Consider the following 72,089-nt stretch of genomic DNA (forward strand, 5'->3'; position numbering starts at 1 on the left):
TCTGTCTTCATCTGCGGACATGACAAGTTACTTCCAAGTTAGAGGCAAATTCATGTGATGCAAAATCCCCTGATTGCAGGGAACAGGTGTACAATATATTTTTCTCAGCACTTCTCCCGAACAATCCTTTAATATGCCCTTGTATCCTTAGTTTGAATTACCAGGGCTGAAATGTAACCAGATTATGTTCACAACCAAATGTTGTATGATGCGGTTTTTGTGCAGTCGTTGGTGACTGGGCTAAGACCATCAACTCGATGCACTTGAGAACCCAGTGTCAAAGGTCTGACCCTCTGAACCACGCGGTCACATCACTCGCTAAGTGAGCTGAACACTAGCCGAGTTCCACAGTTGAGCAAACGGAAGTGAATATCCACACCTCTCTACTCCAGATACAGGGCCTTGTTCTGAGCCACGGCTCAGCTGTGGCTTGGGCGCTTACACGGCTCTGCTCAGGCTTGAACCGCTCAGTTTCCTGTCAAAGACGCGCGAGTGAGCGGCTCTGCCATGATCCGGGGACCATAGTGAGAGCCGGCTCAAGTTAAGGAAGGCTCATTTGAGCCAGAGCCAAGCCTCAGGCAGGCCGTCACGAAGAACCCAGGGCCTAAAGGTTTCACACTCAGCGTCAGTGGCGCCTTTGATGCTCCAGATTCGGGAGGCCACAAACTCCGCCGTGGACTTTTCATGTTCCGATCAACAGAGCCAAGCCTCAGGCAGGCCGTCACCAAGAACCCAGGGCCTAAAGGTTTCACACTCAGCGTCAGTGGCGCCTTTGATGCTCCAGATTCGGGAGGCCACAAACTCCACCGTGGAGTTTTCATGTTCCGATCAACAGAGCCGGCTCAGATCACGCGCAGTCGTCAGATGTCGAGTCGTCTGCGGTGATCTCTGCTTGGCGAGTGTTGTGATTTTGATGCGACGTGGCTCGTGTTGATGCTACGTGCGCTTGCCTCTGAACTGCGTGGATTTTTCTTCTTCTCGCAAGCTGCTCGTCGTACGACGATTATTATCTCTGTAAATATCATCCATCCGAGATGAAATACGATCCCGATCGCGAAAAAACACCCCATAAACGCGCATATTACCACACACTCACTGTATGCACGCACAGTGCCCGCTGTGGTGACGAGATGAGTGAACATCTTTTTTTTGACGATGAGTCTACTTATTCGCGTATAACAAAACCAATTATTCGAATTATGTTTTACTTTAAATACTTATAATCGATCAAATAAAATGTCAGTTAAACTTTCTGCTCATTAATAGTGGCCGTATGTTACATATAGGCCAAATTTACTGGAGTAAGTGTTTAATAACAAATGTTTTTGTTTTACCCTTGATACTTAATAGTCACGAAGTATTATGGAAAGAGCAGGTAACTGCGGTCATATGTCATAGTTTGATAAGTATCAGCAATTTATCTTCTTGGTTCTTTCGGTAAAGTCACGTAGAAGGGATGCTGTCTTTCCGACAGCCCTGTTCTTCACTTGAGGACGGCTGCTTGCGTTGTGGCCGAAACGTCGTGAGAATTGTATTTATTATGTTTTATTTGTATTATTTTATTACTTCCCTTCTACGTGACTTTACCGAAAGAACCAAGAAGATGAATCCCTGCAGTCACGAAAGCTTTAAATCGAAATTTATCAGCAATTTGTCCTGATGATTTACAATTCACAGGTTTTCCCATCCACTTTTTATACCCAGAAAACTTAGCAAAGTAGGTGATGTTTCCCCCCCCCCTGGAATTGTGATAGCAAACATTGACTTGGATATATTTTGTTGGGTGCGGGGAAAGTGGCGCTGCAAGTGGTGCCACTGTGCCATGAACCTGACGATTCCCCGGTCATGGCTGACGTCGGCAGAGAGTTGATATCGGCAACAGTCTTTGTTCACCCCCACTCTGAACCAATTCACATTGACCAAGGCGGTGAAGGATGGTCAAACCGACATGGCGTGGGGAAGCCTTCATCCAGCAGTGAACTTACAAAGACAACATTAATAACATCTTTTAGGGGGGGGGTATAAAAGTTGGCTGGAATAACCCAATGTTGTTGAATGAGGCCAAGACTGCAATAACCTTTGTACCGATGGCATTGGATTACAGGCTCCCGCTGGCACGTGTGACACCAGGAGAGGTTACGATTACCGTTATAGAATCACGGACGTGTCTCCGTCGCAGCTCATCAAATACCCGGGGTCGTCGAGCTACGCGATGATGCCGCCCTCCTTCTACCGCCCCGACGACGGCTTCTGCAGGGAGCCGAGCGCCTCGGCTCTCCCATTCCAAGGAGCTTTCCTCTCCACGGACACCACCGAGCACTACTCGTCGCACACGCCGGCGGGATACGAGTTGCCCTACCCCGGCTACGGCAGGCTGACATCGCCGCTCGCCACCCTGGGCCAGCACGGCGGGGGGCCCGCGCCGCCCCCCACGCAGGGCGGCTACGCCAGGGGCGGACCCCGCTCGTGCGTCGACGTCTCCCGTCCGTTCATCGCCGGCTACGAGCGAGCGGGAGCCGCCGCCGCTGCTCCTGACTGCCTCCGCTCGGCGCGCGTCACCACCTCCTCCTCCTCCAGACCCGCGTCGGCGGCCTCTGCCTCGTCCGGTGGCCTCGGGCACGCGGACGACCCGGCGCTGTCCTACCACTGCATGCAGGAGAGGCCCCGGCAGGCGCCCGACGGAAAGCCGCCGCCGCCGCCGCCGCAGTCGCAGCCCACGGTCGAGACCATCATCACCACCACGACCAAGGTGTCGTACCAGGCGTACAAGCTGCAGCAGGGGCAGCACGGCACCTGCGCCGAGGAGGCGGCGGCGGGGACGGTGGTGGCACCCGGCGGCGCGGCGCAGGGCTACGGCTACCCGCCCGTGGTGCAGCACGGCGGGTGGCCCGAGCTGGCGCTCTCCGAGGCCGGGCTGCCCGCCAGACTGGCGGCGCCCGCGTATCTGCAGTCGCCGGCGGCGGCGGCGGGGACGGTGGGGACGGTGGGCGCGGGGAGATCCGACGGGATGGGCGACGGGAACGCGTCGTGCTGTGCGCCGCTCTACCACTCGCGCTACGACCTCTAGCGCGGGTGCCGCTGGCGGCGGTCACCGGGGGAAGGTCGCCGAGGACGCGAGCGAGACTCGGTGGCCCGCGGGGCAGTAGTCGGTGGGAGCGCACCGAGGTGGGCGTTCCCGCTGCCCCCATCCGTGCTGGCTGTCGAGCGCGATCTTCCCCGGTGACCGACGCGCACGCGACGGCAAGTTGACCCAACGTCCCAAAGCAGCGTCCTCGTGGGGGGAAGAAGAGATTCCCGTGATTAATGTTACACCTCACAGCACGGCGTCAGCGGGAGCGCGCGTGACATAGACTTGTGTCGTCGAATTGACCGTTGCCATGGGATTATTTATCGTGTAAACGTTATCTCCATCATCAAGCTGCGGGCGTGCCTCATGAGGACTCGGTTTTTTTTTTAGATAAAATGCAAGAACTGACGACCCGTGATCATTTTCAGTTCCAGTTCCTCTCTGCAGACATCACGTGGTTAACGCAGATGGTGGGCCACGGTCCAATTTATGATGGATGTGCACAGGCACTGAGCAGTCAGACTGACTGAATAGGAATACATCATCCGGATTCAGAAGAAATCCATTCCATGTGAGACAGCGACTGTTCGCGAATCTCAGAGCGGGGTGAACATTTTATTGCCGACTGAAATTCTTCGTCATCGAACAAGACCGACAAGAACGATCAGGCCGCACCATACCGCGATGTTCTCACGAGGGCATTGGCTCGCAACGGAACCAAAGTGAAAGGAACTCACGTGATTTGTCTGCGAGAACTAAGAGGAAAACCCCATATCGCCTTGTCCTTCTGCACATGCCATGGCCAGTCAATACGTCCTCTAACTTCCCTTCTGTTTGTCTCCACTTGCGTTTGTAACTCGAGTTTGCGTCTGTTTAGATCGCATCCACTCTCCCTTGATCTTCACGACCGGCATTTATTCATAATACCCCCCTCCCTCAACCAGCTCGCGTGCTTGCTCTATCTGAATATTGCACCACCACGCAGCATGTGTGGCACGCTTTGAAAGATGTCTACGTGGTGAATGATCGGGCAGCTGGTCAGAATCGAACCATATCCCCTTTGTGCTGATTGGCCCAGCAGTGAGCGTGCCCAGCATGAGGTGATTCAGCAGCCCTGGCATTAAAACACAACGTGTATGTGCGCCGTGTGCCGTGCCGGCCTTCATAGGTGCTCGCTAACAGCACTTGCCTGAACAGTCCGTTAAAGGCTACACGGGATATATTTGTCTTTGTGTTTTTGCATCGAACGGTGACGTAATGGTTATAGCACTCCACGAAGCAGCCAACGAATTGAGTTTGATTCCCGGCCACGGCCAACGCCAGTGATGAGTATCTGAATCGACCCTGGACCTCTCCTGGGTCGACTCAGCCTTAAATGAGCACCTGGTGCGGTGTGTACATATTAGCACTTGGGGAGCCAAAGGCGGCCGGGCGTGGTGCTGGCCACCTAGCCCCTCGTGTGTCGTGCCAGTCTTCATAAGTGCTGCTCGCTGACAGCACGTGCCCCAGGAGTATGCTAAAGCTACAAGGGGGATCTTTGTCTTTGCATTGCTCTATATCTTATTATCAATATAAGAGGCTTTAAGTGTAACGTGGCATGTGTTTGATGGGTCTTTGCGAATAGTTTTTTTTAAGCTTGTGCCTCCTAATTGACTTGCAAATGAATGTCGCTTTTTTGCCGTTTTACACTGCAGGGCATTATGACTCCAGTAACGATATCCACAAGTGTGTGTGGCTCTGTCTCCAAATCTCTTGATCGTTTACCTAAAAGGATATCTCGGCCAAATATTGCTGCCTGGCTGAGCCAGTGGCAAAAAGGAAAGCTATCAACATATGCATTGAGACGCCAGTTTTTATAAGAATAATGACAAAATTAAGTTTGATGCATAACTGATTTGTGGGTTAGGCCACGTAACGTTCTGTCCAAAATATGTGTCGTCAGACCCTCCGCCACCACAATTTTCCTGACAAGTTAAATAGTCACGTGTACACGTACATTTCTTTTTTTACCAAACTTGGTTGTGAGGAGTATTCTTCAACGTAGCCGTGAGCTGATACAATTACAAATGTCGCGTTAAAAAATGAAAATGACCACGCCTGCACAGGTGATAAGTTCATGTGTTTGTGGCCGTGTCGGGTTCTAGCAAGTCTTGCAAGACACATTCGGCGAGATCATTAAATATAAAATCATGTTGGCTGTGAATACATGCGTGTTAAGTTCATATTCAATATTTACTCTTAGTTCTTTCGGTAAAGTCACGTAGGTAAAAAATGAAATTAAAATTAATAAAAATAAAATAAAAATCACGACGTTTCGGAGGCAACACATCTACCGAAAGAACTAAGAGTATGAATCCTTGCAGTCACGAAAGCTTCAAATCTATAATTAATATTCAATATGTTTAGGCCACAACGTATCACCTCCCCACGAGAGGACATTGCACGTCACATGAGGGCAGGCAAATGTATTGCTGAGTTCTCCCTGTGGTGCCTTGCAGCGTAAATGTATGTATACGAGCACTTATTGTTATTTATTTTGATAGCAAGACTTGGCCTGCACGTTTTTGACTGGATAGTATTTTTGTAGAGCAATCTAGTCGTGAAAAAAAACCTTACAATTATTGAGTATGTGCTGTGTATGTTGAATTTCTTTCGCGCCATGCCTACCCAACCATGCTAATCGGAGGTGTGTGGGGGGGGGAGGATAGCAAACTAAACACAAAAAGCTGTTCTAACGAAATTAGTCATTTGCTTTCTGAATGAGAATTAAAGGAGCAATCAGATGCTGATGACGCCATTACAGTAACACGATTATAGATGACACTACGAGCGAGTATTTGAAAGTATAAGGACGCATTAATGTGTAATGTATCTTCTTGGTTCTTTCGGTAAAGTCACGTAGAAGGAAAAACATAAAATAATAATAATAAAACATAATAAAATAATTCTCACGACGTTTCGGCCACAACGCAAGCATCCATCTTCAGGTGGAGAACAGGTCTGTCGAGAAGGCAGACAGACCTGTTCTCCATCTGAAGACGGCTGCTTGCGTTGTGGCCGAAACGTCGTGAGAATTATTTTATTATGTTTCATTTTTATTATTTTATTATTTTCCTTCTACGTGACTTTACCGAAATAACCAAGAAGATGAATCCCTGCAGTCACGAAAGCTTTAAAGTGTAATGTATCGTTAACATTATTACAAATTCACCATTGAGGCTTCAACAGAAAGAAACTTGTCTTTGAGGCTTTATGACTCGGGGTAGAACGGTTTCACCCTCCAGCTCCGGGCCATTCACTGTTTCAATTTGATTCAAGAATAATTATTTTAGTTTTTTTATGCATCGTGTGTGGCGACGACTCGATGCCTAATTGCACCCCTGCTCAATGATTCAGGGTATCGGGCATCAATATTCAAATCCAGAGCCACATAAACTGCTGTCTTGTTCCGCTTCATTGGAGCGTCTTGGAGGAACAGAAGTTTGTACAAAGTTAAAACCGTATACACTGTCATTGTAATGTAAACAATTAAAGTAAGCTAATAATGTATTGTTGCACATTACACGCCTGTTCTATTGCAACCGTAAACTCGCCAAAACTGTCTGATTGCTTGCTTCAAAATTTGCGTTCGGTCGTATACGGGCGGTGGTGGCGGCTCTGCACATGGTCTGTAATCCATCAGTGTGTAGGCCGTGAGGGTTGGTGGATTACACAAATGTTGCCATACCCTGGATTGCCAGAAGGCAGTACAGCAAAAAAAAACATGAACTCCACCTATTCCATATGTATGGGACAGAGAATATGATTCCTTGCAGTCACGAAAGCTTCAAATCTAGAATTAATGCCCTCTACGGGGAGGAATTCCACCTATGTTTTACCTACGTGACTTTACCGAAAAAACCTAAGAATATGGGACAGAGTGTTTGTCCCTCGCACGTGTGAGTTTGCTCCGAGCGATTATCACATACAGAGGACCACCAGCACACGATGGCGACACGGAATCTTTACCGTCCGCTGTGAAGCAGATGGCGTGTAGTAATCTAATGGTTAAATACACACCGCAGTGTTAACCAGGGCGGCCACTGGAGTCGAACCGTAGGGCCAGCCGTGTGGCTGCTGTTGCTGTCTACCCACTCGTCGGTGGTCTCTCCTCTTGGCGCGTCTGAGTCGTCGTCTCTTTCTCTCGACGAGAGCAAGCGGCGGCGGCGTGCTACAAGTTATTAACACGGAAAATGCCATTTAACTAAACTATTTTAACGAGGCACATTCCGCAAGGAGTGACTAACCCCATATCTGCAATTGTCATCAATATGCTACATTCCTCTGTTGATATGGAAACTCCTTTGTCAAGGCTCTCTCCTCCTCCCACCCAGCTTAAAATACGCTGCCGAGCTTAGCAGTGTTCATTAAGACGCTGTCTTTCCGACAGCTATGTTTCTTCACCTGAGGACGGCTGCTTGCGTTGTGGCCGAAACGTCGTGAGAATTTTATTTTATTATGTTTTATTTTTATTATTTTATTATTTCCCAATAATATGAATCCCTGCAGTCACGAAAGCTGTAAATCGAAATTTATTTCAACTATTTACAATTTACCAGGTAAGGCCCACTGAACTATATAGCTGTTTTTCCAGAAGCGACTTGGTCACAAATGATCTCTCAACGAAGTAGCTTATCACGTGGACATTTATAGCAGCCAAATACGCTAAACGCATGATTCTAAATGCGGAGGGAAAACCCGGAGGACCCGGATAAAAATCCACGCGACCACGGTGAGAATATGCAAACTCCAAATATACAGGCGTTAGGGTCGGTATCGAACCCAAGAACCTGATGCATACCATTTAACCGAGTGCGAGAGTTGTTTCTTCACGGTATCAAACCACGCAACTCACGACCACCCCTGACAGGCAGGGCACAATCACAAATGCATCACTGCTTGTTAGAATCACAAGGGCTGCACACTCCCACCTACCACAGTACAACATCACAGGGGGAATACCGACACACTGCCATGTGCGCTGCCGAGCTCAAACTCACCTCCCGAATTAATTGACCAATTAATAGCTTTCAATTTATAATTTGGACAAACGTGTTCAGGCAATAACCAAATTGGCAAAAGCTGCCGTGGCGTCCACATGAGCGTGGTTTTTGGAGTGAGGTCAAAAATATCCACACTTGAACAACATAGAAGAAGAAGCATTGGAATAAACTAGGTCAGATATTTCAGGCCCAATGTGGAGAAACTTCAGGAGCAGATACAGTATTACCGAAGTCCATCTCTCCGTGCGGATTAGCCCTTGTTCCGACATGAACATCACAAATCGCACTTCCCCTCCACTGTTGAGCAGCAAGATCAGAATCAGAATCTTTATTTATTCATGCTGGAGAAATCCGATGAATGAATAGGCCATTGGCACGAGGCGGAATGGAAGGAACGTGAGCAGGACCACCACGGGATCTACACTGGCCTAGAGGATTTAGATTCTGCGGCCTCTTACCCCGAGGTGATCGAGCTTCCTGGCTCTGCACATCGTTCACCTTTGAGACACCACACGCACACGCCTCGTTTAGACAGCCTGCTAAGTAAAAAAAACAAGTCTCGTTTTCAACGGAGATCTGGGTCATGCAAGCCATACGGTAAACGTGTAAAGAAATGATCAAGACAACGAACATCGTAAAACTGTCATCGATGTGAACATTAAATAGCGTTGAATATTAGCAATACATTTACAATGAATTATATACATTAGCAATGAGCAAAACTACAGTCCGTTACAGCCCTTTGTAAATCAACTACTGAATGTTGGCCTCTCCATTCCGTGTCGGTCATGGGGGACGTTTGGCCAAACATCACCCAACACGCTCGGCAGTGACGGTTGGTAGAGGGAGAGCCCAGGACCTATGAAAATGTCCCTCACCACTGATGTTGTTTGGTCTTGGCCACAAATGTAATTCGGGGTTGCTGAAGTTCACATCGCAATGCGATACAAAACCAACGTTTGTGGGGAATAATAGCCAGTTTCTATACTTTTGAGGCATAAGCAATTAAAAAATAACACTTAGTACCCAGGGACAAAAATCGCGTTACATCGTGTTACCAGTGGTCTAGGAGATTGCTTCTTTCTCATACTGCACAGGGCAGAGTTGACCGTCTGCTCGTCACAATATGAGAAAGCGGCGCTACTTCTAATTGAAGGCCCTTTCACCGCCAGAAGTAGCGTTAGCAAACCCAGGGCTGCAACTTTTACCTTCCCACCTTTTTAATCTTGTTCTACCCATTCTAGATTTGAAGCTTTCGTGACTGCAAGGATTTATACTCCTAGTTCTTTCGGTAAAGTCACGTAGGTAAAAAATGAAATAAATAAAATAAAAATAAACATAAAATTTAAAATAAAATTAAAATAAAATAAAAATAAAATTATTTTAATTTCATGTTTTACCTACGTGACTTTACCGAAAGAACTAAGAGTATTGTTCTACCCAAACATCGCAAACCTCCTGGCTTTGCAATTTCTCTTCAGAGACACAGGTGGAACCATCAACCACATCAGTTCATAAACAGGCTGATGCACACATCTCCTTCGTTAACGGAACACTAAAGGCCGTGCGACCCAAACTATGGACCATATAGTAAACACATCGAGGCTCACAGGGACCCATTACCTACTATAATCACCCAAAAATGTCTGTCCGTCCCGCGTGTGACGTCACTCCACATGAGCCCCCCCCCCGCGTGACGTCACTCCCCATGAGGCCCACCCCCCTCATTAATATTCATGAGTTGGTGGATTTTTACACGAACGCAGAGGAAGGTCGAGCCGATTTTAATAAGTTATTATGCAAAGTCGCTTCAAATATGACGTTTCTTTACAGAAAGTGACGGTAAAAAATAAATCTAAGCAGCACAGTGCTACGTCCGTGTGTGACGTCACCGCAAAAGAGCCCCCTCCCCTTCATTAATATTCATGCACACGTGGAAATTTACACCAACGCACAAGAAGGTCGCGCACTCCACATGCCACACCCCTCCCCTCGTTAAAAATCATGAGCGGGTGACGTCACTCCACATGCCGCACCCCTCCACAACAACCATTAGTGGGTGACGTCACTCCACATGGCACCCCTCTACAATAACCATGAGGGGGTGACGTCACTCCACATGCTGCACCCCTCTACAATAACCATGAGGGGGTGACGTCACTCCACATGCTGCACCCCTCCACAATAACCATGAGGGGGTGACGTCACTCCACATGCTGCACCCCTCCACAATAACCATGAGGGGGTGACGTCACTCCACATGCCGCACCCCTCCCCAATAACCATAAGGGGGTGACGTCACTCCACATGCTGCACCCCTCCACAATAACCATGAGGGGGTGACGTCACTCCACATGCCGCACCCCTCCCCAATAACCATATTCTTGGTTCTTTCGGTAAAGACACGTAGATCTAAAATAAACATGTAAAATAATAAAAAATAAAAATTTTAAAATAATAAAAGCAAAAAACCCACGACGTTTCGAGCGCAACACAAGCAGTCTTCATCAGGCAGAGAGAATAGAGAGGGCAAGCCTCCAAATGCAACTGCTTCTCAGGCTTTTCAAAGTGAGTGGTCAGGGGACGAGAGCTGGGAGGAGGAGGAGAGCTGCACGGCGCAAACAGCACGGGCGGGGCAGCCAGTCAGCCAGTGCCAATGTCGGAGTAGACAATAGGGGGAGGAAGGGGGTAGAGATAGGGGGAGGGGGTGAGAGATAGGGGGAGAGGGGGGTGAGAGATGGGGGGAGAGGGGGGGTGAGAGATGGGGGGGGGGCATTGCACCTCGCAACACACATCCACACTGCTGACGGTAGAAGTTGACAAGAAAACACAAATCAAGTCATGACCCAAAGTGGTTGATGACATCTTTACAATGATTGCCGAGTTTATAACCGTCGTCTCGGTTGAAATTGTGTCTGTCTGTATATATGGATGGCTTCCATCCATATGTACAAGTCAAAATTCCCCAATAACTATTAGCGGGTGACGTCACTCCACATGCCCCCCCCCCCCCGCTCATTAATAATAATAAGCTGAACAATTTTTCTATTGAATATTTCAGATTTGCTGCAATATACACCCGTCCTTAGACGGGCATAAAAAAGCAAGTCGAGACAGATTAATGACACGGCCACAAGTCATGTGACTGTGGCCATCCCACCCAAACGATGGACCCCTGCAGTCTGTGAGCCTTCAACGGAGGAGAAACCAGGAAGAGGAAAACCACAGAAACTCTCTCCTGAAGTCCTCCCGTCGTGGCTGGCAGACCTCGACATTGGCATGTAGCTCCTGCACATATTGCCCATACACAATACTATAGGCACTAATCTTATTCTATTACAGTGATTGTTTACTCATGTATAAACAATTGACTCATATATATGGGGGAAATGTTTTGTGTGTGTTGTGACATCACCACGCCCTGCGTGTCATCGGCATTCTGATGGCAAGGTGCAACTTATTCATATAAATCACTGCATTCAGCCGTGCTGACTGGAGTTATTGCAGTGTTCGTTTGCACAACAGACCACACGGTAAAATTTTGATTTAAAGCTTTCGTGACTGCAGGGATTCATATTCTTAGTTCTTTCGGTAAAGTCACGTAGAAGGGAAATAATAAAATAATAAAAATAAAACATTATAAAATCATTCTCACGACGTTTCGACCACAACGCAAGCAGCCGTCCTCAGGCGAAGAACAGGTCTGTCGGAAAGACAGAAGATGAATCCCTGCAGTCACGAATGCTTTAAATCGAAATATCGCTAAACTCTTCTCGTTCTCGCTGTTTTCTACCTCGATCACCTTTGCAGACTTCGTCCCGAGCTCTTGACGTTCAATTTCACAATTGGCGCGACAGCGTAAAGCGAACAGAGGGGGTTCATATTCTTAGGTTTTTTCGGTAAAGTCACGTAGGTAAAAATTTTGTAATTAATTAAAGTAAAATAAAAACATTTTTACCTACGTGACTTTACCGAAAAAAACTAAGAATATGAATCCTTGCAGTCACGAAAGCTTCAAATCTAGAACAGAGGGGGGTTGCTCAGAAGACCTCCCCGGCGTTCCCTGACCCCGCCGTCCGAGGCGCGCCCTTCCCCGGCCAGAGCCGGGCCCTCTCCCCCCCTCCTCTCCCCGTGGTCTCGTCGTGGCCGACGGACGCGCGCCTGGCGCGATCGCTACGGCTGTTGTCGGTGCCGGGATGTCAAGCCGCGTGCCGGAGAGCGTCACGGGGCAACGTGGTCCACTCGCGTGATTTACATGATTTGTTTCTTACGAAGGATTTATTGAAAGACAAAGAATGGGAGCGTTTCTGAATGCTGCATTTTTGCTTAGAAATGAAGCTTTTATTTTACTTTTAATGTTTTATGGTGTCATCTTCTGGACCATAGGAAAAGTATTTTCTTAATTATTTACGATGCATCAATTAGTTCATATTAGTGAATGCAATCCGATGAGACCATGACAAACTTTGTACCCATGTATCTAATTACAGACTTTTATATTTTTGGGGTCTTTCGGTAAAGTCACGTAGATAAATAACAAAATAACAAAAAAACGACAACGTTTCGATCTCAACACAAGCGGTCGTCCCCCACACGCACGCACGACCGCTGGTGTTGCGATCGAAACGTCGTAGTTTTTTTTTCTTTGAACCTATCTACGTGACTTTACCGAAAGACCCAAAGAATATGAATTCCTGCAGTCACGAAAATTTTCAGTCAAGATTTTACAGACTTTTATCTGCATCCATCCACTCACCTGTCCATCCATCTACACATGGATGCACGTACCTTCATCGCCATCCATACATCGACCCATCCATCCACGTATTAATCCATGATTGTGTCTATCTATCCATCTCTCTATACATCCACCAGTTCCTGCAACCTACCATCCACCCATCTATGCACGCATCTTCAAATCCATGCATCTACACATTAATCCACGCTTATGTCCATCCACCCGTCCACCCTTCCACCCACGTATCCACGCAATGACAAAGGCATACATCCTTCCATACATCCATCCACCAATCCACCCACTACCCCATCCAATAATCCATCAAGCAATAGTATCCATATCTGCAGTCGCCAGTCTCTAAAGTCCTGAATAGCACTCTAAATCATAAAACCGCCGTGCCGCAATCATAGTCATTTCCCAGGGTCTCTTTCCTCCAGCAGCCACCTCATATCGCAGCCCAATTTAAGGGTACTTATCACAGAACAACGGCAATTTTCTGACAACAACCGCATGCGTCATATTTGTGTAATGCAGCCCCTAATGGACCAAGCCGCATGTGCGCGTCCCTTGCAACACAGTAGCTCGCAGTGCGGCGTTGCACTTAAACCGGGACACGACAAAGGCACCGTCCGTGTACACGCACGCACGCACGCATATACACACGTGCTGTGTGGTGGCCTCTTAGCGTGCCGTATAAATGCGATCAATTCCCACACGGGCTCGTGATTTAAAGAAAATCGCCGCGGTCTTAAAGCTCGGGTTTTTGGAGGGGGGTGGTTGTCTCTCCGTATAATCAGCGTCTCAGGTGGCGCTTTCATCTCTCATTGCCGCCACAATTGAGCAGCTTTTGTAGGAAACAAACTGTTAAGATATTCCTGTATATTTACATAAAGGTATACTTGCACTATACGCACGAAACTATATGGGCCGCGGGGCACGGTCAGTCTTTGTAAGCCCCTTTTTGTATGGAGTGACCTGAACTCCGCATCGCGTGGCCCATCCTTTGTTAGACTGGTCACGTGTCCACCAATTTGTCAGTATCACTTGTACGAGTGATGTGCAAAAGGGGGCTCAGTTCACGTGTTGGTGAATGTTCTCCGTTGTGCAATGTTTTTGAAGAAAATCTGTCAGTCTCCAATGTTTTTGTATGTTGAACTTCTTTTGCACCATACGTAGCCAACCATGCTAATCGGAGATGCGGGGGAAGGACAACAAACTAAACACAAAAAATATATTAGGAAGCCACTGCATAGCTCCAGTGGCTTCCTAATATCGAAAGGGCGTTCCAGACGGCCACGGAAGCGCATCTGAAAGCGCGCGATGCAGTAACCGTCTTTACTTACAGCTGATGATTATCACAGCTGATGATTATCACAGCTGATTATTAAGATGCGTGTGGCCCAGTGGAGGATCCATGGGGAAAGGGGATGATTCCCCCCCCCCAACCTTTTGAGACCCTGTAAATTGGTATTTTATTGATACAATATTCACAATGCAAAATCCAATGCATGTTTTTCTAGATATATATTAATACTGGTAGGAACCTCCTGGTTACACCAACCCACAGGGGATTGTTGTGTCCGTCGTGCAGGGAGGGGCTGGGTGGGGAGAGAGGGGCTGGGTGGGGAGGGGAGGGTGAGGAGGGGCTGGGTGGGGAGGGGCTGGGTGGGGGGTGGGGCTGGGTGGGGAGGGGCTGGTCACCCCGTGGTGCCCTTATAAAACTCAACGTTTAACCTACTCACGCCGGCTTGTGCCCGGCCTCACAGTCGGGCATATTTGCGGAATACACCACGCCGCCGTTCACCCTGGCCAACCCAACGTTCCTACCAGCTCCCTCCGCAGAAATGTGTTGTAGGGCCCTGTTTAACAACCTTCAACATTGTATACAGCCCCGGGACACCTCCCCCATCACCTTTGGAAGTTTCTAGATCCACCTCTGGTCTGGCCCAAGATGTGTGGGCAGTAGCTGAGTAGTAAAGTGGGTTCACAACGCCTGTGTCGGCCACCGAGACAACACAAGTGTGTTCTTGAGTCAACCCCCAAGTTTCCCACTGAGATCAAATTGCAAGTTTTCAAGTGCAGAGCTTGGTGGCGTCAGCCTGACCGGCAATGACTGCAATTCATTCTACACCTTAGTTGGGGCCCAGCTGTAGTTTTAGATTAGAGGTTGAAGCACCACTCGGCTGCACGAATAAAGGGAGCACACTGGAGTTTATGCAAGACATGCCCTTGATAGGATGTCTCGCAAATCCATTAATGTTAGCTAATGATGAATTTGTATTTTAATCTAAATTCCAGTTGCTGACCACAAGCCCCAAACCTATAAAATGCCAAGTTTCCAGCAGCAAAGACATTTTGAAGGTGCAAGAGATACGAATGAATGTTTCTTGGATTAAGCAAGGTGATACGAACTCGAGAACATTTACGATCGAAGGGAGATTCCAAAGTGGAGCAGTGCGAAGGAAGAAGCAGAAGTAAAAGTGTTCAGATTCATCGTCGGGGTTGAACGCAGTGCGGATGAGACAACAACAGTTGGGTAGATTGATTACTCAGCAACAGCATCCAATGTACAAGCGATATGATATCGATGAGGCTACTGACTGGCAGTGAGCGACTGATTGGAGTGAATCAATAAGTGCTGGATCATCACTCAACATTATTATATCAAGTAGACTGGGTGCTTCACTCCAAATATGATGGCAGCATTCCAACTTCGGCTGAATTTGTGCGTTGCCTTGAAGTAATAATTGTTCGGAGTTAAAAAGAATCACAAAACATCTCTGTTGTTCGCATGTATCTTGCAATCACAGTTGGGATTTAATCAGTGAAATATAGAGATGAAACATGTTTTACCAGACTTAGGCAATTAAATAGATTGAGCCCCATGTCTCTTCCAATGATGAGAATTGAGCCTGGCTATTACTTGGATGGCAAACCACGTGGGAATATCAGGTGTTGTATAGACTTTCGCGGGGGTGGTCAGTAGATGATAATATGGCAAATGATTATTGCATTTATCTGTTAAGAGCTTTGAGTGTTAAGGCCTCATGTTTTTTTTCTCTCCAGGTATTTCAGTTTCATCCCACGTGCCAACCACTTATTAATGTGTAAATAGAAAACAATTCCAAATCAAAGATCCTACAAAAAAAAGTATTGCGACTCAGTGAAGCTTTCCGGGGGGATACATTATTACCGTTCTCCCTGCATCATCATGTCTCGATGTTGAATACAGTCCAATACTATTACAAATAGTACAATATTTTTTCCTTTACACTAAAATAAAAGTGCCCCATAGCGGATTTAATGCACCTTTATCTGCAGTTTATTTAACTATGTAAGTTGGAAACTGCTACACATTTACATGCCACAATAGAGATTTCATTTAAGACGTACAAATATTTTAATGCAGCCATGATTTTTTTTAGCTTCCTATTAAAAGCCATTTCAGTGGGCAGTGTTCTTTCGCTTTGTGCTTTAATGTATGGAACCCCGGGATACGTTGTTCAATTTTATTTTCAAAGAAAAATGGAGCGAGCTCCCGGCACTCGCGTGATTGCGGGCAGAGGGCGGACAGAGCCCAAAAGCTTTCAAAAGCAATCACGGCGTTTCCATTACGGTTTGTCACTGAACACTGACAAGCACAAGGACCCTGCACATGAAGACACATTAAAAGCATGAGTGCATATGGAGGCAGGGCAGGTGGTACCAAGCCCCCATGGCCAAGAGCCCCATTCCGTAAATTTGGGCAAGGCCCTCTCGCTAATGACAAAGATTGTTGGACTTATGTGAATGATTCACATTTTAGTTTGTTGTTCGTATTGTGAAATGTTCTTCTTGTGAACTTGTTACTTTCGGCATTGATGTATCTAATGCTATAGTTTATACTAATAATACACGTATTGACGCTAATGTTAATCACAACTTTGACCTGAACACCAATATTAACTGAAATCCTAAGAATTACCAAAAACATATTCCTAACTCTAACCAAACCACAACCCTAAAGGCGTAACTCAAATAACAATGACCACAATCCTATTATTTACCAAATTTATAATCCTAACAACCTAATCACATTCTCATCCTAACTCTAACCAAACCACATCCCTAAAGGTGTAACTCGAATAACAATGACCACAATGCTATTATTTACCAAAGTTATAATCCTAACAACCTAATCACATTCTCAGCCTTAAACACAAACCATGACCACAATCCGAAGACTGACCAATCCCGAGTCCAACACCAACTTAACCACCACCATACAGTTAACATGAACCATAAACACAATTCTAAGACTGAACACAATTCTATCCGCTAACACAGGCATTCTGCACCGCGATCTCAGCTTCCTTGCCTCTCTTCCTCGTGCTGATATTGATGGCATGCCGGCGGGCATTCATTTCAGGGTGAAGTCATGTTCATAAGCGACGAGCAACACGTTATAGTAATTTGTTTTTACCCTTTTAAACTGGTACAAAACTGACACATTTATACAAGGCATCATGTTTGCAATAACCACAACACAAGCAGTCAAAATGCAAACAAAAATAAACTCTGATGATGATATGCACTGTCCTTGAAGTTGATTGGTCCACACCCGAGACAGCTTTCCTTAGAGCCTAGTCTCCTTTATACAAGGCATCATGCAAACATGATGCCTTGTATAAAGGTGTCAGTTTTGTACCAGTTTAAAAGGGTAAAAACAAATAACTATATTTTGCCACTGGTAAAGGAGATGTCTCATAGAGCAACACGTTGTCCAGCAGTCAAAATGTTTTTAATGATGAACACACTTGGTACAGCTGCCGTAAAACAAAATAAAAACTCTTCTATAACAGAGCCAAACATACAGGGCAGTAGCACAAGCACACAGTACCACACAGAGGACAGCCCATGAGCTCACATGAACATTGAACTAAAGTTGTAAGACATTAATAAAATGCAGACCCCAAAGAGGTGTTCAATTGTGGGAGAGTTTCTGACATCAAGATGTACAGTCATAGCCAGCAGACACTGTTAAATATATCATCTGATGTGCTATTATTAATACTCTATGGAATTTGATTAACATAGCAATGCGCTGGCTGAATCTGTTTCACGGGCTGCGTCCGATTCACGCATTGTTGTCGATTGTTTTTTTGTCCCGATTTTCATCGAAAAGGTGACAATATCTCCATCGGCCAACGATGGGGCAAGTCGTCGGGAGTTTCGTCAAGAAGTAAAGATGCCCCGATACATTTAAATTAGGTGACTACATTAATGTGCGTGCAATTGACATTTTAATTAAGTGTCAAAACTTTTGTATATGGTAATTTTGAAAAAGCTGTGATATTTAACTTGTTTTCTTCCCCAAGGAGTACCAATGCAAGACTATTTGTAATATAGCCAGAAACTAAATCTGCTAGTCTGTTATTGATGGACTTGTTATTTCAAAAGGTATACATCTGGGTTCAATGTGTGGTCCCCCCCCCCCTCTTTTATTTATAACATGTCAAATGTACCAGTATATTGTTTTTATTGGGTAAATTTGTTAATGTGGCTTTTTGCCGATTACCCCAGCGTAACCGACAATCGACACATTCGTCAACAACACTGGTTTAAGAGGAACAGGCCACTTTTTAAATCCTTTATATTAAGTTCACTTGCTTGCTTGCTTGCGCGCTTACGACCGTGCAAATCTTTCGGTCGATTTTTAACTCACTTCCCGTGATCCAATCGAGCTGACATTTTGCACACAGACTCGTGCGTGACAATTTATTTTCGTGAAAATTTTTTTCCAAAATTTTCCACTTTTTAGGATTTTTTTTTTATATTTAATTACCAATTGCTTAATGGTGGCAGGCAATCATCTGACCCATAGGTGGCAGCCATCTCAAGCCAGAGGACGAGTGGACTCTAGCCGCCACGCATATAAAGGATTTATAGTGAAAAACTTTGTTTTTACGGGTTAATTTTTAGGCATTGGCTCTTCGTCACAGCACATGAATAGAAAGCCACCAGCACAACTGTCAATTCAAAGCTATCTCGAATATAAATTTTACACAAATCTAAAATCTTTGGCAATTCCTTAGTCGGACGCACGTTCACATGTGTGCACATCCAATCCCTCCTACAACTGAAGACCTTTTTCACATTTCGCCGCAACATAAACCACAACACTTAACGTATGCTAAATAAAACACAAGTAGAAATTGTAGCGCTCGCACATAAGTTTCGTCAACGATGGCTCACATTACTCAAGGGGTATAGACATTTGTCACACTGCATTGCAAAATATATATTTTTTTGCCAACAAAAAAAATAAGACTTCTTTAAATTTCTTCTTTTGTTTAATCTGCAAAGCCATTTTTTTACGTCCACCCTTTGAGTTTTGAATAAAACCATTTGAACGGTGAATTTAACAGAAATTATTTAACAATGGCGAGCTGTACGTTATATACATGCGGCTACGGCAACCGGAATTTGAAATTACAATTCTCTGTGGCGAACAGCCTCTCTTGACTCAATTCACCTTCACGACTTTAATTGCCAGTGTAAACATTTGCAGCGAAAGGTAGCAGTTGAATGAGGTGCCATGTAAATGATGAACCTTCTACACCAAGAATCATTCCTTCAATCGCTTGTTCACAAAAATGTGCTATACACCGTGTAACAAAAAAAAGTGTTCCTGGGTAGTGTTATTTCCTAATTGCTTATGCCTCAAAAGTACAGAAAATGGCTATTAATCCTCACAAACTTTGCTTTTGTGACCAGGACAGTGATATTTTGAAATTTACCTATTTTCAATGAGAAAACGTGCCCATGTGTCTTCTCGTTCACATAAAGTCCTGGTCACGAAAGCAAAATTTGTGGGTACTGACAGCCATTTTCTATACTTTTTAGGCATAAGCAATAAAAAATAACACTTAGTACCCAGGAACAAAAATTGTGTTACATAGTGTTGTGTCGATAATATTTGAAAACCTCAGTGGGCTTTGCCTGATAGGATGGGATGGTTTAGTTGTATTTGTATGTGTTTGGGTGATTTGTTTACCTTTCTTGTACTTTGCACAATCATGTTTTTGTACTGTTTGTTGTTGTAACGTTCTTACCCACCCCCTCCCCCCCGGACATCTGTTAAAGAGCTTTATAGCTCATCAGATTCCTCCAGAATATTCTGATTCTGAATGGAAAGCCCTTGATCAGATTTCATGAATTCATACAGACTTGCGATCAGGAACTGAAGTTTACAGACCATCCATTGATTGGTGATCCGAATTCTCTTGCAAAACACCGCTCATCAATTTGCTCACGTTTAGTGCTGAACCGCTCACACTGGCAATTAACCGTCAACGGCTGCATTTTTTACTTGCCTTGTTTTCAGAGGATTTCGTGTAAATGTCAATCCGGCTTGCCGCAGGGAGCAATTAAGTGCTTTTTTTGTTGTGTTTTAAATTAATCTTAATTCTACAGCATTACATTCACAAACGTCAAAACCGTACCAACTGGCCATGCCAAGAGATCGAGTCGAGCAGACGTTGCTGGCTGGAACCCAGAGGAGACGATGACTGGAAGTGAATCGCTAATTGGTCTCCTAGCGGGAAGGCCACAATGTTCAGAGATGTTTCAAAGTCAGGGATCAACAACTCCAAAAACTCCAAAGGAGACGCAAAGGATCTCGCCACCTCTCGTTACCGCTGTTCTACAACAAATGCAGCGCATTGCAGGCAGTGGCCCTTCTGTGTTCAAAGGTGGCAACCAGTCTTGTAACAAGTCAAAAACCAGAACAGCCCCCCGGAGATTCGATAATCACATTTATAGGTCACGATCTGATTCCAGAATAGTTTTTTTTTCGTCTCATTTTTAACATCTTGTTCGTATTTTTTTGTATTTTTTCTAGTTTTATTCACTTACAAGCTTATCATTTGCATATAATTTGCTTAAGTTGTAAATAATCGATTCTCACATGCATGATTCACTGCATGTATAGCAAAACAAAAAATCATTACGAATGGATGCGTCTAATGATGAAACCTGTTTTCATCCAAAACTCATCTGCCTTCTGTTGAGCAATAACTTCACCAGCACCCCCTAAAACAATGTTCACAAGCTTTCATTTTTATATATTTTTTGATGCAATATACGCTTTGGATATGCTGTTCACTATTACTTTCATTGATGTGTGCCCTCTATGGTTTCCGTCGAATAATTGGGCCGGTGGGAAGCTTGCAATTATGCACTTGCTAAGTAAAGGGAGTTCTCAGAATCATGGCTCAACAACACATTCTACGCAGCATGACACCGGCAAAATTGAGTCTTTTGATTTCACCGCAGATAGCGCAAATATAATCAAGGTGCTTTACCTGCAGCCGCACTGCATTCCCCTTTAAGCCTAACTTGACATTAACCTTTACAAGGGATCAAACAAGCAACCAGGCTACTGGCCAATCACTGTTTGCCTGCCCTGAACGAAGTTTGCGATTGGTTGGTCGATTCCTGGTGGGTGGCGAATATGAGAAAAATCAGATATCGGGGTTAAACGCAAGTGCGATTCAACTGAATTGACAAAGCAAAAGTATTCTGTGGCAGCTGTATAGGTCAAGATGTGCAATTCAAACACATGGCAGTCGACTACATAGGTGGGCAATGTTGGTTATGACTACAGCTCAGTTAATTCCATGTTGGGAGTAACACAATAGCCTCACGGCGATTGAAAACTGCACAATTGTGAAATCCATGGCAGGTTTGGACAGCAATCTCACACGGGTCAATAAGCTTCTGCTGGGCAAGGTCCACGCAAGCCAAGCAGAAGGGTCGGAGTAAGAGGTCGGTCTAGATGAGTCAACTTGTCTGGATTGAATGTTACCTTTACACCAGGCAGATACATTTAAAAATGAAAAATAATAGGTTTTACCCTTTCTGGCAATAAAAACCGGTGTTAAGATATTCAAACGCCAAATAGATACCTTTTTTTAATTTTGATACTGGCAAAAAGGTCCCAAAGGCAGATAACATTTTACTCTTGTAGTATGTGATAGATATTTTGGAGAGGCAATTGTGCCTCTCACAAGGTCTCAAGATGTTACATTCAGATTACATTTCCTTTGAGTTATCTATAAATTTAACAATCCCAATGAATTTATGTAGGAAGCTGTCAAAGTTTAACATTTTCTACCCAATATTGAACCTTTTTTGCAGTAATTCCTTTCGGCCTTTTGAACACCCAATAATATTTTTCTAAATGTACTCTGTAGATTTCACAGCAGTCATTTACAAAATTGCTAAATAAAATGTACACACGTGTGATAAGATTCAATGAAAATGGGGTAAGTTCTTTCACGGCCCTCCCATGCTTAACAAACTATACAAATAAACCAGGTTATAATAATGATAATATACTTATCCAGGAAAGACCAAGTCTCAAGACATTTGGGATAAAACAAGTATGAACACTCAACCTCAAAACTCATATTTTTTTTAAAGAACATGTGAAGACGCTAATATACGTCTCCATAACATCTACGCAGTGGTGACGTGACAGGTCTGTTGCCGCCCTGGTTTGTGACGCACGACCTCTTGATTCCAGACACGTGACCCTATCCCACTCCCCCCTCCTGCAGGCTGGGTATACACTCTCGAGGGGGTGGGGCGCTCTCTTAGAGGGGCCCCTCCGAGTAGGCTGTGAAGCTTTTGACTCGGGAGAAGAAGAACGAGGCGTATTTCTTGTCTATGTCAAAGTTGGACACCACCGTCTCTCCAGTTGCCCTGGAAGCAAAGAGAGACACCAGGTAAGAGCAAGGGGAGACATTTGTCTCTCTAGGTGAAGTTTTTCATTTTTCAGTTTCATTCATTTGGTATCGCCCTGTGAGCCATTCGGCTCTTGAATTGGGTGCAACCACAACAAACAAAAAACTAAAACATGAACAAGAAAACATCTTAAAGTGACTATGTGCAGTGGAGGATACAAAGGGGGAGTGATGCGAGTGAATGACCCCCCCCACCCTCCCTTGAGACTCAGGAAATTGGTATTTTATGGAAAATTACAAGAGAAAATGCATTGAATGTTTTTTTTATGAATGTTAAACCCTATTTTAAGCTTGATATTTCAGGACTGCCAAACCCCTTGAGAAGTTTCTATATTTGCCCGGGTGAAGGTGTTCCACCTTGTTTTGGAGAATGGTCCTGGAAAATGTCACAAATAACTTAAAAATGGTTCTGTATACAACAGTAAGGTGACATTTCAGTTTTTTTGCATTTCAACCAAACCGAAATTATTTCATCTTTAACAGTTGGAATAAGACATATGAAATGACAAACCAAATATCAAGTGATTTAAGGCATGCACACACATCCCAGACACCACAAACACCCATCATCACACACACAGCAACACCACACCGTCCAGCCCACGACCCCAACACCTCACCACAACCATCCACAACACAGCTCATGGTCCCCCGCACATCCCTGTGCGCAATCCCCCATGCCCACGTGCACCCACCGGCAGGTCACTTGGCATGAATGTTGCAGCCACAACAGCTTGTTGAATCTCTGCCGCCCCCCGCACACCAACTGCAGCTCCACGTGGAAGCGCTGCTCCGACTCGGGCGGTGCCACACGGCGGTAACGGCGGTATCGCTGGAAATCCCCGCCCCTCTGCACGAGATCAAGCACGCGTGTGCATGCGTAAGGCACAGTTAATGAACTCACGACAGAGAACACTCCCCACCCCATCAGCGCACCCCCCCCCCGCCCCGTCCACTAAAGAACTCACAGCACAGAGACCTCCATTAGTTGCGTTCACCACAACGACACTCAGTGATGAATACTTTTTTATATATAAAAGCTATTTTATCATGTGTGAAAAGGCTTTAACGGTTTGGTGTAATTTTAACAATTTGTTTTTAAATGTCCTTTTACGCACCTAAAATTGGTTTGTGTTTAAAAGGTATTTAGTTAAATGTTGTTGCGGCTTGGCAGTTGTGCGATTGGCTCACAATCAGAAGGTTATGAGTTGAAATTCCGGTTTATGATTGATTCAGCATATCATCCCTCCGGGGTCGATAAAATTACTACCACTCTGCGAGAAAGTCAGCATAGACTCACCCCTGCTGTAGGAACGTGAAATTTCCACCACTGGCTCAATGCTCTCAACAAGGAGATGACAGCACTGGTTCAACGATCTATTAAGAGGTCACTTTGCTTTGGTTTCAGTCACAATGCCATGCTGGGCGTGAGGCCCTCACCTCCTTGTCGGGCCTCTTGGTGAGGATGGAGAGGACGCGCGTGTCCCCGTTAGAGTCCTGTGTCATACGGAAGTGGCCGTACAACACAGCGTCAATGCTGCGGTGTGACAGGTTGTTAGGGACAGATAAACGGGAGAACGTTTTAGAATACATATCTTAACGGAGACGTTCAACAAAAACAGGACAAAATACTGAAAAACCATCAAATGGTTAGAAATACAACAAAAGATACAAGTTAGGACATATGAGTTGGGCCACTTTGAGACAATGTTAGAGAGACACTTAAAATGAGTAGAGAACTTTAAACAAGGCGGCAAGGGCAAGTCGGTTTTGGATGCATCTCCTACACTTAAAATACTCCACAATTCGATTCCTGTCCACAGCTACCATTAGGGTCGAATGACATCTGAACTGATTCTTCTAAACCTTCACCAAAGCCTACCGACCAGCGTGGTCAAGTGTCGTCAAACAACCAACACGACCCAACAGTGTGGGGAGGTTCTCATCCAATAATCGCCTGACAAGAGGGCTATAAATGTGCGTACATACAGAGTAGGTGGGCATGCGAGATTTGAATGACGGCTGCTGTATGTGGCGTCGCTCGTCGCTTACCGCGTGTGCTTTGTGCGCAGACGTGACACGATGGACTGGGGGTCGTCTGGAGTTGTCAGCATCATCACCAGCCCGTCAGGGAAGAAGCGCAGATACCTGCAGTAAACAGGGACACATCGCACGGAGGTCCCGGACGCAGCCAGCCATCCAGTGATCTACCCCCCTTCTGCCAAGCGATCAACAGTTCAAGACCCGATTTTTTGTCTCATTTGCATTGCCCGCTTCATGTACCGTGCTTCGTTCGTTCCATGAGCTGAAAGGTAACATTTTTATACTATTGCATGTAATTTGCATCTCATAATAATTGATATATTTTCATGAACACGGTTGGATTGGTCTAAAGTGAAAGTGTGTTAATTTTCACTGGTGAAGCGCTACATGCTTATAGGGGACAATGCTTTTTTTTTACTTAACCAGGTATGCACGCTCCACACTGAGGTGCACTAACTCCAATAGAACAATGGAAGAAGTTGGTCTGTACTGATCCAGACAAGCCTGTCTCAAAACTCTTACTAATGAAGGTTTTTTCACATGTAGTAATGAATGGAAATATGCAGACCATCCACAAATATAATGGAAAAACATTCAAAGGTCCGCACATGGATGCGAGATTCTCCTTGCTATCTTGCCATCTCAAAGCAACCTCAAAGCCCAATGGCTTTTGGTCATTTTAAACACCAACCCAAGGCATGAAATAAACCAACTAGTGGGATTGAGCCAGATGTGTAACTTCCACATCCTATGGCGGTGGCCAAGTTTATCCAGCGACCAAACTGTGATGACGTCCCACACCGTGGTATGCATTTTATTGACCCCAGAGATGATGGGTTGACTCGGCCCCCGACTGGGATTACAACTTCCAATATTCGATTGCGAGTCAAGTGCTCCAAGCGCAGTGCCACTTGCCAAGATACATCAAGGCCAAGATGTCATCATGGCCAAAGCTGATGTTGTCACCAGACCTCTCCAATACGTTCTACCCTCCACAGATCCCTCTGCTGCTCCACAATAGAAACTTGACTTCCAAGATCTGCCCTGACAGGATCCCAAGATCTGCTCTCGGGGCTTCCATTTTGGTCACCAGATTCGTGAACATCACCCCAATGCGGGTGTTGCCAATCGCCCTCACCCATTCTGCGCATGTCCCACCCAGCACAACCAGACACATCCTTATTGCTTCACAACTCAACCCTTTTCCATTTCGAGACATCTGTAAGTTGCAGGGTGGGTCCCGTTCACCACTGAATCTCGGAACGCGCAAGCGGTCAGCATTCAAACTAGATTCGGTTAGCATTCATTTTATTGTGAGGCATCGTGTCATTGTTTTTAAGGATAATTGTCCTCACCGCAAGAAAACTGTAGCGACACGACTGCACTCTATGACAGCTGATGCCAAACCGTGCCACACGCCCTCCGGCATGGCCTTTTACTTCCGATTGTGACCAAGACGTGGAAGAAAAACTGATGACGGATATGTACATACACGTACGTCATTGGAACGAGAAAGGGTTAATGGTTGAAATCTATCCACTAAATTCGCCCGACTCACCTGAAATATTCAACCAGGTGCCAGGGGCTGTAGAAGCCGTCCAGGGATTGCTCGCCCTGGCGAATGTAGCTCACTCTGCTGATGTACACCCCTGCATCCCGCAGAACAGCGCTCGTTAACGCATGGAGCTATGAGCACGCGAGGGTCAAAGCCGACGATCATCATGTGTGAAGTCTGGGGATCATCATGCCTATCTTAAATCACCTGCAGTGTATGGCTTTCTTTTTACTGCCTCTCCAATCTCGATTGTTGTTCTCGCTTGTCTATACTGCGTCATTTGTAGTCATTGTCTCATTTCTTCAGTTCAACCAACAGCCTAAAACATTATTATTTGAACTTTGTGTTTGCTCAGTTTGCCTAAATATAACATTAATGTATCACATGCATACATAAAAAAAAATCCAAACATTTAAAACAATCGTTTATGACACGCAACTCGATGCACGCACTTGTGTAAAGATTTGACTCTAACCGATTAATCGTCGCATGCCCAGTCGCAGGCCAACTGTGGGTACAGCGTCTCGTCACGGCACGAGGTCACAGGGTGTCACTGCCGTGAAGTGAGGAACCACACGGTGGGGAGGGCTGTGCAGGTGGCCTTGGCGGAGGGAGCGGTACCATCGTAGCGCAGGCGCGTTCGCTCCAGGAACATGTGCCTCCAGGACAGGTAGGGCGACAGCTTGCCCGTGTTACGGCCCCACACCCTCAGGCAGGCCAGCCGCCAGATCTCCGGGTCCCTGTGCAGTGACAAAAACACAGACTTAAATTACCTGCAAACTATTCCATCGGGATTGCAAGGAACAATCGATGGCGAGATGTTAACTACCTCGCCTGGTCAACAGGATGTGGTGGAATTTCGATTTAAAGCTTTCGTGACTGCAGGGATTCATATTCTTGGTTCTTTCGGTAAAGTCACGTAGAACGGAAACAATAAAATAATACAAATATTAAACAATACAAATTCTCACGTTTCGACTGCAACACAAGCAATCATTATCAGGTGTGAAATCCACAGCAAGAAAATTTCTTGCTGTGGATTTTCTTGCTGTGGATTTCACGTCGAAACGTCATGAGAATTTGTATTGTTTTATATTTTTATTATTTCATTATTTTCCTTCTACGTGACTTTACCGAAAGAACCAAGAATAGTGATGTGGTTGGTTGTATATCTGGATGAAAAAATAAGACTCGGCTTTACCCTTTCTGGCAATAAAACGGGTGTTAAGATGTTCAAACACCAAATGGATACCGATTGCAAGTCGGCATCAAGTCTGCATTAACCACACGTACTCGTGGCAAAGCATGCAAACAAACACGCCCTGATAATATGTGCATTGCCTTTGAAACCGATTGGCCTACACCAGAGACAGCCTTCTTGAAAGTGTAGGCCAATTAGTCTGCTTACCTTTCCTATACTTTGCACTCCCATCATGTTATTGTTTATTGTTTGTTGCTTTTGTAACGTTCTGACCTGCCTCGACTGGAAAGTTGTGAAAACGAGCTGCATAGCCCATCGAATTCTTCCAGTATGAATACATATTCTGATTTTGACACTCATCCATAGAGGCAGCGACAAACACACCGCACATACACATAAAGGCGGGCTGGATTCACGTAGACCACTACCGACCTGGCACACATGTAGAATCCCCGACACACCATAGACAGTTGTTCCAGAGAGCGCAGGTCCAGGTCGCTGGATACGACCCAGCGGAATACATACACCAGCACCTCCACGGGCAGCGCTGGGAACACCAAAGCACGGGCAGAGCATAGAGCAGTACCGTCACACTCACCCGCATGCAAACCGTCGAGCGAAAACTTGTCTGTGTGCTCACTCGAGTGTGGGGCGACGCTCATCTTCACTGGCAGTACCAGAGCCAGTGGTGGAAATTCCAGTCACATGTATGTAGAGCTTCTTTCGCACCGTACGTAGCCAACCGTGCTAATAGTAGCGGGCAAGTTGATCCAAAAGGACGTGCATTAAGTGGCATTACTCATTTTATCCACCCAGAAAAGGTGATCGTGATGGGTTGAGTTGACACTGGGCCAGGATTTGAATTTGCGACCTTCTGATTGCGAGTCGAACGCCGACAGCGTTTCTTCATCTGCCAGGTTCTTGCGTTCCAAGCACTCAGCACCAAAGCAATTGCCCTTGCATTAACAAATCGTACCCTCTGTCTGCAACGCAAAACCCACACTTCAAAGCATACAACTCTCGCCACAGGAATTTGTCAGTATTCCTCTTCAGCCTTAGCCAATGGCCCAGAGGTCTGCAGACACGCGCTCGATACGCGCGTACATTCAAGTCGCGGAGGCTCTCGCACGTCACAGAAATTAACGAACCTCCGTCTCCAGTTGCTTTACAAACCAAGAGGCCAGGGGCCAAGGGGGTTGATTTTCTCCACGTTCGGGAGTAACATTGCCAAGATATCATCATCCGCTGGGCCACTGTGCAGACATTCCGTCGCGGCATCTCGCTCGGGTAAACTCTCCGTTCTGCCGCGCCGATGTTTATCGGAAAGGTAGGCTGGCAATCGTGTGGCAAAAACAAGCCTCGCCAGCCAGTCCATAAACGGAGCCTCCTCTCAGGCAATTCAATCGGCAGGCCTAAGTCTTCCAAACCTATCTTACGTCCCTTACCAGTTGACCACACCTGACCAATACGAAGGTAACGATGCATTGATTCACCAAATCAAATCAGTTGTAACACTCAAGATACGTGCTTTAAATCATGTGTATGATCAAACTATTTACGTGCGATAATCTACTAATTACGATTTCTTACAAAATATGCGCGATTCACTTTAAGATTGCGTTCGTTTTTTTGTCTCGATTAGACCGTCTTAGCTGCACTGTCTGGTCTGCACGTTCCATAGCATTGGTTTACAACCTCTTGCTTGCCGCATGTCCCCTACCAGACCTATCAACTGTCCATATACCCCTACCAGCATATGAGTTCAATATTTGATTAAATAATTGTGATGCTCTTAGTTACATGTAATTAAAACCGAAGCCATTTATCTCTTAACTTAACAACAATGACTAAATATTGACAATGTAATATTTCCACATGAACAACACACTTCCGTACAGTTTAAGTAATCTTTTAAACACCACACTACACAGCAGGAAAGTTGAGGATCACTGGGCGTGGAATAAAATAAACGGTGTAAACACGAGAGGGCACAAGCAAAGTATGTGGATGGCCGAGGCGTCCAAGTTCATGGGTTCACCGAATTCCATTCGACAGATAAGTACATGGCATTAGAATTGCTAGTGCACACACAATGCGCATACATATTTTTTACACTTATTTATCCAGCAAAGCCTCAGCGAGTCCCACTAATCTTTTGCCAGGAGGATCCTGCCATGTTTTTGCAGTAGGTGGCAATGACTGCTATGTATATTCCAATTTAGTCATCTCCTTCGAAACCCCGCGTGACCTAACCCAACGTGACCATTGACATTCCGTGACCCGTGTCGCATAACCCTCGAGATGTCACTTGGTATCCCTGGGAACCGCCCGTTCCATAATGCATATTTCAACGGTACTATCCCATTCGTACAGTCTGCACCGTCACAATTTGTCATACCATATCATTTTTGTGCTCCGTCTCGTTTGTTACTTGGAACTCATTTAAACCATTAGCCTCAATGAATCATTTGCAGAACGCAAATATAATTATAGCCGGATGCAGAATTCTATGCATGCATCAGAGCATAAGAATCACATCGTCCCGACTAGAGCCCCTGTGACAGCACACACACAAGCGAGTCACAAAGTGCCACGTTCGCGGCATACATTTTGGCAATGACTCAGGAGGAATAACCCCCAATCGTGAATTAACATTCAAAATACAATCATTGGGAGACATTTCAACGTCCAATCACCTGCAGGAATCGCAATGTCCAATCGATCAGCCAAGGGTTGCTCAACATCCAATCAGCAGGAAGCTTTGTGGTGATGTTCAGCGATGGTATAGAGAGATGCACATCTGGCTTATCTCATCTGCCGTGATATATTCAGAGAAAGGGAGCAAGAAAGCATGCTTGGACTATGCCAGCCATGGTGCTCAGTGAGTTTTACTGCAATCAAAGTGACTATGAACTTCCGAGCATCTGCAGAATCTAGGAAAGCGATAACCCAGAATAGCAAAGCGTATCGGGTGAATAAACGCACGCGTTTATGTTCCTTTTGTGTCACCCGCCGCTCACTTGGTTTTATCATCACAGGCGAGCCACGTGGGTTGTTTCTTTTTCAAATGTTTTTCTCTCTCACGTTTCGCCGAGTGGTCGTTATTTTTGTTTGAGAGCCTCAGGTGCTGCACGTAGCGTTAAAAGTGCAGCTCTCTCTCCCCCTCTAAACAATGCTCACGTCAATGATGGGGTTTTACGGTCAAGTTTTGGGTCATGAAGATGCACAAAAGAATGTATTTACAAAGACGGTGGTGCCTCGGTCACAGCCGGAGAGAATAAGAAAACCGTGGAGAGCGTGACTTCCTTATAATGACATTTCATTCGTCTTTCCGAGGTGGAAAAAAAATCCGAAGCACATTTGTGACTTTCAATTATTATTTCTTTATTTCGTGTAGCTGCGGCACTTGGAACGAGCCGTCAGCATGGACGGGTTCAGGAGAAACCACTTCCGGAGCCCCAAGAAATAAAAGAGTAGTGCTTGACAACACTCAACAAGGCACACGGCACGACCTTGTAAATAAATTACACGATGGCTTCACGGCTTCTCGGGCTTTCACGCGCCAAGAGATTATTTACGTCAATAACGCGATAAAAATTATAAAACAAAGAAATGTTAACGTTCCGAGTGTACCACGCACAATTTACGCCTAAAATCAAGAGCCTTCTTCCGAGCCGTGGATTTTTGGATCAGCCTGCGATGCAACCCCTCGATAAAGCACCTTCACAAGCACGGCACTGTGTTGTCGCTTATCGTGCGCGGCCCGGTCTGCTGTGACGATGAGCGATACACGCCCACGCGCGTCTGTGCTTGTTTTACCAAAAAAAACGTTTCAAGCGCTGGGGAGAAGATAGTCGATTTCTTTAACCGTGTTTTCATACGAAAACAAATGATGCAAAATTATGAGATACGAGCGTGGTAGAAAAAAAAAATAGATTTTTGGGGGAAAGATATGAAGGAGGGAAAATAAGAGGCGGTCGGTCGCGCTTGTTTTGTGGGATCGCATGCGGACCGTCAGTAGAGCAATCACGACTCATTGCTCTGTGACATTTCATCCGAGAGCGAACGCATGAAATGCGACATTTTCGAGAACGCATACGGTGGAGTGAAGACAGCACGAGCACGGCAGTCGTGCGTGTTTGTGTTGGCGCGCGAATGTGTGCGAGTGTGTGTGCATATATTAATGTCCTGTGTATGGTTGTGCAAGCATGTGTATCAATGTGCATATGGGTACGGATGAATATGGGTGTGCGAGTGTGTGGCTATGTACCGGTTTTCAGGTGTGCAAGTGTGTGCAAGTGTGTGCAATAGAGTGCAGCGTGTGAGTGCAAGTATGCAAGCATGTGTATTTGAGTGTGGGCATATGTGAGCGCATGCGTGCTTCCGAGCGTATGTGTGTGTGCGAGCAAGTGCGCGAGCAAGTGTGTGTGTGTGCAACTGTGCGGTTGTATGTGTGCAGGTAAAACAGTGCACGCGTGTGCAAGCGCTTGCGGATGCGTGCAAGCGTGCATGCAGGCAAGCAACTCCTTGCAAGTGCGTACGGATGTTTGTGTGCGAGTGCATGCGGGTATGTCAGTGTGTGTAGGTGTGTGAGTGTTCAAGGGTACGTTTTGAGTGTGTGCCAATGTTCTCTCTCACCGGAAATGTGCGTCTGCCTCGACTCGGTGTCCCGCCAGCACAGTTTCGGTTGAGCCTCCTGCAAGCTCAGTTCACTTTGGAAGGAGGTGAGGAGGTTCGTCACCGCGTTGTCCTCCACCGCCTCGCTGAAGGAAACCACCCATCCACTCGTTCATTGACTGCGAGCTTCCACTCACTCATGCGTTCACTGTCAACTTCCACTTGGGGAGAACGGTCAGCAAATATTACGAGCGATGGACTATACTCAAGCGTGGTGGCACACGCCTGTAAATTCAGAGACTTAAGAGGGTGGAGGTTGACGGATTATAAAATCAACAAGAGACAACACAAGGGTGACATAACATCACTTCCTGGCTTTTCCCATTAGGCACCTCCTGTGACGTTCCTTCCCGCTGGTCACTTCAGTTGTTCCTCTGCCGTTATTGTGCAGCATGGCCACAGACAAGGCGTTGGAGATCAGAGATTATACTCCATCGACAAGGCCCTGCGCAATCGCGCCATTTTCTCTTGAAATTATAATGACCGACGCTGCATCGGGGAGAGTGCAGTTGGCCCAGCGATGCTCGCTCAGTGTCAACAACCCCACTATGCTTCGTGCGGGCCGGGCCAAGCTTACCGATTGTCCATGTCTCCTGGCGAGCCATTTTCGCCCTCAAAATCATTCACCCGGAATTCGATGTCAGGCACCAGCTGCATCGCCTGCCGGTAAAACTTGATGGCTGGAAGCGCAGAGAAAACAAAAACCCGCAACAAAGAAAATTGTCGCTATTTTATGTTATGATTTACGCCCCCCCCCCCGCCCCACCACCAGCGTATCAACAATGTCACATTTCGAAATTGCGGTTCAATTCTGAAAGTTTTTTGTTCAGAATCAGAATCTTGATTTATACCGGCAGAATCCGATGAGCTATAAAGCTCTTTTCACAGATGTCCAGTTGTTAGTTTCATTATCCTGTGTGCGGGACCCACATGGATTGTTACATTGCCGCACTGTGAGAAATGGCGATGGGGTGGGGAGGCCTTCATCCAGCAGTGGACAGATTATAACCGAGATGATGGCTTATTTCGAGATTATACAATCTACAATGTTGAGCGCATGGTACGTTGTGTGTGACTTGTTTTCGATTGCACTCCCTGTGCCTTTGCACTTGTTTGTTTATTGTGTTTTCCCAGGTCTCCATTGCAAGAGGTTTGGGAAAGACTTGTATGCAGTAGTTGTGTCAAGGTAACTTAACCCAAACATGCAATATTGTAATTTAAACATGTAAACCACATGGCCAGATGTTTTTGTTTTACAATTAAATCATTACTTATTACCGTCACTAAGTTATTCGTCTATTATTCAAATTGATAACCTGTTGGCAGAATGTGAAACTGAAAGATGTGTTAAAGCTTAAAAAACTAAGTCTCTTTCATTCCAAAATATCTTGGCCATCTGACCACTCTTGCATAGTTTTAGCTTGGGACGTGATTCTTATGCCCATTTTTCTAAATAATATTCCAATGTTGCTATCGGACAAAACAATTTCCACTTGGAACTCCCATGGCAAGCAGTGTACCATCTTGGGCAAAGGGTGGCTCTGGAGGATGTCAGAACTACTTCCGAAGTCGGTCCCAAGGGGCCCGCTTTAGCCACACTAGGGGCACACAGACATTGGTAATTGTTTGCTGATAACTGCAACAATCGCCGCCTTCAGCAAACCCCAAATGCCTCCCAGCTAATGCTCACGTATAGACTCGCGAGCCTACGTGCCAAATTCTCTTCTTGTCCCAACGTTTATTTCAATTGGATTTGTTTTTTTTTGCAAAAAAAACCTGCTGGTGCCTCAATCACCACTGAGGAGGAGTGAAGAGGTGAAGGGGGGGGGGTAAATCATCCAGGTGATGTGTTTTGGCCATGTCGCTGAGATGGGAATCTCTCCCTAAGTGCGTGCGGCGTTGAGGCTGGAACAAAAGGCGGCCAGCCGTCCCCGTCCGATTTCGCGGTCGTGTCTCCTGCTCTCGCGCGCTCGCCCGGCAGCCCGCTATCCGTTTGGCAGCACGAAACTAAGACAGCCAGCCGCAGCCTTTGCAGTGCTCCCGTGACAACTTAGCCGGCATTTGCTACATCATTTAGCATGAGACGGGCATGGGCTGACTTGCTCGTATCGCATTACAGGCAATTTGAAATGAATACGATTAAACCACACAGGAGACAAGACGCTAGGCACATAACCAACAACAAGGTAAATATTTACAAAGATAATTCAAATGTATCATTTAATGTATTAAATTGTAAATATTTTAATATTTCCTGTAAATTGTTCTTAGTGGGGCAATTACAAAAAAAACTGTAATAGCTAACTGCTTAAACGATAAATGAGGCAACTTACATCTATGCTTAGGGCTCTAAGTCAGTGGTGGATATTCTACATTTTTATGGCTGGGGTCAGTCTACCATGAAGACAACCAATAATAGACTTTAGCAGAAAACAGTACTGATATTATTGACCCAGAGGGATGACAAGCTGAGTTGATGAGGATTTTAACTCCTGACCGTCAAATAACGTACTTGCTGGCAGTACTATTTCTCAACTGTCACCATCATCACCCTTGCGAGTGAGATTAAATTAAAAGACTGCTTCAGTGGAATAGACGTTTTCGTTTGGAAAGACTGGTCCCGATCATGGGAATGTGGAATGTCCACGACTGGCTCAGGACTGCCAACGAAGATAAGCCTTAGAGGGTATGTGACTTGTTTAGTGACCCTGTTTACAAAACTAATTGAACACGCTTGGTGGACAGGAGTGCCGCTGTGTTTCCATCTTGTGGTAAATTGTGCCTGTCCACAGAGTCCATGACAGACGTTGCTCTCGCTCTTATCAGTGACAAACTGCCAGGCCAACACGGGCGGTGACAAAGAAAGCGGCAGCAGCAACAACAGAAAAAAAAAAGTGTTAAAAAAAAAAACACCGAGAGGCCGTTCCGGCACAGTCGCCCCTCTCTCCCCACCGTCACCTGACCGAATTCCCCGGTGTCATGTTTCACGGGACCAGTGGCCCTGACCGCCTTTCCCTGCCATCGCCCACCCGCTCCTCCCCTACTCCACCATCTCCGGTGCAAGGCATGCGTGCCGTTCCATCATCAGCCTCGGCCCCCAGTCGAACCCTAAACTTCAGCGGCAGCTTAGACGCCAAGCGCTGACCCGACCGCACACAGGTGATGCTTGCCCACCCCCCCCGCCCACCGCGTTTCCAACACCACGCCACCCTCGCCTAACCTAGCCCTCTGAAGTTTGGAAGACTTAGGAAGCGAGGCGGCAAAAATAAGAAAAAGAAAAATGAAAAGAAAAATTGAGGGACGACCAGCATTTTGGAGAAGGGAAGTTGTCAAAACACTGCTGTTGGAGGGCCTTCGATGGTGGGGACCGAGGCTTCATGATGGCATTACTGTTTGCTGAAACCACACAGACGCCATGCTATTCTGAGTTACACCAGCTTGAAACTTGTCTTCAAAGGAGAGAGTATAACATTACTGCACTTACTCATAATCTATATTATGAAATGAAAAGCGAATTCAGACATTCCGACCGGATGCCCTTATTTATAAGGCTTCTATTGAAAGCACTGAGCCAGTGGTGGAATTTCCACATTTCTAGGACAGAGACCAGTCTATCCTGAAGACAGAAAGAAGGCTTCCCGGAAGAAAACCTACACATTGAGATCTCTTCTCTCAGTGACCGTAAATAACCTATGTCTGAATTACCCTTTTAATTTACTGCACAATGTTATACCACTTATTACCGATAACCATTGTTGTTTGTTGCCAGCCTAGGGGGAGTATGGTTGCTGTCAAAGTAATGTGGAATATGAACCAATAGTTCAGGGTCAGCAGCAAAGCTGAGTGCTACAGCAGCGGTTGCTTGTTGAACATATAAAAACATTGATTTTATTTCATTACAGAAATCCTTACAGTCTCGTTTTCAGGAGTGCCCCAGGAATGTTTGACCAGTTTATTTTAGAATATCGATTCCCTAAAAAGTCACTCTTGCTCGGCTTACCACCATCACGGCTGGCAAACACCAAACGTAAAAAAAAAACTGCACAGATGTGATTTGTGAGCAAATGTTTACAGTAACGCAACGCTGACACTGACCCTGAATGTTGTGATTTTTATGTTTCGCAAGGGATTTGAAGACGAGTAATTGTGATGTTTTAAGTGGGAAACCCTCGGATTTGTGGTGACCCGGATCAGGATTACGGGTGAGAGAAACGCAGTCATCACAAGCTCCAAATCCCCTTTAATCCCAGTAATGGGTGCTGAGTTGGGTACCTTCATACAGAGCCCCCTCCTGTTCCAGCTCTGCAGCTCTAATGAACAGCTCCCGCGCCTGCAACGCAACACAACACAATGTGGGTTTATATAGCATCAAGTAGGCCACAACGTGGGTTTACGTAGCGAATACAACAGAACGTGGGTTTACATAGCGTCTAATAGGACACGTGGGTTTAAGTAGTGTCTATTACACAACACAAAGTGGGTTTATAGAGCATCTAATATACACAATGTGGGTTTACGTAGTGTCTAATACAACACAATGTAGGTTTACGTAGTGCCTAATACAACACAATGTGGGTTTACGTAGTATCTAATACAACACAATGTGGGTTTACGTAGTGTCTAATACAATACCAATGTGACTGCATCTCATGGCACTGTATAGAACTGACACGGCACAACAGCGCAAACATCGTCAAATCATGATCCTCTGCAGATAAGAGTTGACATCAAAAAATACACAGCACAAAAAAAATAAACGGCTCTTGTCATTAGGCACATGGCAATGCCTCAATTAAAACGTAATCTTACAAGCATGATACATCAAATTGAAAGTTTAATAACAGGATATTTACAAGCAATACAAATCACATGAAAATGATATGCTGTTACACTGATGTAATATTTCAAAGCCGTTGTCTAATATGTGGTTGACCAATGTTCGTCTTGCCAGGGTTATATTCCGAATGTGCTACGTAACGACATGAAAACATTCCCATTGGAGATCTTAAGACGAGCAATGCTCCACATTGTCAATGGCCTGAGAAGATGTTGTTACAGAATTACTTAAGTCACTTCAAATCTCCTTTGTCAACATGAGGGACACACTTTTAATATGCCCTGCAATAAATGTTTGGTTTAACACGTAGGCTTTCGCGACCAATATTATTCATAATCAACGTTTTTGGGTTAGATCGCATTATTTATAAATGTGTCGTAACCCTCCACCACCCGACACGGCCAATCAGCAAAAAGTGTCACGTTGACACTCCCCCCTCCGCCTCAAATCGTTGCACCTGATGAGTTAAATGATGACGTCACCCTGCTGCTGCTCTATTTAAGACCGGGAGCAAGAGCAGAGCCTCACCATTCTGGCGAATTGCTCGATGATGCTGGATGCAATTACCAGTGAAACGTCGTACTCAAAAAATGGTAAATGTTGTGGTTTCACTCTTCAACACACCAGTGGGCTAAAGCAGTGAACTATTTGTCTTTTGTTAACGTGACACTTTTTTGCTGATTGGCCGTGTCGGGTGGTGGAGGATTACGACATATTCATAAATAACGTGATCTAACCCAAGAACGTTGATTATGAATAAATGTTTGATAAGTGTCAATGAAATGGAAAATGTTACATCTCCAAGCTGGGATAAGTCACGGCTCGTAAAATTACTAATCTAATGATGGATTTTTCACGTGCAGTTATTGCCGACCAGGCTGAGACCATAAAATCAATAACCCGAGAACCTGGCTTAATAACGAGCAGCTGAAACCCAGATTTAAACCCAGGTTGTGAATGATTGCTGGCTCAGTGTCTCTCTACCACGGTATTAGCCCAATAAGCAACCTGGCCACCAATGAACAAAACGAAGAACATTTAAAGTGACTTTCATCTTAACGACTGCCGTACCTTGTAATACATCACCACGTCGCTATAGGTAAGCGTCACTGAGAAAAAAACTATAATGCATCACACTTGAGCTTAAACTCCGACAAACAACAGGCACTGTGGAGCACGTGCAGAAGCAACAGTGCGATTTGCATCCGACAATAATTCAGAGAAGTGTAGTCCCGTGGCTGTCACACAAGGGCGTATGTAGGCTTCTGTCGGGCGCAGCGAGATTAAATGAACCAGCGATGGCCAAACGCCACTGGCCAGAGCTGATCTACGGTACGCAGCCCCACCTGCTGGTAATGACCTGTCATGTACAACCAGGTGCGCAGCCTCTTGTTACGATTAACCAATTGACACTGATTCAACGCTCACTCGGCAAGCATCGAATTCAGTGCTTTATAACGGAGTATTTAATGTTAATGTTTGCACACGTTTCCCCTCAGGCAATGTTATTGGCTTAACTTGTTCAAGCGAATGAATATAAAATGTTTGATCGAAATCTCGGTATGAATGAAATCGCAAAGTTAATCGATCAAATTTTCATTTCTTGTTTTACTAACTGTAGTTTATTAAACCAATTTCTTTTTGGTCTCATATTTCATCTTTATTCTGTATTTGTTGCAACCCAAGGTTCACTTAAAAAGACGTTGACTCTCAACAGTTTATCACCTGGTTTAAATTATGATAATGTATTAATTTTGAACAGACCACTGCACATATGTAGCACAGACGTACATTTAAAACAATTCCTAAGCACAAAATAAAATTTCATTTACCAAAGTGTACAATAAATAAACGAAGAAATCAGTGCACGATGAATATCATTTTTAGAAGGTCAGATTTCAACCTCCTCTTAAATTATTTACAACTGCAAAGCAAATTGCACCGTTGTGGAACAGATCCCAGAGCTGCGTAGGGATACAGAAAATGCCATGCCGACTATTTTGAAGTTGGTATGTGGTTGCACCCAAATGACCTGACGAGCCGATCCCTGCAAATCTCACATGGGAACATAAACTTGAAGAAGCGCCTTGATGTAGGAGGAAGCCATGGAATGAAGAACTTCACATGGATTGAAGCAGGTCTTGGAATTCACAATTCATAGGGAAATCACTGTTGACATCCCTACAGAGAGTATTCATTTTATCAACGCATGTAGAACTTCTTTCGCAACATACGTAGCTAACCGTGCCAGAGGGCTTCAGAAATGTCATAAAGCGGCAATACGTATCTATTAAGCAAGAGTGTAATGATACATTTTAATGAGGGAACCAGTGCATTGCTACAACCCTAAATAACGAGTATGGGTGACGGTGCCAATTCGGACTGCCAGCGTCTCTCCCCCTTGTCGCCGCACCTGCTCTTCTGCGCCGAGCGTTGTCTTTGCTCGGTCTTGTGACCCCGGCTGCACCGGGGACGGCACGGGCAGCGGCGGGGCTGTACCACCGGGCAGGGGGCCCTCGCGGGCAGTACCCCCTCCTGGGCGGCCCCCTTTCAGCTCCGAGCGCCAGCGCTCCCTGAACGCCTCCAGCTGCTCCTGGCGGCGGCAAAGGACACGAGCCTCAGGCGCAACCCAGGTGGAGTGCTTCCTCTGGCCCCATTATGTTACAACACAGCATCATGTGGATTCACAAGTGTGACCAAACGTCCCTCAGCTGTAGAAGACACATTCGGCACGATTTGGCGAGTGTGTAGATTAATTCTGTGGTCTGTCTTGCCATTGAATTCTGTATCGGCCGTGCCTCATATGCACTTGACATTTGCTCTTGTCGTGTGTGCCATTTCTCATTTGTGTTGCTCGTATGTATTGTCGCATTTGTAATTTCTCTCTCATTTGTACTTGAAGAATGGAATCGGCTGTATTTCAAATGCACCATTGATGGCATGGGATGAGTACGTTTCCAACTGGAAATTCAGCAACAGATCACCTTGTGTCAGGCAATAGCCCTGAAAGATGACATGGCAGTATAATAATATAAGAAATGCCTTTATTTACCCAGGAAAGCTTTAGCGAGTCTCAAGTATAGCTCACGAGAGGGTCATCCAAGGGAAAACTTAATCAATCCCATTAACGAGTGTTTGGTGACTTCTGAAGTACCATCAAAAATCTGGAAAACATTGTTTGTCAATAAGTCCCAAAAATGTACTCCAAGAGCTAAAACGTGCCAAATTAGTGAACCACCAATTTAATGCAGTATTTTTATGCTGCCAATTGTGCCCAAGATAAGACCAGTAAATCACCACAACTAAAATCCATTTAAATTATGCAGGAAACTAACTAGGTGCTTTCATGCTGGGTTCAATCCTAATCAAGGGGGTGATTAAGGCTCATGGGATAAGTTGTAGAAGGATCATTAAATGCATTTGTTCTGCACTTACATTCAGATTCTTTTCTGATGCAGCCTCTTGCTCATCATCACTGTCATCCATGAGAAAAGAGAGATGATCTTTGTCTCCTTCAGCCTGTTAATGCACACACACCCACACAAATACATGCGCACACACATACTCAACAATGTCCATTTCCCACTAAGTAAAGGTGATATCACTATAGCGTTCCAGATCTTCCCATACCACATCAGTCATCTCCTCTCAAGCTTGTGCTGTACCCCTTTGGCCCCCTCTATCTGGTCAAAGTGAAATTGCTTTGGCATGCAGTAACTGGGCATGCAGCCCACACAACCTTGCCTGCCAAAAAAGCTTACTGATGTGACTCTGTCCAGAACATTCGAGTATCTGTGAGCTCATTGCAGCGTCCAGCCTGATTAAACCCAGGAAGGAACGTCGGAAAGCCAAATGTTTCAAGCATCCGCAGGTGTACCTGTGAAAGGGACCACGTTTCGCAAGCATAGAGAAGAGACTTTATAACTGTGTCCGAGAAGACTCGGAGACGTGTGTGGAGTAACATGCCAGGCAGTTTCTACACAGCGTAGCACGAATGATGAAAATAGAATGCTGTGTGAGTGATCCGAAGCGAGACCTTTGCTACCCAACCGAGAGCTGGTCATTAGCACACTATCGGGTATGGGAACTCCTCAAATATCTCCACAATTGCCCTATTACTCACGGAGAGGTAGAGGCATGGAGTGTTTAATGCAGGGGCGGTTTCTTCATTAGGGCGATTGGGCGACGCACCACCAATGTCATTCAACCACAGAGTCACGCTAGCCGTCACTGTGCCTCTGGATATAGTCCAATCAGCGTCATGCTACGTTCTGTGGAGTACCGCCTCTTTTTGGGCGATTTCCCTCCGGCTGAGAATCGCCCCGAGTAGTCCCATAGACTTACATTCAAAGATGTTTTTTTTCGAATGGGAGGCGCTGCAATGCATTCTCTATGGCTTCCGGGAGGGCTCGCACTAACGTGCTTACGTCATCATACGTAAGCACGTTTCATCCAACAAAATTATTTGTCGCCACCTAGTGGAATCTTTAATAAAAGAAACATGAGTGGATTGTATTAATAGTGAGTATAGAAACAAACAAGATGTATTGTAAGAGTCACTTTATTTTTCATTAAAATTAAAGAAGTGAAGTTGCCTTTACATGCTTAAGCTGTTAATTTATCCATTGCATGGGTGGACCTTATCCTTATCAATCATCCAGACATTTGCCCCCCCTGAGAGATTTTGCAGGAGCCGCCACTGGTTTAATGGTACAAAATATCTAGGCAGGTGCAGATGCAGACATAGCAATTGCAGGCGATTTAAGTTGATAAATTCCCAGGTCCAACTCAACGATTCAATTTAAATGCCGAAAGCTCCAACAGCCAAACATAATTGTTTACGGTAAATAATCGAAAGAGTATCAGGAGGAATCTCCCAAGCCATGTTGTGCAGCCGCCTTATTTACGCACTGTGTTTTAACAATGTTGGAACACTTGTTAAAGTTTATATCCCAGTAGAGAGGCACTCCTGGACTGTACAACGTCGTTCATGAGTCATGAGAGAAAAAGAAGATTTAAAATGTATTTTAAATTACACCACTAGATCGGAAGGATGCAAATTCAAATCGTGGCAGGGAGGTTGACTCATCCGATCACCGCTGCGGAGTTGATCAAGATTAATACGACGTTGGACTTTGGATAAACTCGCCCCTGTCATACGACTGTGGAAGACACCGTTTGCACATGGCTATAAACAGGATAGGAGCACTGCCTCAATGCACATTTGCGCAGGAAATTCACTTTGTTTTTAGACATCACTTTAGCACGCATGTCTCTCAAAGTGTTATGCAACTGTTCCCATGTGGACCTAAAGGCATTCCGTTTACTTCATGTCAGTCTATGGGTATTCATTCATGTTAGTGTTTAGCCCCGTACATAGCTGTTTTTGGGAATCACCAATGAACCAAAGCCCGATTGCCGCTGTTGTTATCCTGTAAGCAGCATTAATTTGTCATCCGCGTTAACCTTCTGGCGAGGACCAAGCGAACTCTAACATCTTCAGCCATTGCCTAACCACTGCCGGATGAAGGCATCTCCTACCACCGCACAGTGTGACAGGCAATCTTTTTCAGTTAACATTTTACCGAGAAAATCCCTTGAGCTGGAACTCGTTTGCAAGGGTGCCAAACGTGTTATAATCATCCAACAACGACGCCAAGGATTATTCCGAGTTATGCAAGATATCGTAATTATCGGCAATTCACCCGCATTGGCTCTACCAAAGCGTAACTGGCGATGGCACACCGAATGTTGAAACCGGTCTAGAGCCTGCTTGTGTTGAAACAATGCTCCAGGATTTCTCCACAATTCTTGGCTGTCCGCCTGATGATGCTGGTTGTAATTACTCGCGAAACGTCATCGGTACTCGAATTGTAAATGCTGTGGGTTTACTCTCCGACACACAGCGGTGTGCTGCTGTATTAGTATCGAATTGGCATGTGACAGACCTTACTAATTGGCTGTGTCGGGTGGTGGTGGCGGATTTAACGACGCATTTATATTTACGCGATCGAACCCAAAAACTTCGATTATGGATATTGGTCGCAAAATCCACCGACCTGTTAAACTCAAATGATACTCTCGGATGGGTTATGAATTACTTTTCTACATTTTATTTTATGTGGAGACGCAGATATGTGGAGGAGACATTGTGTGCTTGCGTCTTGTCGCAAACAGCTGTTATGTAATGACACGTACACACAATTTTTTTTTAAAGTCTACAACCCGTACAGTAAGTAGGTCAGCAGCGTGCGTGACGTCACGCGCAGATGGGAGGGCGGACCGCGTAAGTGACGTCATACTCGCACGCTGTTCGCAATAACATCGACAATGACGACACGAGCGACCGCTGCGATGACGTCACTACCAAAGAAACCCCCCCCCCCCCACCTGTCAAAGAGAAACCACGCAAGCTGCAGCTCCTATTGGCGCGCAGGCCGTCACGTGGTGTTGTAAACACCCCCCCCCCGGCGACCAATGAGCGTCGAGAAGGGGTGAGCTGGTGTCAACACTGCCGTGTTGGCTACGCCCCCCACCCCACCAACAACAACCCCAACAACAACAATCACCCCAACAACAATAACCCCAACAACAACAATCACCCCAACAACAATAATCCCAACAACAACAATCACCCCAACAACAATAATCCCAACAACAACAATAATCCCAACAACAACAATAATCCCAACAACAATCACCCCAACAACAACCCCCCCAACCACAACAGTAACCGCCGCCACTCGCCACACAGTGGCGGTGACGTCACCACGGCACTCGTGCCAGGCTACGTGCGCGTCTAGACCGACGGTGAAGTTGTAGAACGCCCTGCTTGGCAAAAGGAGGTCAACAGGAACAGAGCCAGAGGGTGCCATGGGGTCGGCCGACTTGAGCCGAGTGCACCGATGCAACTCCACCCCTCACCGCCACGAACGCCTCTCGCGTCTTCGCCTCAACGCGACCGCGCGCCGAGTTTAAAAGCAATCGCCGCTCACCATTTGCACCCGGCTCGAGCGAGGGGTTGTCGACGACGCGCGCTCGCCACGCGGCGCTCAGCACAGTTCACGGTCGGTGAAGCGAACGACGCAGCGAGCATCGCTACGAGCCCTGCGAACCGCGGCCATGGCTGAGACGGAACTGCGAAGCCACGCCCCCCTCCCCGTACTCGCTAGACCACGCCCACTGAAGCAAAGCCACGCCTATTTTAGGGGCCGTCCGTAAATGACGTCATGCACCTAGGGGGGGGGGTCAGACGTTTGTGACGATGTGTGACGAGTGGGGGTTTGAGAAATGTGACGTCACATCAAAATGCGCAACTTTAAATAAATATAGACAACAGGTTCTACTTAATTAAATATACTTTTTAATAAATGTTTTCTCCTACAACATCAGAGTCAGCGCCACATTAAATACGCACTACAATGACAATAGTTTAAAGCGATTTGAAGCATGTTTTATTTTCAAAATGGAAATATGGTTTTGGGGGGGGGCAAAGCTTTGTGACGTCATATTTGAGGGGGGGTCTGACTATTTGTGACGTCGTGTGACGAAGGGGGGGGGGGGTAAAAAATCGTCCAAAATCGCGTGACATCATTTATGGACGGCCCCTTATGTGTTACAAAGACCTTTTTCTCCTGCAACGTCACCTGTTCTAGGGGTCACCACGTACGGACACGCCCCACACACAGCCGGCGCCGCCCCCGGGCCCTGCAGGCCACGCCTCTGTGACAGGCCACGCCTCTAACTGCGGCAGGTCACGCCTCTAACTGCGACAGGCCACGCCTCTAACTGCAACAGGCCACGCCTCTAACTGCAACAGGCCACGCCTCTAACTGCAACAGGCCACGCCTCTAACTGCGGCAGGCCACGCCTTCATGATCGCCTCGAGTGGGGTTAGCAGAAGCTAACCCCACTCGAGGTGCGTGACGTCATTTATGGACGGCCCACTACCTGACACCCCCTTATCAGTGCCTACCTTATTACAGACCAATTCAGAGCTTATTGGTCACCCTGTCCCCCTTATAAATCTCAGCGTTCTTCCTCCAAAGTCCCATCACGGGGACGAAACACACAGACATAAAAAAAATTGTCCGGATTGAAACGGCTGTACGCGGTAGATACCTGAAAACACAATTTCCCTGTACAAGAATACGGGCAAACCGTATGGGTTGACACGGTGTGGATCTGTGACGCGCAACAACAAACTCCGTTTACCACGAAGTGGCGGTAACGTCGCCACGGTGCTTGTGCCATGGCGAGGTGCACTTTGAGGTCACGTGAAATGTCGAAGGCTTGTCGCTGGCAGGAGGTCACGGAACAGACCCAGGTGCCATCGGTTGACCGACTGAGATGGCTGGCAGATGCAATCGCTGTGCCAACTCTCGGAGTTTTAGCCGCCCGGAGCTCCGCTCGTTGTTATGAGCGTCGCTTCTCTGCAACTCCGTTGTTGCTGGAGGACGACTTCTACAAACTCCCCAAAGCAGCATCCTTCACGAACCTCCTCCATCGTCGTCCGTTGACACTGGCGGGCAACCACATTAATGTGCAACGTTGCGGTGTCCACGGTAAGTAGGGCTCACCATTGCAGGTGAACAAGCACATTAGAAATACGGTGTTACCAGGTCGAGAACGTTACCCTCGAGGAGCCGATTAGTGCGGCTAAGATGCTTGCAGTGACAGCCGTATGGAGAATAGAGAACAAAAGCTGACGCATCGACTCTGGTCTCTGGCCACCTCGTGTTTGTTCTAACCGCGGTTGCTGAGCACAACCCCAAGACGCCAAACGGGCAGCAACAAACATCACCATTAGATGGTAGGTTGTAACAGATTATATTTGACAGGTTTGTAAATTGAGCAAGGTCATCATAATTTGGGAAAAGAGGCGATGGGAGAGTCCTAAAGTAGATATGTGAGGGAAGGAGCAGAAAGAGAAACGTTATGACCTGCAGTGTGGTGGGTGAACATCGTGGATGAGATGAAACAGTCTGCTAGACCGTGTCCTCAAAATGGAGGAGTAAAGTTTACAGAAACTAACGATGGTAGAAGTGATAGCAGTATGATAAGGAGGCAACTGACTACCAATGAGTGAATGACTCGATAAAATTGGTGAGTTTTGGACCACCAAACCGGTTTAGAATCGTTGGAATCTAAACTCAAGTCACCCATGTGTATGCTGAATTCACTTGCCCATGTGTGTGGTGAACTCACTCGCTAGCCCATGTGCTTCCAGTCTACATGAATGAAAGCGTTCATGAAAAAAATCTCAGAAAGTCACCATGGTTGAAGGGATAGAAGACTGTTGAGACGACTAACTTCCGGTACAGCCTTTTCTTCAACCACTGGTTGAGTACGTCCTCGCGCATTGTGGAATTGCTACTGCTGGTCAGTGCGGGTTGGTCAAGGCATGGAAGGAGCTTCGACGTTGAAGCATAGTATAGAACAACAATAACCTTTGTTGCACTGCCCAATAGTGTGGTGGTTGACCAAGCACTATCCAGGCTCATGCCTACACAGCTTCCAAGATCTAACGAGATTGGGTGCATTATGGGTAATTTTGTCAGACTGCTGTGGTTAAGGAGAAATGTCACCCCAACCTAAAATTTATGTGAGCAACACCTCTTGATCCATGGTTCTACAATACCAATTATTTCTCAAGGCATAAACAAACCCCTTCCCTCAATACAGCACTGGATGTTCCATCAGTATTCTTTCAGACCGTTGAAAGTAGATACAGATTATGAGTCCAAGTTAAACTTTTTCAGCAACCATATTATTGAAATGTATATCACTATGCCCAGGTAAAAGTAATTTATTTAAGCCCACAGGTGCCCACATTTCTCATTCAGCCTAGGTCCATTAAAACTTTGCAGGACAATACTGTATACTTTTATAAAGTTCAACACAATTTACCAGATCTCGGGGAATACAAATTCTGCAACCTGAACAGAAATGCCAATTTCTGGACTGTTCAAATCAAACCTAGACACGTGGCAATCCTAGTCTAAAGAATCATAAAATGGATAATGTACAATGCCTTAAAACCTTCTCAGTCGTGCCAGTTAATGGCCAACCTGCTGAGCTTGCAGTATTGGGAATCCACATGAACATGAACATGTGGATACAAACATCAAGTGTCCAAACTATACAAGCCAACATCAATTCAGCATGCTTTCGGTCACAGGTAAAATTTCACAGCCATATGTGATCAAATAAAATTCTTGAAGCAAATGATTTTCTTATATGTATTTCTGTGAGATCTCAAACAAATAAAAAGTCAAGCTAGAAGTTAAAACTCACAAGTAAAATGCTTAACGCATGTACTGTACCTATATTTAAGCATTTTTTTAAAATCTATATTGGGGGTCACATTGCTCAACAATTTGAATGTATGATAATTAAATTACATGATCTTTTAAAGTAAGACATAATTAAAGTTTGATCAGATCTTTGTCAGATTTGTGAATCAAGTGTATTTTGGTTCCTTTATTGTAACCATAATGGCTTAAACATGACAACAACACATGCTTGGATTAAAGAGGCAGATCATTGAGTAATAATTTAAATTGTCAATTTAGTAAATGGCCATGAACTTATCCTGGAAATAGCCAAACATTTTTTTTTTCTGTGATATTAATATCTTACTGCACAACTGTGCTTTCTCTGGTCTCTGCAAAAGAAATAAGGGATCTGAACACACACATCTGATTAAGGACATCAATCAATAAAGCAAAGTGAAGGTGCAATTCAAGTTGTACACGACAAAAGTGCACAAAATGCGACATCGCAGTGCATACACAGCAACAATCTAACATTTTAAAACTGAAAACATTTCCCTATAATCAATACATCTACTTCAGTCTAGAAGTTTAAGATAAACATCTCAGCACCGGACCGTGTTGTGGTGATTATGCACGACTGTCAGTGACCTGAAAGTGGGGTTGATGGATCAGGTAGCGATCACCGGCAGGATTTACATCTTGCCAAAACAGCTGAAACACATCGCCTTTACGTTGCTGCTGATGGAGACTGACATTCTTCTCAAAAACATTGACTATCAAGTTAATATATATAGCCTGATGTAAATGAGGCATTGGCAACGTGATGCCTAAAGAAAACATTATGTATCTATGTTGAACTTCTTTCGCACCATACATAGCCAACTGTGCTAATCGGAGGTACAGCAGGTAAGATGCTTAACTGCTACCACCAACACCACCACCGCTCCCACCTCCACCACTGCTGCTGCCAACACCATCAGTACTGCCACCACCACTACCACCACCTCCATCATCATCACCACCACCACAGCCGCTGTTGCCACTAACACCACCCTTCCCACCCCAACACGACCGTCACCACCACCACCACCACCGCTGCTGCCACTAACACCACCCCCTTCCCACCCCAACACCACCGTCACCACCACCACCGCCACTGCCACCTAATTACGCCAGCTCCAGCTGTTTCTCGGCAATGCCACGCGGGGACACGAGTGTTGCAGGGATGCGGCCGTTGGTGATGGCGCGGGTGAAGGAGTCACCGAGCGGCTGCGCTCGTTCCGCCGACACGGTCAGTTTGCGGCGCACATCCATACAGCGGCGCTCCAGCCCCAGCGCCAACACCTTGCTGGCGAGGTCCCTGTCCACGCGCTCCAGGCTGCAGCGCAGGCCCGTGAGTGCGTTGCTGGCAGCGGGGAAAGGTGGGGCGACATTGAGGGTAGGGTGCAGAGGTTATGGAAGAGCTCCGTGAGAAACTAGAATCGATATTAATATGCTGTCTGTCACTGGAATGTCAACGTCACAATGTCCGGGTGAAAAGGATTGTCACGTATCCAAATGCATTATTGTTTAATATTTATATTCGAGGCGTAAATTAACATGCGGGCGTGAGCAGTCGCTGCAAATATGTGTAATGAAACCTCGTAATGTGTGTGCATTTTCCTGTATCTAACATTCCACATTTAAATAAATAATCCCCATTGACACTATTTTTAACTCCAGTGCAACAAATCTTCCCCTGTATTACATTTTATCCCCATGTAACTAAATATTTACATGTCTATTATACTTTTTATGCTATGACCACCGACCACATGAGCTGTGCACCAATTATATGTCATTTGTGTTACATGTCATTAGTGACGTGTAACTACACTTTTTGCTTTAGACATTTGTAAAAATAAAATAACATTGATGAAAGTGTGTGGTTTGCAAGTGGCAAAGTCTAGTAACTCGTGTATGAAGTGACGTCACAGCTACACCGTGCAGTCTGGCTATTTCCAAGTCGGTATTCAAGTGTGTGTCATGTGCTGTGAGACAGCATTGTGCAATGAAGATCTATATGTTTGGTTTTTTTCGGTAAAGTCACGGAGGTAAAAAATAAAAAAATGAAAACAACTAAATTAAATCACGACATTTTGGGCGCAACACAAGCGTCCGTCTTCAGGTGGGGACAGACACAGCGACAGAACAACCGCTTAAGTGTGCCTAAGAGATGGATGTAACGAGGGATTAGAGAGCTGCGGGAAGGGGCCAGGGTGAGTGTGGGGGCGGGGTGTGGGCTGGAAGGTGCCATCTCTTAGGCACACTTAAGCGGTTGTTCTTTCTTCTTGGTTCTTTCGGTAAAGTCACGTAGAAGGGAAATAATAAAATAATAATAATAAAACATAATCAAATAAAAATTCTCACGACGTTTCGCTGTATCTGTCCCCACCTGAAGACGGACGCTTGTGTTGCGCCCAAAACGTCGTTATTTAATTTAGTTGTTTTCATTTGAATTTATTTTATTTTTTACCTACGTGACTTTACCGAAAAAAAAGTATGGATCCTTGCAGTCACGAAAACTTCAAATCTAGAATTAATGACGATCTGTTGAGGGAAAATGCCCAACCAATTGAATTTACCGGTTAGTTGGATAGAAGCGTGTGCACTGCTCTGAATTGTGATACCGATAGTTATTGCTGACTGCTAACTTTCCGAACAATATGAAACTGCTGTGGCTTAAATGGGTAGTGAGTGAATGTAGAGCAGAAAATGTGATCAAGCCAAATGCCTCGTAACTTCTCACATCAAAACCAGGGACAAGCTGGCAGGGAGCCGCCCAAAAACGTGACCACAGCAGCACCTCATGCAAAGTGCTACTCACTAGGAATCGGACAGCTTCTTCTTCAAAGCGGCGATGGTGGCTTCAATTTGATGAACTTCAGTGGTGATGCCATACTGAGGCTGAGGGAAAGAGGCATGTCAGAGCAACAACCATCGCAGCAGACACACAATGAAACATTGTCACAAATGTGGTGAGGCGTGATTATGATGCCAGCTTGTCATTGTGATTATGAACACACTAGATGACAGTTTGTTAAAGACAGTGAAGATCATATCATGGTGAGGATCAAACCAGCATCAGAGCAGAAGCGGTCTCTCACCATGCAGAGGTTGACTAGCAGTTTAGAGAGAGGGTGATGTCTGTATTTGAACATGATGGACGCACTACATTAACTATAATCACAGAAAGAATTGATTCCTTGAATTTGTTTATCACTAAAAATGTTGACAATTCTTTTAAATCACAACAGGGACAAATCAACACACTTTTCCTCCGTGAACAGCAACGGATGTAATACCACTCGTGAAAATGACAACCACGATGATGATGATGATGACGTGGAGGGGGAGAATACCTCATCACGGCATAATTCGACCCCAGAGCGGTAAGTGCGCGTCTCCAGGCGCGTGTGTGCCACCTTCAGTGGCAACATCTTAGCACGAACATCTGCTTCCAAGTGTGCGATGTCGCCCTCCAGCACCGAAATCTCCTGCTTGTTCTGAGTGGACAACAACCAGAAGAATAACAACAACAATAACAACGCCATTTATGATACAAGAAAGACTCACCGAGTCTTAAAATTATTTTTCACCAGGGTCCTGCAATTGCTATGTTTGGCCAATTCTTTTTAAAGAGTGCTTTCCAAATGGGAAGAAATGCAGTACCCAAATAAAACTAACACATACGATGGGATAGCATGAAATGTTCGAAATAGATAGGTCATTACAAAGCTTACTTTCTCTACTGCCATCTCTTCTCCACCTCACAGGCCAGTGAGTTTAGGAGCTTTAATATGTAACAAACTAACTGACATCCACACTACTACACCGCTATGCCAGATTACAACTGTAAAACTATAAACTATTTTATTTTTCCAGGTAAGGCCCACTGAGCTATATAATTATTTTTCAGAAGCGACCTTGCCATAAATGTTAACTCAATTAAGTGGATAATCATGTGGACATTTATAACAGACAAATACTCAGATTAAGGTTTTGGTGAAGAAGTAAAAGGTTCAAGTTGTATACCACGAATACAAACAATGGGTGATTTCAATCTCAATGCATGGCCCTGAGCCAGAGGTGGAAATTCCACTTTCCCATGGGAGCAGCCACTCTTGCTTGAGGATGACCGAAATTGACATCAGTGACTACAGTGGTAACAGAACATCAGCATGGCTCTCATCCCAGCTAGTGTGGTTTATAAACATGACCCCACACCTCCGATTAGCACGGTTGGCTACGTATGGTGCGAAAGAAGTTAAACATACATACATACAAAGATATGATAAGTAAGCAGTGATAGAGAGAAGGCTGAACAACTCAAGAAGGTAAATTGTGTGTCACAGACACAGCCACCACAGCTCAGATCCTGGGTTCAAATGTGGGTTTCAGTCACCTGTGATTTAACCAGGTTCTTAAGTGGAGTGAGATGATGGTCTCATCATTGCACAAAAAGATACAGTATATAACTTATTCTTTGATTTAATTCATCATATGTAGATTTGATTTTCACGTTATAAACACTCTTGGTTGGACATATAAATGTGTCCATCTGATTTGGATACAGACACTATTGACGCTGCAACACCAGCATTAGCTGACATCATCTTCATAACACAAAGTGGTGTGCTGCTCACCACAAACTTCAAATGTAAATGTCTTTCTCTTTATACAACATAATGCTGATAACACAAATTGGAATACAACTGGGAGGAAAACATATAAGCATAAATCACGTAAAGAAGCAATGACGGATGTGCTCACTCACGTTCTTCTTCTGCCACTCCAGCTCAGCCTTGACCTTGTCGAGTTCGTGCGAGCGCTTGCGGAACGCAAAGTCGGTGCTGTTCTTCTGCGCCTCCAGCTCATTTGTCGTCTGCACACAATGGACGTTATAAAATGTAAGTCAGTGGGGGTCACCGAGCAATAGACAACAAACGCTCGCTCACAGTCATGCTGCTGCGACGAGCAAGATGTAAGCGTGCTACCGTGGGGCCAGTGCTGGCGTCATCGTTATTGATTCAAATCGCTTCATACTCTCTTGGTGGTTGTTTCTTTGGAAATTGTGTCAGCAAAATGGTTCTACAAACCTCGCAATGCCACGAAAGAATCAATTTGTGAATTTAATTTTGATCCCGAGTTGTGTTTAAAAAAAAATACAAACACGATAATTAAATGCAATGATTTAAAGCTTTCGTGACTGCAGAGATTCATATTCTTGGTTCTTTCGGTAAAGTCATGTAGAAGGGAAATAATAAAATAATGAAAATATAAACCAATAAAATTATCACGACGTTTCGACTGCAACACAAGCAATCGTCATCAGGTGTGTTGCAGTCGAAACGTCGTGATAATTTTATTGTTTTATATTTCTATTATTTTATTATTTCCCTTCTACGTGACTTTACCGAAAGAACCAAGAATATAAATGCAATGAGTATGAATTAATTGTAAGAGTATAAAGTGGTGACAATAGAGCATTATAACAGACTAGATGAGAGCAGGGCTGTGTGGAGAGGCAACCTCTTGCCTGGGCGATTGTCGCGGTGATGGCCTCACGCAGCACAGACGAGGCACGCATCTCCGCCATGGCCCGCTCCACATTCCTACGGCTGTACTCGTCCCACGTCTGCGGAGACGATGACCTGAAGCCCCCCCCAAACCAAGCCCCATACCCCCCCCAAACAAGCATACACAAGGACATGCATCTGTATGTATTCAAGAATAGACATGCAGGTGCATAAAGAGTGACAAGAAATCCCCCATTTAAGCATGAAAACTGTTGGGGCATGTGAAGATAGGAAGGTATGGCACAAGAGCTAGGTGTGTGGTGAGGACCACACCCGGCCCCCCAGTGCTGGTGTTTACTAAACCACACAGCAGTGCTCATTTAAGGAGTTGACCTGGGGGGGAGGTCGAGGACTTGTTCAGATATTACTCGCCACTAATAATCGCCTTCGCTGCAAATTCAACTGAGCTCACTGGGTGCGGAGTACATTCTGCTAACCACATGCTCCACCACTCTTCACGCACACATACGTGTGAACGTTACACTTCTTTATAACCTTTGAGCTATACCCATTTCAAACCTTTTAAAACAGTCTGCCTCAGCAGCAGACCATGCTTTCCCACCTGATGATGGACGCTTGTGTTGCACCCGAAATGTCGTGATTCATTTTATTTTATACCTACGTGACTTTACCGAAAGAACCAAAGAGTGTGGATTCCTGCAGTCACGAAAACTTCAAATCAAGATTGTTCCACAATAAACTACAGCTTTGAGGTGGGCAGGTGCTTCAGAAGACTAATAACATATCTGCTGAGATCCATGCTTCTAATTTGGTTTTAGCCACCTGTCATAATGCTGGATTCTCAAAAGTAGGAAGTTGATAGCCTGGTCACCAATGACTGCACACACAAAAATACCAGGTTAAATTAGTTGTATCATTTAATCAGGCTTATTCCAAACACTTGGTCAAATATTCCATCGGAATTAACAGTATATCCCATTGCAGGACACTCTTATCTTTTTTAGGTATGATGACTAAGAAAAAGCTGGCTTCATTTGCCCATTACCGCGGGGCAGGTAAATAGGCGCACCACCGGGTGTGGATAAGAGGCATATGTAGGGAATTAAAAAGTAGCTATGTGATGTCGTCTTCCAGAGGCTGTTCCCTAACATGTTACACATTGCTTTCAGTGAGAGCTCTCAAAGGAAATGTGTTAATTTCATCACATATCAAGAGAGCACAATTGGAATACAATTGAAATATATGATAATATAAACAGATAAATAGCCGATGACCAAATTATTTATATTGTGACCAGATCTCAGCAGGTAAGTAAGGTTCAGTCTGGAGAGTGCTTAGATGCGTGACTACCATGCATAAAACAGGTTCTGCAGACTGCTGCAGGGCTGCGTGATGGGCAGTAAAGGGCAGTGCAGCAAAATCCATTATTGTACTGTACTTTCATGCTCCAACATCTATGCTTCCTTCCTTCACCAATCCAAGCAAACCAGCCCAGTGAAATATGGTGAAATACTCCTCACGGTCAAGTATGGTCAAATAACTCCCGTGATATTCAGCAGTGGATTTACAAAAAAGCACTGCATATGTGGACATAGATACAAATGCAAAAGTAAATACAGCTCCGCCTCGTGCAACACAACGACAGCCTGCTCGCCACATGCTCACCCCTTGGGCACGCGCATGGGGTTGGGTTTGAGGGAAATGGTGGCCGAGGCGTTGTTCAGTGCCCGGCACGTGCTGTCGATCTCCAAAGCCTCTTCCTTGTCGCGCACATCCCCCTGCAGCTGTTGCCGAGCCTCCTGCAGCTGACTGTTCCACAGACGAGCACACAACACACACCACACCGCACTTACGATTAGCAAGGTTGGCTACGTACGGTGCGAAAGAAGTTCAACATACATACCACACGTTACATGGACCACACGACACACAGTCGCTTAAATCCCCGGTCGGCAGGTGATCGATCGACTGCACGGGAAGGCTCCAGTGAGAGCTGTTGGAGCACTTCTCTGCAATGTGCACTGAGATTCAAAACAGCAGCATGATGTTAAATGTACGTGTGGTTATCCTATGGAAATAACGACCCGTCGTGTAGGAGTATAGAATTTCTGGATGGATGTGAGGGGCAGGTAACCCCTCCACCTTAAATGTAATTACCAACGGATCGCACATACACGCTCACACAGGAGTGCACTAACGTATGGTGACGAGATGTTAAATACCTCGCCTGGTATATAGGAGGTCGTGGGTTCGATTCCAACCCTGACGCCGAATATTTGGAGTTTGCATGTATCTCTCCCTGTGGTCGCGTGGATTTTTCTCTAGGTCCTCCGGTTTTTCCCTCCACATTTATAATCAATATGCGTTTAGAGTATTTGGCTGCTATACATTTCTACGTGATGATAAGCTACTTTGTCGCTTCTGAAAAAGAGCTACATAGCTCAGTGGGCCCTATCTGGTAAAATAAAAATAGTTTAGTACTTCACCCCAGCTGATGGAAGGGTTGTTGACACACACACAAAGACACAGATATACAGAAACACACATGCACACACACAGGTGCGTGCTAATGCACTCACCACAGCTGCAGGAAAGCATCGTTGATGCGCCGCGTGAGCGCCTCCTTGGCTCTCTCGATGGTCTTGACCTCGCGGTGCAGCTCGTGCTCCACGGGGTCGTGCACAAGGTCGACGCCGCGACGAGCGTCGCGCAGGAACAGGCACTCCGTCGCCACCTGCAGCGGCACCGCCTTCGCCTGCAGTGCACGCTCCGCATCATCCTTGGTCTACACGGGAGCACATCGTAATGAGGAGCAGGGGGAGAAGAGAATCGGCATCAGAAGTTGATTTCCCCGAGTAAAGGCCCATTTGGCTAAGAAGATCTTTTTGAAAGGCGATCTGACTGGCAGATAAATTCAAAAGAGGGATGAGGAGGACTTTAAAAAGGACCAGGACAGATGGAGAGGGGATTGACTATTATAATGATACCTTTCATTTACCCAGGGGAGCGTGAATAAGTTTCAAGACTCTTTTTAAGGAGGGTCATACACTAGAATGTTTGTTCAATTTCATCAGTGAGTACACATTTTAACAAAAATATGACCACTCTCATCATTAACACTTAATGGACTCATGTTTCTGGCAATTACCCTTTTTCAGAGCACCAGGGCACCACTGCAATCTCCCTGAATGTGTTGATCCATGTAGGAGGAAAGCAGAGCAGGTGGAGAAGTCCCACCATATATGGTAACAACCAAAGTTCTGCACAGATTGATTCAAAGAACCATTACTGTTCTATCTTCTCCTGGCGACCTTTCATAATCCCAAGCCTACAACGCCTGCTATTTTTCCAGGCAGTCAACCATCCCAGTAGCTTCTGTGATCCAACAAGATCAGGAATTTTTAGGGTGATTTGGGTCCTAAAGAAGGGACAAGGAAGAGAATGGTCAAGTTGCTGATTTCTTAACGAATAGCGTTGCCTGTTTATGAAACACGAGAGCCACAACAGCAACGAAACAAGGCGTAAGGAATTCATGAAAAATGCACAATGATAAATGCCTGTACCTCATTCCATAGTCCCTGTATTTAGATTTCGTATCTACGCCGCACGAGATTCTGCGTCTCATTGAGCTCTTACGTGTTAATATAAAGTATCCATAATAGAACAATGTTGAAATTTAACACTGGAAACAACAGCAGAAGTTGGGGGCATATGCCCGAATTTAACTGAATGCATTGTAGTGCAGAACTATAAGTGAAGGCAACAGCCCTTTTCCAGCAGGAGCTGGAGCCTGGCTGTTGGCAGGACTTGCCTTGGCGAGCGCATTGATCTCGGCGTCGGTGTCATCCAAGGTGTGCTGCAGTCGCTCCACCCAGCGCTGCACCGAGCTCATGCGCTCCTCCAGCCTCGTGTTGCTGTCATGTTGGTCCCATTTGGTCTGCACACGGACGCCAAAGTCGCATCCATTAGACTCGGCAATTCTTTCATAATGACAACAATTCAAAGCGGTGCTGTGATTAGAGCGCTCGACTCACAAATGGAAGGCTGCAAGTTCAAATCCAGGTGGACAGGTGGGCAGGTGGCTCAGAGGGCAGAGCACTGTGCTCACATATTCTGAATTCAAATACAGATAACCACCCATGATTGAACTTGGTTCCCATCCTTCCAGGGTTGATCAATTGAGTACCACTGGGTGGGAGATGGCTATAGATCCCACTTGTAAAATAACCAGAAAACGGTTCAATGGGATCATCCGTGTAACAAATAAAATGTATTCAAACTTTGGAGTATGTGGAATTTAAAACACAAGCTTATGGGCCACTTACATTGCTCATTTGAACAGGTATACAATTTCCAATACCAGAATTGCCTTGTTATTTCCAGTGCTTTCAACCTTATTTTTACATTGCGTCATATAATATACTGTAGAGGGCACACTATTGTACAACTAGCATCATACGTTGCATGCACAATTGTGCTGTACTGTGCTGAAAGAGCAGCATGGTGTTGGCTTTTACTTTTGCCTAACGCAATTGGCAACCCAGTCGTATATGTTAAACTTCACACACACTATTGATAATAAGCAAGCACAAACCGGTCTGTACTTTTCCTGCTTCACAAATGCGCCTGGAAACCATGAAGGATTCAATTATTGTTTAACAGTATTTCACGTTTGTGTTAATGGAAGAACATGTCCTTGTCAGATTACATATCAATATATTATTCAGTGGCCAGTAGTGACATGAGAAGCAAGTGAAACACGTTCCTTCGGAGTGGGCAGGTAGGAACTTGGTTGGACAGCGCATTCGTGCACGACAGACAGATATGCACGACAGACAGACAAATAATCCCTGGTGAGTAGTATGGAATCTGTGTTCCTACCTGTATATTTAAATATTTACGTAGATGTCATTATGTCTTTGTCTATGAATGCATAAATTGACTCACTGCACACACATGCCACTGAAATGTTCCATCTCAAGGGATTATCCAGGTGAATATCATAATAAATAAAATAAAAATGAGACGACAATAGGAGAGGTATAACTTTTAATGATAATATCAGGAAAGCCTAACCCTGTCTGAAGACTCTAGCTGTAGGAGGAAACTAGAGCACCCAGAGAAACCCCATTGCAGGACAGGGGAAGAACATACAAAAAGTCCACGCAGAAAGGTACCCGAGCAGAGGTCGCAACCGGGTACCCGATACCCGTACCCCTACCCAATACCCGGCTACCCGTACCCGGCCCTGGTGCGGCCGGGTACGGGTAAGCAATCAAAACCCGTTTGCGACCTCTCTACCCGAGTCAGGAATCAAACCCAGTGCCTTCCTGCATTGAGGCGCACGTGTAACCACCGCACCTCTCTGCCTACCAAAACCACTATTGTGAATTAAAGCCGAGGTCTTCAGGAGCGGGGTAGCACCTGATTGTTGCTCTGGTCGCGAAGGTGCCGAGCCTCCTGACGAACGGAGCGGGAAACGTCGCGCCGAGACTGGGCGCCGGACGAGATGCGCTCGCCGCTGTCGTGCCACTCGCCCACCGTGAACCGGCGACCCGGCTTCATGCTCACGCCCAGCATCGTGTCGCGCGGCAGGCTCCTTCAACCACGCGGTTCTCCCCAAGCTGGTCCTGCAGGACGGCAGGGGAAGAGAGAGATAGAAGAAGCATCTCACATTCTAGATTTGAAGCTTTCGTGACTGCAAGGATTCATATTCTTAGGTTTTTTCGGTTAATTAAAATTAAATTTATAAAAGAAAAAATAAAAGAAAATTTTTTATTTTACTTTTATTAATTTTCTTTTTTTACCTTACGTGACTGTACAGAAAAAACCTAAGAATAAGCATCTCACAGTCATACTCTTAGGATTTTTCGGTAAAGTCACCTAAGAGTATGAAGATTATGGACGGTCCTTTTAAAAAAAATCCAGTGTTGTGATAAGAGTTACATTTCTATCGTGGATAATGACAACTGCGATGATTTGTACCTGTTCACCGTAACATTACCACTTATTATACCTCATTACAGACACAATCACTCGTGACCATGCGGAAAAACAACCCCCGCTGGCATGACGACTAAAACACACCTTGCTGCCACGATTACCAATGTGAACCTCATCGTATTATCACCATGGGTCATTATCGCAATTAACATCAACTATTGTTTCTTCTTACCGCCCTAATGGAGCATTGTAAGCACAATTGTACATCACACACATACTAATAATTTCCATTTACGTGTATGTATACACAAAGACAAAGATCCCCCGTGTAAACTTGACAGACTGTAGGGGGCAAATGCTTTTAGCGAGCACCTATGAAGGCCGGCACAGCACACGAGGGGGTGGGTGGCCAACACCACACATCCACTCATTGCCACAATCGCCGCACACATGCCCATCACAACAATTATCACACGAGATACCTTACCACAATTACCAATACCCCGCCATTCGCTACGAAGTGACGGTAACGTCACCACGGCGCCTGTGCCAGGCTAGGTGCACTTTGAGGCTATCGCTGCTGCCAGGAGGCATCGGGACAGACCCCAGGTAGGTGCCATAGGTCAGCCGACTGAGATGACCACCACCAGCAGCTGTACCCCCCTATTGTACCACAATTACCACACTCACACACACAATGTACACACACAGTCGTGTCCACGATTAACAATAATGCACACACTCAGCACTGCAATTAGCACTGACATTACCGCAAATGGCTAATGCGAGCCAAGTTTTACTGTATTTAGACAATTTGTGCATTATCGATCACGAGTCGCTATCGCAATATCAGTTACCACACACACCCGTATCAATTACTACACACAGCCAATCCGTACGCTTTAAGTTAAAACTTTACATACAATCAAGTTGTGTATAATTTCAATCAAACGGCAATTAGCCGTGAGTTAATTTACATGTATATATCTGCGTGTGTGTAAAGTGTATAAAGTGTATTGTGGTCTACAACATTTACCGTTACCATGGTTCCCACAGTGGCTGGCAGTGTTTCACGCTCACCTCAGCGCTGAAGAAATGTCGACGTTGCCCTTGTTCGCTTTGAGGAGTGGTGTTTGCCTCCGCTGCTGTAGTTTACCGAATTAAAAAGGAATGTTTGTAACGCTTTAATAATGTTCTACAACCACCAACCCCGAGTGAAGTCGCCACGTGTCTCTACCCTCTGGGACCTTCCCGGAGTCCCAAAAGCTTTGGGGAGGTGGGGGGGGTGAGGGGGGGGGGTTGCCTAGCAACTGAGTCACGTGGCGCCGCCTCGACCAATCGCGTGGCGCGTCACGAGCGCGTTGGTCGCCACGGAGACGCCGCGGTGACGACGCTTCGTTCGATCAACACTCAAGTCGCGAATTTAATAAAATTAAAATTTAAACTAAAATCAATAATAGAGGTTAATCTTTTTTTTTTCAAGAAAATTTGCTGTGGGTTTCACACCTGATGATGATTGCTTGTGTTCTTGGTTCTTTCTTATTTTTATTTAATTGTTTATTTGTATTATTTAATTATATATATATATTTTTACTATTTTATTATTTCCCATCTACGTGACTTTCACGAAAGAACCAAGAATATGAATCCTTGCAGTCACGAAAGCTTTAAATCTAAAATTTTAAATGTGTTGTCGCGTAAGCAGAACGTGGCCAATTCGTTGCTAACACAGCACACCGCTGTGTTGGAGGGTATAAAACCCACCACAACATTTACAATTATAGTACGACCTTTCGCAGTAATTACAACCAGCATCATCTGGCGAACAGTCAAGGGTTGTGGTGGCGGGTTTAACGACACATTTATATTTAAGCGATCGAACCCAAAAAAAAACTGGTCGCGAAAGCCGATGTCTTTAAACAATATATTAAACTTCGATTTAAAGCTTTCGTGACTACAGGGATTCATCTTCTTTGTTCTTTCGGTAGTCACGTAGAAGGGAAATAATAAATAATATTTTATTATGTTTACTTTTTATTCTTTTATTATTTCCCTTCTACGTGACTTTACCGAAAGAACCAAGAAGATGAATATATTAAACAATTTTATTTTATTTGAGCTACACGGTTCTTATTCTGAAGCTACCTGGCCACAAATGATGGCTCAGTGGAGCGGCTCATCATCATGTGGAAATGTATAACAGCCAAAAACTGTAATAAACTATTTTTTAAATGTGGAGGGGAAAACACCCCAAGGTCGAGGGCCAATGCGGAATTCCTTCACCGAATGAACGAGCGCCCGTCATGAAAATGTGGAATTTCCTACACTGGCTCTTGGGCCAGCCGCCCCAAAGCTTTATATATTTTTATTTACCTCGAATTAGGATTCATATCGAATAGAAAGAGTCCCTTTATCAATACACAGAATGTATATTTAGACTGGAGGAATCCGATTAACTATGGAGTTCTTCTTGGTTCTTTCGGTAAAGTCACGTAGAAGGGAAATAATAAAACAATAAAAATAAAACAATAAAATACAATTCTCACTTTTTTATTGTTTTATTTTTATTCTTTTATTATTTCCCTTCTACGTGACTTTACCGAAAGAATCAAGAAGATGAATCACTGCAGTCACGAAAGCTTTAAATCGAAAAATATGGAGTTATTTTTCACAGATCTCCAATAGACGGGTCAGCAAGTTACAACAACATCTTGTAGTTCACCAGCTTTGGTTTAGGTAGGGTGGGTGGACTGCTGATGAGAGACTGAATGTCGAAATTAGTCCAGAGCTTTGCTACAGTTGAACCAATGGTTCAAGCAAGCCCGACTCTGCTGATGAGACAATGTCGAAAATAGTCCAGAGTTTTGCCCGAATTTAACTCAAGGTTGAGCAAGACTGATGCTACATGACTCTTTTAGCATTTAGCATGTAGGCTTTCGCGACCAATATTATCCATAATTACTGGCGAAACGTCGTGCTCAAGATTGTAAATGTTGTGGCTTTGTTCTCCAACACACCGGTGTGCTGTACTAGTAACGAATTGGCACGTTCTGTTTACGTGACAATCCTAATTGGCTGTCGGGTGGTGGCAGGTTTAACGACAGATTTAGATATTTACGTGATCTAACTTGTATTATGGACTCTCTACCAACTTTTGTACGTTGACTTGCTTGACGTGCAGACGCATTTAGATGTTAAATTCACACAAATTGTAACCGGAAAGACCCATGCAGTTGATGGAAGCTTGCAGACAGTGCATTAGACGGGGTAAAAAAATTATGCCCTTTGAAATACGTCCATCATTGGCCATGATCAATTCAAGCCATGATTTATCCACTGCTGCATGACGTTTTTGGCAAGCCCACTTGCTTTTCTTCACGGTCCAATTGGTACTCTTCGGTTACCTACGTGACTTTACCGAAAAAACCTAAAAGTATGAATCCTTGCAGTCACGAAAGCTTCAAATCTAGGTCCAATTGGTGTCTGCTTATGTTCCCAAATCTATTACCACCTCTTCGTCTCTTGTGCAATTCCGGACACGTGCCTTTCCATTCTTCTTTGCGCACTCTTCGATGCTTCTTTGCACACGTTTCGGTTTGCTCCATATTCTTCCCACGTGAATGCTCATGTGCGTGATCCATGTTACAGCAGGTCATATGCACTCATTAACGCTTCCTCAATGTTATTTGCTTTGAATTTTTTAACCGACTGCCGGGCTGGATAGCGAAATATAAGCTTGCGCACAGCAGATTATGACAAAGACCTGAACAGCTTTGGAAGGTAGACCTAAACAGACACGCTCCGAGCCAACCTTTTCCTCAATAAAACTAAAACGAATTAATTTGTACCCATTTTCAGCCCGCATCGAGCCTCCACACGAAGACAAAACACGAGGCGGTGGTCTCAAAAAGGGAACCAAAGTATTTTATTAAACAGTCGATAATTCCACGTATATATGGTATAGTACCTGCCGGTTACAGTGTCATAGGCAATCGATCACAGGCTCCGAGCCATGTGGCTGGAATCCAACCTTGGCTTAAGGGGCCCACGACTCCGGGCTACACAGTAAGTGAGCAGCAGCCCGTGGTGCTCTCGTTACAAAGACTGGAGATATAGAAAACAATTAAACCAGCAAGTCTCTTTTCTGTGGGAGCAGTTGAGCTCTCTCCATAAAAAGCTTCAGGGCTGTAAGTTGTTTTAATGTATATAAACTTAAAAAAAAGAACAAAGCAATGCTAATTAAAAACTGAATGTGAAAATGTATTGTGTTTTATCATTAGACCGACTTTGCCAGTACCAAAATATAATAATAGGGGTTTTCCCCTTTTTTTTGGACAACAAAACTTAAACCTTTTTACAAGGATTCATGCATTAACCACAATACTTGCAGTCAAAATTAAAACAAAAACACACTCTGATAATATATGCATTGTCCTTGAAACTGATTGGTGTGGACTGCAAGTATTGTGGTTAATGCAGACATGAATCCTTCAGTTCTGTTGCCAAGAAAAGGGGGAAAACCCCTTTATTATGCATTGTATTGTTTGTTTTAATCATTGCTGTTTCTGCTTTGCTTCGACCAATTATCATTAAACGTTTTAAAAGCATATTCAGGCCAACGCCTCCGTTCATTTATTTTAATAAGTCACAAAATTCCTTGGCAATTGCAAATTAGTGATTGATGAAGACAGTAATTGGCTTTGTAGCCAATCAAAACGTAGACGCCAATCAGCTGGTTTGGAAGTGAGCAGTGTGGGGTGCATCACAGTAAGCGCGCTGTTTGTGCTCGTGACACCAAGGATGTAACACCGCTTCTGTGCAGCCTCAGTGTGGCAGAGCCTTTAAGCCTCACTCACTGACAAGTGTGCAACGATTAATTTCACAGGGTGCAAAGGTCAACGGCAACGCAGCTTAATTACTTGTCTGACAACAGCTAAGACCACACAGCAGCACGGCTGGGAGATTTGCAACCTGGTCAGAGAGGGCTTGACCAAACCTCAATCATCGCAATCATTTATTGTACGGTTGTTCAAATGAGCATCGCAGGTCGGTGAAGTTGAAGTCAACGGTGGTTTCCCCTGTTACATGAAGGAGTGTTTGGGCCCTGTCATAGGAAGGTAACGTTTCCAATAACGTCTCGAAACGCCAATGGGGATGCGCACTGCCCAGTGATTGTTAGAACACGAGGACACTTTGGCATTTGTGCGTTCGCGGCTGGCGTGAGCCTTGCGACGCACACAAAGACAAAGATCCCCCGTATAGCCTTAACAGACCATTGCGGCCAGTGCTGTTAGCGAGCACCTGTGAAGGACGACACTACGCCCGGCCGCCTTTATCTCCCTGGTGGTGATGTTTGCTTGGGACGCTGAGTCAACCTTGGGGAGGCCCAAGACCGGGTCAGATAATCTTCACTGGTGTTGGCCGTGCACGGGACTTGAACTCGGGTGGCCCAGGTTCGTAGCGCAGCGCGCTAATCGCTTCACCACCGCTCTATGCAATGTGCCTAGGCGCAATGTAAACGTGCAGCGGTGCTGATAACAAAGATGTCGGTTCCAGCCACGGAAACAAGCGGAGGAAGAGAGGTTTGGGCCAAGTGGTAGAATTCGTTTGGAACCTCAGCAAGAAGCGTCTCTTGTGCTTACACACCGAACTGAAATGCTCACGATGTAGGCACACTTGAAGACAAGTTTAGGTCATGGTTAACAATTAAAGCTCGGTTTATTGTTTTGCTCACCAAGTCTTAACTTTAGCAGACAACAGATCAATTTGCACCCAACCTCAAAGTGTTGTTATTATCGTTTGACACCCTATGCACATCCAGTGTTCCCCGTGTTTCAGCATAGTCTATCCATAGCGTTGCATAATTTTCACACACGAGAAAGGAAACTTCTACAAGAGGGCACACACATATACAAACTGGATTCCCAGGACTAATATATTTTTAAAATCTGTTTGGTGTCAGAATGGCAGAAGAAAACCCTGTGCCGTTTCATAGTTGCCGCACGTGCACTTAGGAGGCAGTAATGTCGACTTTTTTCCCGTGGGCTACCAAAGCCAGGAGCCCCAAAAACTAATATTTTGCAGTGAACGAATCAAAACCATGATTTGCACACATCAAAGGTTTAGTGAAAAGCTGCTTTCAGTGCACAGCCTTGTGCTACATCTAGTCAATGCTCATCATCTGATTTTTTTATTAGTCAAATATTACAATGTAGACTATTTTAAATCCTGTGATTGTATGTTTTATGAGGTTACAGAAAAAGAAAATTCACTTGCATGACCACTACCCTAAATGGCAAATTCTGGACACTATTGGAATTAGTTTCCATATTTAATCTTATTTTTCACAGCTCTTTCCAGCAAGGATTTCTCCAAATCGACTCAAATTCCATCAGACACTCATAGTCTGCAACACCAATATAAATACTGGAATAAAACAATCAGGATATTTATGTTATCCAAGTGGTTTTAAACTATAAAAAAATGGCGGTTGTGACATCATATTTTAGAATTTTTCTAATTTTACTTTGCTTATGTTGACAACTGAATTCACTGTATTGGTTTTTCAATCGCTCTTGAGAGAATTACTTTGCGGATTCCTTAAGGCAGTGAAAACCCAAAACGTCCACAACCTAAATGCTAACCCCAATATATCTGCGTGCATTGGAGCGACTGAAAGGGTGAAATAAACATTTTGTCAGTTTTGAAAGGAATTACATTTTTTGTCCAACGCTGAACACAAAAATATATCTAACCTAAGATATTGAGAAGCTAAATTAAAAATGAGAGAATGTCGTATGAATCGTAGCTGTAAAAGAACAGAGTGAAAATGCAATTGCTGTAATGCAGAATGGTCATCATAAACTTTACCAGACTCTTTATTTAAACTGGACGAATCTGATGAGCTTTAAGCTTCTCTTTCACAGATGTCCAGTACGACGTAACATCCTCTCACTTGTCACAATGGAATGTAACACACATTAAGCATGAACCTACATAATACGGTAATGAGGATTTGTTTTTATTCTTAAAATAGCATCCTCTGCATAGTCATACAAACAAAGCTCCAACGGATGAGACATCGCAAAGAACCACGGAATATATAAAGCGCTGGTGTAGCGAACCAGTGTGGCACCTACGACAGAGAACATTGGAGACTATGCTGCAGAAAATCTCCCTTTGCATCTACATGGATGCTTACAAAACACAGCAAGTCCCACCTGTTGTCGTCTCGGCCAAGGCAGATAATATTGCCACAATTGTCTGCGTAGCTTTGCCCAGTAAAACACAATTGAGTCTGATTGCTCGATTTCAGGAGAGTCATGTTATGTTGAATTTTGTTAGGGGCCTTATTGGTGGGAGGCCACTGGAGTGCCTGGTGGATAATCCACACACATTGGAATAGAACACACGAACAGTCCAGTCAGAAGCCTAATTGGTGTCCCGCAGGGCATCAAGATGTCACGCGGCAGACAGGGATGAGTCTCACACGCAACATCACGGCTCTTGCTAGGAACGAGGTGTTAGGATCCATGGGACCATAGATTCTAACACAGTGGTTCTTAACCTGGGTTCGATCGAACCCCAGGGGTTCGGTGAGTCAGTCTCAGGGGTTTGGCGGAGGTTAAAACACACACCCGACTCATATGATTGTGCACCAGTAAAACATATACCTATGTTTTGAATTTGAAAAAATCACATTTTATTTTTCCAATTAATAAGGGTTCGGTGAATGCGCATATGAAACTGGTGGGGTTCGGTACCTCCAACAAGGTTAAGAACCACTGTTCTAACACCTATTCTTTTTGACGAAAAAACGAATAGGCGTTACCCTTTCCGGCAATAAACTGCTCAAACCGAGCTTTTAATGCTTTGATATTACAGGTAGGAACAACAGGTTCCACACTGCCCACCAGGGATTATTTGTCTGTCTGTCGTGCATATTTGTCTTTCGTGCAACCAAGTTCCTACCTGCCCACTCCGAAGGAACGTGTTTGGATTGCCTTTGTACGGGTCACCTTTCGGCATTCTCTGGTCTCACACTGGTGGTGAGACACGGCCATAAAAAGAAACTGTCTCTGGTGAAGGCCAATCAGTTTCTAAGGACAATGCATACACTATTATCACAGCATGTTGGTGTGCATGTTTTACCACAAAGCATGCACGGATAATGCAGACTTGATGCCCTGCACAATGTGTTTGGACATCTTAACACTCCTGTATTATGACCGCAAAGGGTAAAGCCTATTCTGTTTTTCATTATAATCAAGTTGTTAGGCCTCTCTGTTCCACATGACGCACCAATCCAACTTTCGCGTGGCCGCATTAACGGTGCGAGACACCACCTTGCTGTGCATGCTGTAAAAGGTAATATCCTCGGCATTAGCTCACGATTCACGTATCTTTGTAAAGTTGTCTAGGATGCTTGTTAATGACAACCGTGGTAGTGTTCTTTTAACCTGTGTTGTAACCCTACTTAGTTGGACACCCGTTACATCAAACTACGCGCGCACAATTACATATCAACGCAAATTAACTTAAAATCTTCCCATCGTACTGCACATCAGCAGGCTGTTGTATACACAAATCCTCTTTGGGGCTTGCACCGCATTGTGGATCGCTTTTTTTCCCCCCATAAACGCTGTGTATTCTGAATGTTTATGAACGTAGCACAAAGTGGTGTAGCCAATGCATTCATCCACACAGCACTATACTGCAGCACAATAGCAATCTTATAAGCCCTACTCTACACTAGGGCCTATCTAAAGGAAAAATGTAAGTTAAGACAACGGTACATCACATTAAGATCACACCAAAATCCGTTCGCCCATCCATCCATGCAATCCGTCCAGGTGGAAGATAAATCAAATTAATTTATTTAGAAGGAAATTATGTTTAATCCATCAACTCAAAGTATTCGGACGCTGCCTTTCCGACAGCCCTGTTCTTCACCTGAGGACGGCTGCTTTCATTGTGGCCGAAACGTCGTGAGATTTTTATTTCATTGTTTTATTTTCATTATTTTATTATTTCCCTTCTACGTGACTTTACCGAAAGAACCAAGATGATATTAAGCCACCATTATACTTCGCACCTACTCACACAATGCCCTGCACAGCGATGCCAGTGGAGCGCATCCCACTGTGAAACGCGGCATGTGTCCCTGGCACAGATGCCTCGCTTTGAATCTGTAAGGTAAACAATCACAGGACAGCAGACGTTTTAATTTCGATTTGATGCGGGGACGCGTGGGCACGGCCCTATTATCCGTGTTAGTCCACAAAAGTTTAATAAGAATTGGCCATGGCGTCTGAGTTACCCCTCTTATCAGAGCATAGGCTCAGATGAGAACAATTGCTCGGATAATAGCGTTAGGTGACACGAATAATATGAATAATTGATAATAGGGAAATAATAAAATAATAAAAATATAAAACAATAACAATTATCACGACGTTTCGACTGCAACACAAGCAGTCGAAACGTCGTGAGAATTTGTATTGTTTGATATTTGTATTATTTCCCTTCTACGTGACTTTACCAAAAGAACCAAGAATATGAATCCCTGCAGTCACGAAAGCTTTAAATCAAAATTTATAATAGGTTAAGTATAAGAGGCTGCTTTGCCAATTTAGTATATGTATCATGATTGCCAATTTAGTATATGTATCATGAATCCACTTGGCACATGGATTTACTGTACGTCCCATCCGTTCACATGAATCCGGTGCACTTCGATGATGTCACAATGCGTCAAAAGTGGCCCGCATGGCAGCCTCAGGATTTAATTAATCAAATTAAACTTTGGCCAACAACACAAGTTTCACATTCGTGTCAGCCAACCCAAAGTAAACACTTCGGATGTCTGTTCATATTAATTCCTGCTTGTTTTAATTATGTTTTAGGATGTCAATTGAGGTCAATAGGAGACCACGCTGTTTAACATAATCACTATTTGAACTACAATTAAAAAAGCTACTTCCTATACAAGCTTTCATAGACTATTTTCAATGCTTAAAAGTGTAGACCAAACTTTGTTGTAATTATCAGTAAGAATTCCGACAAGGACGCAAGCCGCAAAAATATAACACCAGACTCTCCCTACGCAGCAGCAAATAACAACATAACGTAACACCTAATACTGCTGCAATGCTCATGAATAACAGTAGTAGTAGTAATCATACCAATGACAACACAGAGAGTAAAAACCTGATTTGCATATGCACCATATTTCGAACACTGATACAGTCCCAGTGGCTATGATCACATGTCGTCGGCTGGCAACTACAACAGCTGGACAAAACTCATTCACAACTCCATTTGAACCCACACACGCGCAAGGCAGAAGGGCCCACAAGGGATAGGGAAAATCCCAAAAGCCAGTCACGTGAGTGACAGGCAAGCCTCACCCATTCACGCCGATGCCGGAGGTAATCTCTTACTCGTAGGAAAATGATCCTTGTACGTGAGTAGCCGACGGGTTATCGCGCAATGATCAATGTGCATTTGCATGCTGGCGTACGCACATGTCCAAGGATGTATCTGTTAAAACTACTAATGCAATGAAAACTTGGTTTTGTGTTGTTGCAAAAATATGACACAATTTTGGAATACACAGGTTGCTTGCAACTTTGAATGATATTGAGTTCCCTGCCTTTATAGTTCTACAAAACACAAACTAATGTACTGTGGAAAAGGTGAATAGTTGAGTGTGAAAAGTTGATAAGAGAGCACAGCTAAGATTTTCCTGTGTAATTTCAATTCAGAACGTTAATAAAGTTGTATCAGATTGAAAAATATTCAACGCTAGCTGAGCACGTTAACAATCGACGAAAATACCGGAATCCCCCGCTCTACATAAGGGATGCGTTCCTAGGAAATGCAACTTAACTCGAAATTACTTAAAACGAACTCTAATTTCCCACAGACAATGTTAAAATCAGGGTTTGCATTCCTAGCTAACGTTTCTGGAGAAAAAATGCGTGACTACATGTTATAAAGTGGTACAAAAATGCATGTGATTATAAGATGACATTTTAACTGATATTTAATACAAATAATTAGATAAAGCTTTGCAGAGATGATTGAAGCGCTTAATGATCAAGGCCTCTTGGGGTGAGCAGTGGTGGAGTTATGCTGATAAAAGGGCAGGATCACCTGCCTCTTCATCTGAAACTGGAGCCACAGGAAAGTTCACCAGAGCATGCTGGCTTCTCTTCTGGCCTCTTCTGCAGACCTTCTGGCTTGAGATTGCAGAATGTTTAAAAGCGTCTGTGCACAGACAGCTGGACAGCATTTTTTGTCTTCTGCTGGTACAGCTCCATACAGCAGTGAATGTGACTGATTACTGCCCTGTTAACTGAGTGTGGATTATTCTCCGAATACGTAAATTGTTTATCCGCAATGAATAAAAGGCTCGGATAATTTAGAATTTAATATTCATGGCGGTGGCATCATTTCATCGGTCTATTCCTCAATGTTGTTGTTGTTGTTCCAGCTGCGTCAGATACTCGTTAGACAGGTCCTCACCATGGGACTCAAGCAACTCCTCCACATCGCCAAGTCCAGTTTGCCTCTGCCACGTGGCAGAAAATCCCCCCCCACCACCTGGCGGAGAGATTTTCGGTGGTACGCGCTATGTGCGTACAGTTATGGTATTACATCACGAAAGTCCGTTTTCACCACGTGCATTCCTAGTTTTAACAAGCGTAAAACATTACATTTATGAGGATACGTTCCCCAATTAATCAGAAAGGTATATGCGAGACAACGCATAATGCAGCAACTTTTAGCGGGGGATTCCTGTATTTGCATTCAGTCCACACACAGTTACGTACTCGAGTTTTGTTTGCCTTCTTTGAACGATACTGGGCAATGGGTTTCTGGAAGGTCTGACCCGACAGGGAGGAAGAGTTGCTCTCCGCGTGATGATACTGTCACGGGGGCAGAGCAGAGGCCAACGGACGGTAGCGTCACGGGGAAAAGCAAGACCGTTCTGCCTTCGTTCCTCATTTGCTACAAATCACACAGCCGACGATGATGAAGCGCCCGACCCCACAACAAATAAATACACGGTTCAAACGCACATTTGCAAAAATTACATTGAAAGTATCAAATTTTTGTCCATTATAATATTTTTTTTTTCAATCATTAAAATCGGTGTTTTTATAAAAAGAAAACATATCTTCACTCCCCCCTCGCCCCGGCTATCACATTTAACGACTTCAGGCAATTTGCGTGAGCTTGTCAGAAAGTGTATATGTATAGACTTTTCTTTACTTTCTATAAAAATCACATGTACATACCAACGGGCCGTTCCAAACGCGTTCCGCCAAACGTTTCAATATTGTCATAAAAACACAGAAGCCCGAGGTCCCATATCCTGGACTGCAAACAAGACCTTTGTGCATTTGCCTTCAGGGTTCCCTGTCGACTCGACTGCAATTGTTCAACGCGAGTGGCAGGCAACAAGTCTACTCAACGAGGCATGTAACGATTGGAGCAAATCAATTGGAAAATGTGAACCGATTAAGGCATGCATGCTTTGCATCGTACATGTGAGAGTCATCAATTATATATACGAATTATGCAAAGCGTACACCTATATTTAGGAAACCGGAGTGAACGAGACAGACCGTACAAACAAGAAGGCGCAAAAAAGGTGAGAGGGTACGAGACGGAACAAACGGTGAACAAAACAAGGGCGGTACAAATGAGACGGAACGCGAGAGAACAAACGAGTAAGTGCGAAACGGGGAATTATTATTGACTTGAAAAACTCGCGTCTTAAATCTGATCCGTAACACCGAATTGTCACCATTCATCAAATGGCTGAGGGCGGGTGGAGTGTTTCAATGAATTATTAATCAATGTGGAGCAGTTGTCACGTGGAGAATGCGACCAGGTTGAAAACCACCGCATGCTACATTGCTTGCAACCCGCGATTAACTTGCATGAGGGCGCACTCAAGTTCCACGTTTAATCACTAAAACCTACGTACCTGAACAGCAAAGTAAATGAAAGATGGACAGGAAAAAGAACACCGATCTTATAACTCAATGTATATAGTGCATTACAACACTCAGATCAGGTGTTTAATGTACATATGCTTTTATCATTCAATGCCTCAACTCGCTAAATCCTGTATAGAGAATGTATGGAGCCCATTCAACTACTAAAACGATCGTCATTCACTCGCATCGATAGCCGAACCGATATTAGTCCAACAATCCTCACGCCGACACGGTGTTGTGAGGCCATATTATTCAGCAGTGGAGTGACAAAGAATTTTAAAATGTGATTTTTTTTTATTAAACGAGGAAAAGAGCATTCAAAGGTCAAG

The 72,089-nt window shown here is 44.8% G+C and overlaps 3 protein-coding genes across 4 annotated transcripts in view; 1 reads left to right on the plus strand and 2 right to left on the minus strand.

Annotated features, from left to right (window-relative positions):
- LOC144730915 (uncharacterized) overlaps window positions 1-3,463 on the plus strand; it is a 13,422-nt gene extending 9,959 nt beyond the window's left edge. Inside the window, exon 7 of one of the 2 annotated variants that reach the window (XM_078611774.1) lies at window positions 2,105-3,463. In XM_078611774.1, the coding sequence (XP_078467900.1) occupies window positions 2,105-3,067 (963 nt within the window). In that variant the 3' untranslated portion in view covers window positions 3,068-3,463. The remainder of the gene's footprint in view (window positions 1-2,104) is intronic. The other variant, XM_078611784.1, reaches the window with a different exon arrangement.
- Window positions 3,464-22,300: 18,837 nt separating this feature from the next.
- On the minus strand, window positions 22,301-44,108 carry FBXO9 (F-box protein 9). Its single transcript, XM_078611797.1, is given in 14 exon segments — window positions 22,301-22,594; window positions 23,331-23,485; window positions 24,076-24,172; window positions 24,688-24,783; window positions 26,237-26,327; window positions 26,855-26,973; window positions 27,867-27,981; window positions 32,073-32,197; window positions 32,689-32,791; window positions 36,384-36,441; window positions 39,362-39,541; window positions 40,384-40,467; window positions 43,944-43,981; window positions 43,984-44,108. Coding segments are annotated over 14 exon segments (1,431 nt in total). The 5' UTR covers window positions 44,045-44,108; the 3' UTR covers window positions 22,301-22,485.
- A 2,632-nt stretch (window positions 44,109-46,740) lies between these two features.
- On the minus strand, window positions 46,741-60,026 carry LOC144730932 (tektin-2-like). Its single transcript, XM_078611811.1, has 10 exons — window positions 59,828-60,026; window positions 58,229-58,434; window positions 56,616-56,741; window positions 55,384-55,589; window positions 54,470-54,613; window positions 52,804-52,918; window positions 52,042-52,149; window positions 50,627-50,770; window positions 50,092-50,171; window positions 46,741-48,630 (listed from the first exon to the last, which is right to left on the minus strand). The coding sequence occupies exons 2-10, from the start codon at window positions 58,382-58,384 to the stop codon at window positions 48,393-48,395; spliced, it is 1,317 nt and encodes a 438-aa protein (XP_078467937.1). The 5' UTR covers window positions 58,385-58,434; window positions 59,828-60,026; the 3' UTR covers window positions 46,741-48,392.
- Window positions 60,027-72,089: the final 12,063 nt, after the last annotated feature.

Source organism: Lampetra planeri, chromosome 2 (genome assembly GCF_965212315.1).
Source record: "Lampetra planeri chromosome 2, kcLamPlan1.2.h2, whole genome shotgun sequence".
NCBI classification, from domain to species: domain Eukaryota; kingdom Metazoa; phylum Chordata; class Hyperoartia; order Petromyzontiformes; family Petromyzontidae; genus Lampetra; species Lampetra planeri.

What these genes read in the sequence shown, in the direction of transcription:
- LOC144730932 (XM_078611811.1), bottom strand. Translation starts at nt 58,384, where the DNA reads ATGCTGGGCGTGAGCATGAAGCCGGGTCGCCGGTTCACGGTGGGCGAG. An exon ending in CCCATGCGCGTGCCCAAGGG is followed by an intron (nt 52,919 to 54,469) that starts GTGAGCATGTGG and finishes GGGGGGCTTCAG; the next exon opens with GTCATCGTCTCCGCAGACGT. An exon ending in AAGAAGCTGTCCGATTCCTA is followed by an intron (nt 48,631 to 50,091) that starts GTGAGTAGCACT and finishes CCCCGCTGCCAG; the next exon opens with CAACGCACTCACGGGCCTGC.